The sequence below is a fragment of the Pseudophryne corroboree genome, chromosome 1 (assembly GCF_028390025.1).
Source record: "Pseudophryne corroboree isolate aPseCor3 chromosome 1, aPseCor3.hap2, whole genome shotgun sequence".
NCBI classification, from domain to species: domain Eukaryota; kingdom Metazoa; phylum Chordata; class Amphibia; order Anura; family Myobatrachidae; genus Pseudophryne; species Pseudophryne corroboree.
This window is the reverse complement of record NC_086444.1, coordinates 220,969,743-221,041,831: the sequence shown is the minus strand read 5'-3', so window position 1 is coordinate 221,041,831 and position 72,089 is coordinate 220,969,743.

The following is a 72,089-nucleotide window of genomic DNA, read 5'->3' as shown; positions in this document are numbered from 1 at the left end:
CCTATTACATAATTTGTGTTTGCAGCAGCCATTTTGTCACACCTTTTTCCAGTATAAAATATTGCTCTTGGGTTCTTTCATAAAACTGACTTAATAGTGTGTAATAGATTATTATTTTTTTCCTCCCAAACTGGCCCATAAAAGTTTTAATATACCAATAGCACTGCACCAATAATTACAAGTTAAAAATGTATATTTGTATAGTCACAGTAAAAAAATCAGGCATTAATCAAACAATACCATTTTGCATTGTAAATATACTTGAAATGGCTTTTTTTGGGCTAATGGTTAAGTACCCTTTGTTTTTGAGCTATGCAAACATACATGTTGTGATAAAGAAACTGTAGTGGAAGCACACACTGACTTCTCCACTACGGCTTTACTTCATCAGGATGACCACAGACCAGCAACCATTGCATAGTAAAATGTTCATGGCCCTGTCACTGACTAACAGAGATCTACTCCCTAATCACCAGACAGCTTTCCCGGCATTGGACATAAACTTCAATCCCCCCAAACAGTCTTTTTAACCTTAGACTCCTCTTCCCTCTCCCAGACTGACAGGCAAATGACACTCCCAACTTGCCGTTAAATGGGAGCTCTTCACAGTTGCTCTGGTTTATTAATCACATGCTTTCAGTTGTCCCAGCCTATACTGGAGAACTGCACTGATATTAATCAAGCAGGTAAGGCACACATTTCCTATCCTCCAAATACAAAGATTTTCTGGGCGTAACAGGTCCCCCTTGTTCCTTTGTAGCACACTGCACTTGTGACTTACACTGGGTAAAAACTATGGGGGTAATTCAGAGTTGATCACAGCAGCAAATTTGTTAGCAGTTGGGCAAAACCATGTGCACTGCGGGGGGGGGGGGGGGGGAGATATAACATGTGCAGTGAGAGTTAGATTTGGGTGTGGTGTGTTCAAACTGAAATCTAACTTGCAGTGTAAAAATAAAGCAGCCAGTATTTACCCTGCACAGAAACAATATAGCCCACCCAAATCTAACTCTCTCTGCAAATGTTATATCCGCCACACCTGCAGTGCACATGGTTTTGCCCAACTGCTAACAAATTAGCTGCTGCAATCAACTCTGAATTACCCCCTATGTCATTGCACTTTAATAACAAAATACACACTAGTGTACAACCAGGGTCGGACTGGCCCACAGGGGTACCAGGGAAACCACCGGTAGGCCCCACTGCCTGAGGGTCCACTCCTTCCTCTAGGGATCAGGTTCCAGACTGTGCACTTGTGTTATACATGGTAAATAAGTTGCATTACACTGCACTAAACTATTGTGTATTTCAAGCCTCTGTGGATGCTGGCCACACACCCTTTGTAGGTTGACCACACCCCTAAGTATGGGCCCCTATAACTGCATTCCTCTGGTGGGCCCTTCATGTCCCAGTCCGACACTGTGTACAACAAATGTAAAAGTCATAATAAACCATTTGTAAAAAATAAATAAATATTAAGATAACAAAATGAACTTTTTTTTTCAACAGATTAAGCAGGTCACTGCCATCCTGGGCTTGCTGAGACCCACCTCTGGTGCATGTTGTTCTGTGGGGTGGTGTTGGCACTGTTGTAGGCTTTATGGGAGGTACTGGCTGCTGAAGTGCTATCTTTCTTCTCGGGTAAGTGTCCCAAAAGTTATGTACCTTAATTAAGCAGTGTAGCCTGAAAGTCCCAACTAGAATTAGTTTGGGAATCCATTAATCTCAGTAAATTATCGTGGAACCGATTTATGTATTTCCTGTATCAGAAGCAAGGTGTCTTGAAAACAGTTGTTTGAGTCACAAACTTAATTCAATGTATTGGCAGTACATTCCTGATAGTTTATTTGGGCATTCATGTGGTGGTTATGCCTGTGTGCTGTTTTGACATTGGTTGATTGGCAGGAAACAAATTCACTGTCACCATGAAATCTCCTCCCACAACAGTCTGACCATCCAACACTACTTCCGCAGCTTATTGTCTGTTGTCATGGGAACCTATGATAGACATGTGGGTAAGATTGTTTTGTATATGTAAATGTTGTACACAACATAGCATTTATTTAAAGTATGTTGTGTGTAAATGCCTTAAAACACTAATATATGGATGCAGTAACAGGAGGTTATTGTGCTGGAGTGGAACCTTCCCTGCCCTGCCAGCAGCTGGCTATCCACTGATAGCTGCACTAACACTCCTGTCACTCATTGACCCCCCATGGGTCCCCTCCCCTGATCTGTGCCCACTGGCCACTAGCCTCTTCTCCACCACTAATTTATTGATAAATCTTAATCTTCTTATATGTCACTTTATGTTATTTTTTTATATTTTTTTCATTTATAATACATACTATATATAATCACTATTCATTGAATCTTGTATGTCAACAGCACATCATAATGGAGTCATAATGGATAATAGGCAAAATAATGCTAAATTATTTTGTCCGCAATACATTATGACTGTAAATGATGTAATGTTTGCACTCTTTTCCTGCGTAGTTGACATATAGTAATTAATGAATAGTGATATTATTATTATTATTATTATTATTATTATTATCCCTTATATATATGGCGCCACATGGGATCCGCAGTGCCCAATTACAGAGTAAACAAGCAAAACATGAAGACAGTGACTTACAGTTTAATACAATATAGGACAAGTACGGGGTATATAAACATAGCTGCGTCAGTAGACAGCACTGAAATAAGTATCAGGGTGGCAGAAAACCAAAGGATTTGGTGCCATCAATGGGAGTATTGAAAAGAAGATAAGTTAAATAAGAGACGTAAAAGCACATGAGGGAAGAGGACCCTGCTCATGACAGCTTACATTCTAAAGGGGAGGGGCACACAGACAGGGGTGACACAGGTGGGGTAGAAAGTGAGCATGGACCACAGAAGGCTTAGGATGAGAGATGGCTGGATTTGGTGAATAAGTGTGTCTTGAGAGCCCGCTTGAAGTTTTGTAGAGGGGTGGAGAATCTGAGGGGGAGAGGTAGAGAATTCCAGATAAAGGGAGCAGCACATGCAAAATCTTGTAGGTAGGAGAGGGAGGAGGTAATCAGAAGGTAGGAGAGGTGGCGTGCATTAGCAGAGTGAAGAGGACGGGCGGGAGTGTAAAGGGAGATAAGGTAAAAGATGTCACTGGAGAGGAGTGAGTGAGGACTTTGTAAGTGAGTGTGAGAAGCTTGAAATGGATTCTGAAGGAGAAGGGAAGGCAGTGAAGGGCTACTAAGAGAGGTGAGGTGAATGTAGTGCGTTTGGTGGGGAAGATGATCCGGGAAGCAGCATTGAGGATAGATTGGAATAGAGAGATGCATGTGTTAGGGATGCTAGTCAGGAGGAGATTACAGTAGTCCAGTCTGGAGATGACCAGTGAGTGCATAAGGGTCTTAGAGGAATCCTGGGTGAGAAAGGGTCTGATTCTGTTAATATTTTTGAGATGAAAATGACAGGTTTGTGATATGTGCTGAATGTGTGGTTTGAAAGAGAGGGAGGAGACAAGGATTACTCCAAGACAGCGCACTTGGGGGCTAAAACAGCTAAAAATCACAAAATTTTGGGGTAATTTTGATCATACTGTATTATTACCCTCAATAACATTCATTTCCACTCATTTCCAGTCTATTCTGAACACCTCAGACCTCACAATATTGTTTTTAGGCCAAAAGGTTGCACCGAGGTGGCTGTATGACTAAGCTAAGCGACACAAGTGTGCAGCACAAACACTTGGCCCATCTAGGAGTGGCACTGAAGTTACAGACAGAATAGCACTTAAAAAAACTAGTACCCAAACAGCACATGATGCAAAAAAAGAAAAAGAGGTGCAAGATGAAATCGTCCTTGGGCTCTCCAACCCACCCTTATGTTGTATAAACAGGACATGCACACTTTAACAAACCAATCATTTCAGCAACAGGGTCTGCCACATGACTGCGGCTGAAATGACTGGTTTGTTTGGGCCCCCACCAAAAAAGAAGCAATCAATCTCTCCTTGCACAAACTGGCTCTACAGAGGCAAGATGTCAACCTCATCTTCATCCTCCAATTCCTCACCCCTTTCACCGTGTACATCCTCCTCCTCACAGAGCATTAATTTGTCCCCACTGGAATCCACCATCATAGGTTCCTGTATACTTTCTGGAGGCAATTGCTGGTACAGGTCTTCCCGGAGGAATTTATAATTCATTTTGATGAACATCATCTTCTCTACATTTTGTGGAAGTAACCTCCTACGACGATCACTGACAAGGTTACCAGCTGCACTAAACACTCTTTCGGAGTACACACTGGAGGGGGGGGGGGCAACTTAGGTAAAATAAAGACAGTTTGTGCAAGGGCATCCAAATTGCCTCTTTTTCCTGCCAGTATACATTTGAACTGTATGACATTCCTACTTATAATAATAATAATAATAATAATAATAATAATAATTATTATTTATTTATATAGCACCCTTTCTCCAAACAGGACTCAGGGCGCTTGGATGCTGTCACTCATATAATCCTCCACCATTCTTTCAATGGTGACAACAGAATCATATGCAGTGACAGTAGACATGTCAGTAATCGTTGGCAGGTCCTTCAGTCTGGACCAGATGTCAGATTTCACTCCTGACTGACCTGCATCACTGCCAGCAGGTGGGCTAGGAAATCTTATCCTTTTCCTTGCAGCCCCAGTGGCGGGAAAAATTGAAGGAGGAGCTGTTGACGGGTCACATTCCGCTTGAGTTGACAATTTACTCACCAGCAGGTTTTTGCACCTCTGCACACTTGTGTCTGCCGGTAAAAGAGATACAACGTAGGCTTTAAACATAGGATCAAGCACGGTGGCCAAAATGTAGTGCTTTCATTTCAACAGATTGACCACCCTTGAATTCTGGCAAAGCGATTGAAGGGCTCCATCCACAAGTCCCACATACTTTGCGGAATTGCTCCATCTTAGCTCCTCCTTCAATTTCTCCAGTTACTTACATAAAGCCTGATGAGGGGAATGACCTGACTCAAGCTGGCAGTGTCTGAACTGACTTCACGTATGGCAAGTTCGAAGGGTTGGAGATCCTTGCACAAGTTTTAAATCATTCTCCACTGCGCTTGAGTCAGGTGCATTACCCCTCCTTTGCCTATATTGTAGGTGGATGTATAGGCTTGAATGGCCTTTTGCTGCTCCTCCATCCTCTGAAGCATATAGGTTGTTGAATTCCACCTCGTTACCACCTCTTGCTTCAGTTGATGGCAGGGCTGGTTCAGGCATGTTTGCTGGCACTCCAGTCTTCGGCATGCAGTGGCTGAATGCCAAAAGTGGCCCGCAATTTTTTGGGCCACCAACAGCATCTCCTGCACACCCCTGTCATTTTTCAAAAAAATCTGCACCACCAAATTAATTGTTTGTGCAAAACATAGGACGTGCTGGAATTTTCCCAGATGTAATGCACGCACAATATTGGTGGCATTGTCCAATATCACAGGAGAGTCTAATTGGGGTAAGCCATTCTGCGATGATGTACCTCAGTTTCTGTAAGAGGTTGTCTTAGAAAGCAGTGATACATAACGTAGCCTGCCTAGGAACGAGTTGGCGTTTGTGAGATGCTGCTACTGGTGCCGCTGCTCTTGTTGCTGCTGCGGTAGGCCATACATTTACCCAGTGGGCAGTCACAGTCATATAGTCCTTAGTCTGCCCTGTTCCACTTGTCTACATGTCCATGGTTAAGTGGACACTGGGTACAATTGCATTTTTTAGGACACTGAGGACACTTTTTCTGATGTCTCTGTGCATTTGATACCAGAGACACAGTACCTCAAACAATTCTCTAAGTCTCACTGAACTAATGGTGGATACCAGATGCATGTCTAACACCAACATAGCTGTCAAGGCCTCAGTTATCCGCTTTGCAAAAGGATTACTGCTGTCATATTACATCTTCCTCAGAAAGGACTGTTGGACAGTCAATTGCTTACTGGAGGTAGTACAAGTGGTCTTCTGACTTCCCCTCTGGGATGACGATTGACTCCCAGCATCAACAACAGCAGCGGCGGCAGAAACAGCAGGTTTACCACTCAAGGATCCTCTGGAGGAATCCTGGTTAGGAGAGGAATCCTCAGTCTTGACAATGACATGGCCTGCAGGACTACTGACATTCCTGACTGAGGAGGAAGTTGACATTACGGGAGTTGGTGGTGTGGCTTGCAGGAGCTTGGGTACAGGAGGGTACAGGAGGAAATAGGGATTTAGGTTTCAGTGGACTGCTTATGCTCTTACCCAAAGTTTCACAACTTGACACTGACTTATGATGAATGCGCAACAGGTGACGTATAAGGGAGGATGTTCCTAGGTGGTTAAAATCCTTACCCCTACTTATTACAAATTGACAGAGGCAACAGATGGCTTGACACCTGTTGTCCAGATTTGTGGAGAAATAATTCCACACCGAAGAGGTGGTTTTTTTGGTAGTTTGCCCAGGCATCACAATGGGCTTCTTCATCCCATGGACAACAGGTGTCTCCCCTGGTGCCTTACTTAAACAAACCACATCACCATCAGAATCCTCATCATCAACTTCCTCATCAGCGCCAGCAACACCCATATCCTGATTCTGGTGTACTTCAACAGTGACATTTTTAATTTCAATATCAGGAACTGGACTGTGGGTGCAAGGACCAGCACTTGCATGGGGCCTGCAAATGGTGGAAGGAGCCACCTCTTCCCGTCCAGTGTTAGGAAGGTCAGGCATTGCAACCGCCAACACACTTGGACACTCCTTGGGGATTTGTCATATCATCTCAGAACGCACAGTTCTTTTCTTGTGCTCTTTCCATCTTAACTCTTATCATTTTTCTAGTGGGAGCATGAGGGCTTCCATTGTTATGTGAAGCTGAACCACTAGTCATGAACATAGGCCAGGGCCTTAGCCATTCCTTGACACTCTGTGTTGTAAATGTCATATTGGCAAGTCTACATTCTCCTCAGACCATTTAAATTTCTTTTTTTGGGTCTTTTTACTGAACTTTGGCTTTTTGGATTTTACATGCCCTCTACTATCACAATGGGCATCGGCCTTGGCAGACGATGTTGATGGCATTTCATTGTCTATGTCATGGCTAGTGGCAGCAGCTTCAGCACTAGGAGAAAGTGGTTCTTGATATTTTCCTATTTTATTCTCCAAATGTTTGTTCTCCATTATTTTTCTGAAGTCATATAACACAATATGCAGCACAAGCGAGCGTACCCCTAAACTACAGGGCAAAACCTGTAAAAATTATTTGGATTAAATATTAATAACCCCTTATTTGGAGTAAATAATGTACAGCACAGGACAGCACCACTGAATTTACATGGTAGCACCACTGGACTGGATTTATATGGAATTATATGGATTTATATGGAATTTTACGGCAGATAACTGGAATTATATGGCAGTAATCCAAGAATTATATGGCAATATCACAGGAATTATGCACCAGTATCACAGAAATTATACGCCAGTATCACGTGAATTATATGGCAGTATCACAGGAATTATGACAGTATTCCAAGAATTATATGGCAATACAGTATCACAGGAATTATACAGCAGTGTAACAGGAATTATACGCCAGTATCACAGGAATTATATGGCAGTATCACAGGAATTATATGCCAGTATTCCAAGAATTATGCAGCAGTGTCACAGGAATTATACGCCAGTATCACGGGAATTATAAGGCAATATCACAATAAATTATTCAGCAATATTATAGGAATTATACGTAACTATTCCGAGAATTATACGGCAATATCACAGGAATTATTCGGCAATATTATAGGAATTATATGACAGTATTTTGAGAATTATACGGCAATTTCACAGGAATTAAATGCAGTATTCCGAGAATTATATGGCAATATCACAGGAATTATATGGCAATGTCACAGGAATTATACGCCAGTATCACAGGAATTATATGGCAGTATCACAGGAATTATATGACAGTATTCCAAAAATTATACAGCAATAATACAGGAATTATACGGCAATGTCATTGGAATTATACGCCAGTATTCCGAGAATTATACGGCAATGTCACAGGAATTATACGCCAGTATTCTGAGAATTATACGGCGATATCACAGGAATTATACAGCAATATCATAGGAATAATAAGACAGTATTTCGTGAATTATACAGCAATGTCAAAGGAATTATACACCAGTATCACTGGAATTATATGGCAGTATTCCGAGAATTATACGGCAAAATCCCAGGAATTATACGCCAGCATCACGGGAATTATATGGCATTATCACAGGAATTATACACCAATATTCCGAGAATTATATGGCAATATCACAGGAATTATACGACAATGTCACAAGAATTATATGCCAGTATCACAGAAATTATATGGCAGTATCACAGGAATTATACGCCAGTATTCCAAGAATTATATGGCATTGTCACAGGAATTATACGCCAGTATTTCGAGAATTATACGACAATATCACAGGAATTATACGGCAATATCATAGGAATAATAAGACAGTATTTTTTGAATTATACAGCAATGTCACAGGAAATATACGCCAGTATCACGGGAATTATATGGCAGTATCACAGGAATTATACGCCAGTATTCCAAGAATTATATGGCAATATCACAGGAATTATATGGCAGTATCACAGGAATTATATGGCAGTATCACAGGAATTATACGCCAGTATTCCGAGAATTAAACAGCAATATCACAGGAATTATACGGCAATATCATAAGAATTATTCGCCAGTATTCTGAGAATTATACGTCAGTGTCACAGGAATTATACATCAGGATTACGAGAAATATACGGCAATATCACAGGAATTATATGACAACATCATAGGAATTATACTCCAGTATTCTTAGAATTATACGACAATGTCACAGAAATTATACGCTAGTATCACGGGAATTATATGGCAGTATCACAGGAATTATACACCAGTACTCAGAGAATTATACCTCAATATCACTGGAATTATACAGAAATATTAGAAGAATTATACGCCAGTAATCCGAGAATTATACAGCAATGTCACAGGAATTATACGCCAATATTCTGAGAATTATACGGCAATATCACAGGAATTATACAGCAATATCATAGGAATTATACGCCAGTATTCCGAGAATTATATGGCAATGTCACTGGAATTATACACCAGTATCACAGGAATTATATGGCATTATCACAGGAATTATACGCCAGTATTCAGAGAAATATACAGAAATGTCACAGGAATTATACGCCAGTATTCCGAGAATTATATGGCAATATCACAGGAATTATACGGCAATGTCACAGGAATTATATGCCAGTATCATGGGAACTATATGGCAGTATCACAGGAATTATACGCCAGTATTCTGAGAATTATACGGCATTGTCACAGGAATTATACACCAGTATCCGAGAATTATACGACAATATAACAGGAATTATACGGCAATATCATAGGAATAATAAAACAGTATTTCGAGAATTATACAGCATTGTCACAGGAATTATACGCCAGTATCACGGGAATTATATGGCAATATCACAGGAATTATACAGCAATATCACAGGAATTTTACGCCAGAATCACAGGAATTATAAGGCAGTATCACGGGAATTATATGGCAGTATCGCAGGAATTATACGCCAGTATTCCGAAAATTATATGGCAATATCACAGGAATTATACAGCAATGTCACAGGAATTATACGCCAGTATCACGGGAATTATATGGCAGTATCACAGGAGTTATACACCAGTATTCCGAGAATTATACCTCAATATCACTGGAATTATGCGGCAATATTATTGGAATTATACGCAAGTATTCCGAGAATTATACGGCAATGTCACAGGAATTATATGCCAATATTCTGAGAATTATACGGCAATATCACAGGAATTATACAGCAATATCATAAGAATTATACGCCAGTATTCCGAGAATTGTACGGCAATGTCACAGGAATTATACGCCAGTATTCCGATAATTATATGGCAATATCACAAGAATTATACGGCAATGTCACAGGAATTATACGCCAGTATCACAGGAATTATATGGTAGTATCACAGGAATTATATGGTAGTATCACAGGAATTATACACCAGTATTTCGAGAATTATACTGCAATGTCACAGTACTTTTACGCCAGTATTCCGAAAATTATACGGCAATGTCACAGGAATTATATGTCAGTATCACGGGAATTACACAGTAATATCATAGGAATTATACGCCAGTATTATATGGCAGTAACACTGGATATATGGCATCAGAGGACACCACCACTGTGACTGGTCACTGGACTGATGCTGCACAAGACACTTCCCCTAGTCTAATGCAGGACAACATAGCACAACTGAAAAGGACTTATACAGCTACACTGGATATATGGCAGCAGAGGACACCACCACTGTGGCTGTTCACTGGACTTATGCTGCACAAGACACTTCCCCTAGTCTAATGCAGGACAACACAGCACCACTGAAAGGGATTTATACAGCTACACTGGATATATGGCAGCAGAGAACACCACCACTGTGACTGGTCACTGGACTGATGCTGCCAGGGCCGGCTCTAGGCATGTTCGAATAGAGCGGCCGCGCAGGGCGCCACCCTTAATGGGCGCCGCGCGCTGGCGCCGCCATATTCGAAGCGAGCCGGCCCTGTGTGTGTGTGCAGCGCGTTGTCCCCGCCGTCCGTGTGTGCGGCGTGCGCTGCGCGGCGCCGGTGTCTAACGTCAGACGCCGGCGCCGCGCATAGCGCACACAAGTGGCCGCCCGCCCACCGGCACTCGGATCCTCACTCTCCCGCCCGCCAGCACTCACGCCAGCACTCCTCCTCCCTCTCTCAGACTCAGCGCCTCAGGTATTTGGTGGGGGGGTCAAACATTTATGGATCGCACTGTGGGGGCATTTATCTGGCACACTGGGGGCATATCTGGCTCTGTGGGGGCATTTCTGGCACTGTGGGGGGCATATCTGGCTCATTGGGGGCATATCTGGCTCACTGGGGGCATATCTGGCACACTGGGGGCATATCTGGCTCTGTGGGGGCATTTATCTGGCCCTGTGTGGGGGCATTTCTGGCAATGTGGGGGCATTTCTGGCACCGTGGGGGCATATCTGGCACACTGGGGGGATTATCTGGCACACTGGGGGGATTATCTGGCACACTGGGGGCATATCTGGCACACTGGGGGCATATCTGGCACACTGGGGGCATATCTGGCTCTGTGGGGGCATTTCTGGCACTGTGGGGGGCATATCTGGCTCATTGGGGGCATATCTGGCACACTGGGGGCATATCTGGCACACTGGGGGCATATCTGGCTCTACTGGGGGCATATCTGGCACACTGGGGGCATATCTGGCACACTGGGGGCATATCTGGCACACTGGGGGCATATCTGGCTCTGTGGGGGCATTTCTGGCACTGTGGGGGGCATATCTGGCTAATTGGGGCATATCTGGCACACTGGGGGCATATCTGGCACACTGGGGGCATATCTGGCTATGTGGGGGCATTTATCTGGCCCTGTGTGGGGGCATTTCTGGCAATGTGGGGGCATTTCTGGCACACGGGGGATTATCTGGCACACTGGGGGGATTATCTGGCACACTGGGGGCATATCTGGCACACTGGGGGCATATCTGGCACACTGGGGGCATATCTGGCACACTGGGGGCATATCTGGCTCTGTGGGGGCATTTATCTGGCCCTGTGTGGGGGCATTTCTGGCACCGTGGGGGCATATCTGGCACACTGGGGGGATTATCTGGCACACTGGGGGGATTATCTGGCACACTGGGGGCATATCTGGCACACTGGGGGCATATCTGGCACACTGGGGGCATATCTGGCACACTGGGGGCATATCTGGCTCTGTGGGGGCATTTATCTGGCCCTGTGTGGGGGCATTTCTGGCAATGTGGGGGCATTTCTGGCAATGTGGGGGCATTTCTGGCACGCTGGGGGGATTATCTGGCACACTGGGGGGATTATCTAGCACACTGGGGGGATTATCTGGCACACTGGGGGATTATCTGGCACACTGGGGGATTATCTGGCACACTGGGGGCATTTCTGGCACACTGGGGGCATATCTGGCACACTGGGGGCATATCTGGCACACTGGGGGCATATCTGGCTCTGTGGGGGCATTTATCTGGCCCTGTGTGGGGGCATATCTGGCACACTGGGGACATATCTGGCACACTGGGGGCATATCTGGCACACTGGGGGCATATCTGGCACACTGGGGGCATATCTGGCACACTGGGGGCATATCTGGCTCTGTGGGGGCATTTATCTGGCCCTGTGTGGGGGCATTTATCTGGCACACTGGGGGCATATCTGGCACTGTGGGGGCATATCTGGCTCTGTGGGGGCATTTATCTGGCCCTGTGTGGGGGCATATCTGGCCCTGTGTGGGGGCATATCTGGCTCTGTGGGGGCATTTATCTGGCCCTGTGTGGGGGCATTTATCTGGCCCTGTGTGGGGGCATTTATCTGGCCCTGTGTGGGGGCATTTATCTGGCCCTGTGTGGGGGCATTTATCTGGCCCTGTGTGGGGGCATTTATCTGGCCCTGTGTGGGGGCATTTCTGGGACTGTGGGGGCATTTCTGGCACTGTGGGGGCATTTCTGGCATTTCTGGCACTGTGGGGGCATTTCTGGAACTGTGGGGGCATTTCTGGCACTGTGGGGGCACTTATGCATCTGGCAATGTGGGCATTTATGTATCTGGCACTGGGGGCATATCTAGCCCTGTGGGGGCATATCTGGCTCTGTGGGGGCATTTATCTGGCCCTGTGTGGGGGCATATCTGGCTCTGTGAAGGCATTTATCTGGCCCTGTGTGGGGGCATTTATCTGGCCCTGTGTGGGGGCATTTATCTGGCCCTGTGTGGGGGCATTTATCTGGCCCTGTGTGGGGGCATTTCTGGGACTGTGGGGGCATTTCTGGCAATGTGGGGGCATTTCTGGAACTGTTGGGGCATTTCTGGCACTGTGGGGGGCATATCTGGCACTGTGGGGGCACTTATGCATCTGGCAATGTGGGCATTTATGTATCTGGCACTGGGGGCATATCTAGCCCTGTGGGGGCATATCTGGCACTGTGGGGGCAATTTTATATATGGCACTGTGGGGACATATCTGGCACTGTGTGGGCATTTTTATATCTGGCACTGTGGGGGCACTTATGTATCTGGCACTGTGGGGGCACTTATGTATCTGGCACTGTGGGGGCATTTATGTATCTGGCACTGTGGGGGGCATATCTACACTGTGGAGGCATTTATGTATCTGGCACTTTGGGGGCATTTATGTATCTGAACTGTGGGTGCATATCTGGCACTGTGTGGCCATTTATGTAGCTGGCACTGCTGGGGGGCATGTCACGTGTAGCTGGCACTGCTGGGGGGCATGTCACGTGTAGCTGGCACTGCTGGGGGGCATGTCACGTGTAGCTGGCACTGCTGGGGGGCATGTCATGTAGTGTTCCCGCTAGGCGTCTGTGGCTAGGCAATGTGTCTCAGTGCTCTCCCTGGTGCAATGTGTCTCAGTGCTGTGCCTGACGCAAAGTGTATAGGAGGTTCTACCTGGTGCAGTGTGTATTAGCTGCACTACTGTGTGGTGTAATGCAAATTGCCACTATTATGTGGCCACGTACCTTCCTCACGAAGTAACTCCCCTTAATTTTTGCTGCGCGCCTTCGGCGCGCACTGTCCATTCTTTGGCATATAGGTATGGGAACAACAAGCAGTATGTACATCATTTTGCCCTCCTAACTTAAAAAAGTGCCCTCCCTGTGATCAGCACCATGCCCTAAAAAGTGAACACTATCATGTGTAGCTGGCACTGCTGGGGGGCATGTCATGTGTAGCTGGCACTGCTGCGGGGCATGTCATGTGTAGCTGGCTAGCTGGCACTGCTGCTGGGCATGTCATGTGTAGCTGGCTAGCTGGCACTGCTGCGGGGCATGTCATGTGTAGCTGGCACTGCTGCGGGGCATGTCATGTCTATCTGGCACTGCACATTATGTGTATCTGGCACTATACTGGAGACATTGTGTGTAAGGAACACTACTGTGGCTATGTGTAAGGCGGCTAATTGTGTGAAAATGTGTTTATAGTTTGATGATATGAAGTTATGAGGCCACGCCCACTTTTCCAGAGGCCACACCCACTTTTCCGAGAGCGCGCGCCTGCGGCGCGCGCATGGGGGGGGGGGGGGGGCGCTTTTACATTTTCTCGCTCAGGGTGCTAGTAGGCCTGGAGCCGGCCCTGGATGCTGCACAAGACACTACCCCTGGTCTGATGTAAGACAACACAGCAAAAATGCAAGGGACTTATACAGCAGCCAGCAGCACTGGGGACATATAGCAGCAGAGGACACCAACACTGTGACTGGCTGGACTGATGCAGCATAAGACACTGACTACACTGGACTGGACTGAGCAGCACAAGACAGCACTAGACTCACCACCCCACTTTCACGCCCCCACACAGACACTGAGGACGGAGACACATCCTCTCACTACACTCTCTGAGACTGGAGTGAAAATGGACTTGACACGCGGCTCCTTATATGGAATCCAAATCCCGCGAGAATCCGACAGCGGGATGATGACGTTTTGCCTCATTCGGGTTTCCGAGTCAGGAGGGAAAACCCGAGCCTGGCTCGGAACTTGACTCGAATGGTGAATTTCGGTACAGTTTGGTTCTCTGAGAACCAAACCCACTCATCTCTACAAAAAAAAAATATATAACTACTGTATATGTTGGAAAAAGGAGTGGAGACTGTATAATTGAGACAGAGCAGGAGAATTGCAGGAGTTCAGGTAAAAGTACATTATTGGTAAATGTGTATTATAGTCGAGAGTAATTGAGTTACAGGTGAAACTTACAGTGAAGATTTTAAGATTGCATAAGTTCAGTTTTAAAATAGACTGCTAAAATTGACAGTGATTGTGAGAGTTGGGAAAAAGCAATAGTAATTCAGACAGGACTTACAAGAATATGTAAAAGCAAAAATCATATTGCTGCAGGTGAGAATTCAGATGTTTGTTGTAAGCTATAAACATAAATGTGAGTAGTTGTAAATGAAGTTGAAAGGTCTTGCAGCGTTCCTAACACAGATGCAAGTTATAATTGTCCAGGTTACTCAGACTGGAGTAGATTGATGTGTTGAGTAGGTGGACTCACTTTTGTTTGAAAGCAGTCCTTCAGAGGTCTAGATTGTGGGTTGATTGTTTTCCTTCGGTTTAATATCGGTGTAACATCATAATTATGTTTAAAATTGTAGCTACTTTCTAAATAATGTCCTAGAATTAATGAACACAAGCCTTTCGGAACTAGCCTTCCTAAGGCTCTTTAAGTAATGGGCCAAGCCTGTGAATACACTGATTACACCCAAACTCTAATGAATCCTCCCCCAGCAATGGCTAGTAATAAAACAGTTTAAAGAAAAACAAGCTAACATACCAACCTTCTAAGATTTAACAGTGTCATGCCCTCATGCCTATACTCAGGAGATAACATTCCAATTTATCAATACTATAGTAACCCATCATGTGCATAAACAATCTAATACAAAAGCAGATGCCTTATGCCTATAGCAATGCTATAATTCTTATCACCCAATTTGCTAACTAGTATTTCAGTGCAATCAGTAGTGATAATCTGCAGCTCTCATTGTCAATATATCTAAACAACTACATATATTTTAGCAAGCAGTCATTTGGTTAAAATGTTCTGCAGTAGGGTAATAAACATATATTAAGTATTGTAAAGGAAAAATATACAGTATTAGAAAAACATATTCTGACATTTACTAAGCAGTGATAAGAGCAGAGAAGTGAGCCAGTGGAGAAGTTGCCCATGGCAACCAATCAGCACTGAAGTAACATCTTTAATTTGCATACTATAAAATGATACAGAGCAGCTGATTGGTTGATGGGGCCACTTCTCCACTGGCTCACTTCTCCGCTCTTATCATTGCTTAGTAAATGTCCCCCATAGTCTCCCTAATCCTAATAGTGTGTGATTTAAACTATCCCCAGTGGTTAATTTTTTTAAATCTCCCCTACATGAAGATTGGATTGCTGAGTTGCTTAGTTTGCATGTCTCACTTCTCTTCCTTTTTGGCTAAAACCCATGTATGCTGTTGGGTTTAAAGGTGTCCCCAGCAGGTGATAGGTCATAACTTGATCCTCTGGCCAAGAGGCCGGCAGCTTGAAGTCCAAGGTGCTATATGCCACTGGTGCCTTCTGAGCTATGGATGCCTTAACATGCACTGGTGTTGAGAGCTACCTTTGCATTAGTATGGGACTTTGCACTGCATTTTATTTTTCAGGCTGCACAATTTTTCATTTGTCCTGGCTTTCTGGTTTGAGCAATGATAATTTTTTATTTCCTCTAGCATCTGGGCTGTGGTCTATTTATTTATTTTTAATTTTTTCACATTTGTCTCCACTTTTTTGCACCTTTCACTTCACCTTTTTCTGCTTTTTGTGAGTGTATCATGCTTTGGTGGTTTGGGAAAGACCCTAATGGGCCACCCACTCCACATGTTTTCTGGGGCTCCATTCCCTATGGGGATGCTTATGCCAAACCTGGGAAGAAATTGACAACCTAGAGCCACGAGGCAGAGGGAAGCCTGAAGACCTTGCCGCCTAAGGTGCCTTTTGGCTCCAAGGATTCAAGGGGCCCCTCTGAACTTTGGCAATGATTCCCTTTTCCCTCAATGAACCTTCTGGATCTGAGTGGAAGGGAAGTAATGGGATCCTTACCTTTTGAAAAAATTCCATAGTCCCATGCCCCCATGGTTTTTGCAATGCCGTTGCTGTTTGAAAGCATGCACTTTGGACTAAAAGTTGTTTAGTGTGCATGTCTCATACCTTCAGAGTGTGTTTGTCAGTGGTTTGTCACTTATGGGCTGTCCTCTCCCCAAATCTCCTGAGGCTCGCTTCTTCTGGGGAGATCTGAAGACTCTCTAGGGGGAAACCTTGACCAACTTGTTAATAGCGTATGACCCTGAGTCTTGCAGCAGAGAGAAGCCTGAAGTCCTTTCTGTCTGTCCAGCCAGCACCCTTTCTGTTATACTTACACATTTCAATATATGAAACATTGTAAAGAGACATGTGAACAGAACTTAATTGTAGGAGGGTGCAAATTTATAGTCCGCAGGGGAGTGCAGAACACCGGAGCACCAGCCCTGTCCAAAATCTTGAGGGATATTTCTTGTTAAATCACACACAAGATATTTGTAAAATAATTGTTTGGGTTGCTTGTAAAGCATTAACAAGGCGTTGTTTCATCCAAGTAATGTCTCATATTAAATTAGAGTGTAACCAAAAATTGTTAGATTTAGTCAGATAAAGATATGCTTATTTAAAGAAGGGATAAATGTAAATATTTTATATGCAAATATACCTTAATGGGTTAAATGAAAACTATGAGAAAGAGGACACAAAAAAGAGGTTTAGACTGATGATCCATTACAGATAATTAAAGAATTTAATACATATAATTAAAAAAATCCTATCTCTCCTCCTTACCCTGGATTAAAAAAAAGACATTTAAAAAGGATACTTTAGTTTTTCACTTTTGCCATGAATTTGACATAGGGATAAATCTCTTTATGGGTATTAAAATACTATTTAAACACCTCCACTAAGGTTCAGGTAAATGGGTAGACCTCAAGCTCTATAAATATAAGTAATGGAACACGTGAAGGATGCCCACTTTCTTTTTTACTCTCTACAATAGCTATAAGGGCAATAGTGAATCCAATCCAACTAAATCTGGATTTTAAAGGAATAGATTTTGGGGAAATTAATAAATGATCATTCTTTGTTGATGATGTATTATATGGGGATGGGGACATATTACTTGTATTACATAATATGATGTTCTATATGATGTAATATGATGTTCTATTCAGAACTTGTACTAAAAGAGAAACTATCATTTATTTCAAAACTTTAATTTATTGGAAAACTAATTTTAACTAAAAATCTAAAATACTCATGCACTTTTATTACCAAAGAACATCTGATTTACAATACAATTAGAATTTTTCCAAGCATGTACAGGAATTGAGACAAAATGTGACCTTGTTTTTTGGAAGGATACATTGCTGCCATGCTAATTAACATTTTACAGAAACTTGAATTTAGACAATTCTTGTAAGTATTTCTTCTGATATACTGCACTAAGTACAGAAACAACAGTCATTTCTAAATATATTTAGTAGAGATGAGCGCCGGAAATTTTTCGGGTTTTGTGTTTTGGTTTTGGGTTCGGTTCCGCGGCCGTGTTTTGGGTTCGACCGCGTTTTGGCAAAACCTCACCGAATTTTTTTTGTCGGATTCGGGTGTGTTTTGGATTCGGGTGTTTTTTTCCAAAAAACCTAAAAAACAGCTTAAATCATAGAATTTGGCGGTCATTTTGATCCCAAAGTATTATTAACCTCAAAAACCATAATTTCCACTCATTTTCAGTCTATTCTGAATACCTCACACCTCACAATATTATTTTTAGTCCTAAAATGTGCACCGAGGTCGCTGTGTGAGTAAGATAAGCGACCCTAGTGGCCGACACAAACACCGGGCCCATCTAGGAGTGGCACTGCAGTGTCACGCAGGATGGCCCTTCCAAAAAACCCTCCCCAAACAGCACATGACGCAAAGAAAAAAAGAGGCGCAATGAGGTAGCTGTGTGAGTAAGATTAGCGACCCTAGTGGCCGACACAAACACCGGGCCCATCTAGGAGTGGCACTGCAGTGTCACGCAGGATGTCCCTTCCAAAAAACCCTCCCCAAACAGCACATGACGCAAAGAAAAAAAGAGGCGCAATGAGGTAGCTGTGTGAGTAAGATAAGCGACCCTAGTGGCCGACACAAACACCGGGCCCATCTAGGAGTGGCACTGCAGTGTCACGCAGGATGTCCCTTCCAAAAAACCCTCCCCAAACAGCACATGACGCAAAGAAAAAGAAAAGAAAAAAGAGGTGCAAGATGGAATTGTCCTTGGGCCCTCCCACCCACCCTTATGTTGTATAAACAGGACATGCACACTTTAACCAACCCATCATTTCAGTGACAGGGTCTGCCACACGACTGTGACTGATATGACGGGTTGGTTTGGACCCCCACCAAAAAAGAAGCAATTAATCTCTCCTTGCACAAACTGGCTCTACAGAGGCAAGATGTCCACCTCATCATCATCCTCCGATATATCACCGTGTACATCCCCCTCCTCACAGATTATCAATTCGTCCCCACTGGAATCCACCATCTCAGCTCCCTGTGTACTTTGTGGAGGCAATTGCTGCTGGTCAATGTCTCCACGGAGGAATTGATTATAATTCATTTTAATGAACATCATCTTCTCCACATTTTCTGGATGTAACCTCGTACGCCGATTGCTGACAAGGTGAGCGGCGGCACTAAACACTCTTTCGGAGTACACACTTGTGGGAGGGCAACTTAGGTAGAATAAAGCCAGTTTGTGCAAGGGCCTCCAAATTGCCTCTTTTTCCTGCCAGTATAAGTACGGACTGTGTGACGTGCCTACTTGGATGCGGTCACTCATATAATCCTCCACCATTCTTTCAATGGGGAGAGAATCATATGCAGTGACAGTAGACGACATGTCCGTAATCGTAACCATGGTTAGGTGGTATATACAATTATGGACGGGCTGCCGAGTGCCGACACAGAGGTAGCCACAGCCGTGAACTACCGCACTGTACTGTGTCTGCTGCTAATATAGACTGGTTGATAAAGAGATAGTATACTCGTAACTAGTATGTATGTATAAAGAAAGAAAAAAAAACCACGGTTAGGTGGTATATACAATTATGGACGGGCTGCCGAGTGCCGACACAGAGGTAGCCACAGCCGTGAACTACCGCACTGTACTGTGTCTGCTGCTAATATAGACTGGTTGATAAAGAGATAGTATACTCGTAACTAGTATGTATGTATAAAGAAAGAAATAAAAACCACGGTTAGGTGGTATATACAATTATGGACGGGCTGCCGAGTGCCGACACAGAGGTAGCCACAGCCGTGAACTACCGCACTGTACTGTGTCTGCTGCTAATATATAGACTGGTTGATAAAGAGATAGTATACTCGTAACTAGTATGTATGTATAAAGAAAGAAAAAAAAACCACGGTTAGGTGGTATATACAATTATGGACGGGCTGCCGAGTGCCGACACAGAGGTAGCCACAGCCGTGAACTACCGCACTGTACTGTGTCTGCTGCTAATATATAGACTGGTTGATAAAGAGATAGTATACTCGTAACTAGTATGTATGTATAAAGAAAGAAAAAAAAACCACGGTTAGGTGGTATATACAATTATGGACGGGCTGCCGAGTGCCGACACAGAGGTAGCCACAGCCGTGAACTACCGCACTGTACTGTGTCTGCTGCTAATATATAGACTGGTTGATAAAGAGATAGTATACTCGTAACTAGTATGTATGTATAAAGAAAGAAAAAAAAACCACGGTTAGGTGGTATATACAATTATGGACGGGCTGCCGAGTGCCGACACAGAGGTAGCCACAGCCGTGAACTACCGCACTGTACTGTGTCTGCTGCTAATATAGACTGGTTGATAAAGAGATAGTATACTCGTAACTAGTATGTATGTATAAAGAAAGAAAAAAAAAACACGGTTAGGTGGTATATACAATTATGGACGGGCTGCCGAGTGCCGACACAGAGGTAGCCACAGCCGTGAACTACCGCACTGTACTGTGTCTGCTGCTAATATAGACTGGTTGATAAAGAGATAGTATACTCGTAACTAGTATGTATGTATAAAGAAAGAAAAAAAAAACACGGTTAGGTGGTATATACAATTATGGACGGGCTGCCGAGTGCCGACACAGAGGTAGCCACAGCCGTGAACTACCGCACTGTACTGTGTCTGCTGCTAATATAGACTGGTTGATAAAGAGATAGTATACTCGTAACTAGTATGACTATAAAGAAAGAAAAAAAAAACACGGTTAGGTGGTATATACAATTATGGACGGGCTGCCGAGTGCCGACACAGAGGTAGCCACAGCCGTGAACTACCGCACTGTACTGTGTCTGCTGCTAATATAGACTGGTTGATAAAGAGATAGTATACTACTAATATTATATATACTGGTGGTCAGGTCACTGGTCACTAGTCACACTGGCAGTGGCACTCCTGCAGCAAAAGTGTGCACTGTTTAATTTTAATATAATATTATGTACTCCTGGCTCCTGCTATAACCTATAACTGGCACTGCAGTGCTCCCCAGTCTCCCCCACAATTATAAGCTGTGTGAGCTGAGCACAGTCAGATATATATATACATTGATGCAGCACACTGGGCTGAGCAGTGCACACAGATATGGTATGTGACTGAGTCACTGTGTGTATCATTTTTTTCAGGCAGAGAACGGATATATTAAATAAAACAAACAACTGCACTGTCTGGTGGTCACTGTGGTCGTCAGTCACTAAACTCTGCACTCTCTTCTACAGTATCACAGCCTCAGGTCAATCTCTCTCTCTCTCTCTCTCAACCCTAATCTAAATGGAGAGGACGCCAGCCACGTCCTCTCCCTATCAATCTCAATGCACGTGTGAAAATGGCGGCGACGCGCGGCTCCTTATATAGAATCCGAGTCTCGCGAGAATCCGACAGCGTCATGATGACGTTCGGGCGCGCTCGGGTTAACCGAGCAAGGCGGGAGGATCCGAGTCTGCTCGGACCCGTGAAAAAAACATGAAGTTCGTGCGGGTTCGGATTCAGAGAAACCGAACCCGCTCATCTCTAATATTTAGTAAGATAAGCAGCTAGACTTAAATTCTGACTGGTATAGTTTAACATACTCTCAGCATGGAGACTGGTCTACCAGATATTAAAAAGAACTACTATGCAACCCATCTAAATCATGCAAAGACATGGTTTGCCAGACCAGGCTGCTTATCCTGAGTACAAAATGAAACAGAAAGGGCAGGGGTCTCATCTCTGGGAAGAGACATCAAAGATAAACCAGCAACTAAATTATCCTGTCCAATTTTGCAAACCTCCACCTAATATTTCAGCTAGAGATGTGCGGCGAACAATTTTCGGGTTTTCTGTTTTGGTTTTGGATCTGGATCCTCGCTCATGTTTTGGATCTCAATTGGTATTGCCAAAACCACCCTTTCGGGTTTTGGTTTTTGATCTGAATGATTTTTGAAAAACACATTTAAATAGCTAAAATTACAGCATTTGGGGGTAAGTTTGATCCTATGGTATTATTATCAACCTCAATAACATTCCTTTCCACTCATTTCCAGTCTATTCAGAACACCTCACACCTCACAATATTGTTTTTAGGCCAAAAGGTTGCACAGAGGTAGCTGGATGACTAAGTGAAGTGACAGAGGTGGGCGGCACAAACACCTGGCCCATCTAGGAGTGGCACTGCAGTGTCAGACAAAATGGCAGTTTAAAAACTAGGCCCCAAAGAGCACATAATGCAAAGAAAATAAAGAGGTGCAACAAGGTAGCTGGATGACTAAGCTAGGCGACACAAGTGGGAGGCACAAACACCTGACCCATCTAGGAGTTGCACTACAGTGTCTGACAGGATGGCAGTTTTAAAAACTAGACCCCAAAAAGCACATGCAAAGAAAAAAAAGATGTGCAGTGAGGTAGCTGGATGATTAAGCTAAGTGACATAAATGGGTGGCACAAACACCTGGCCAATGTAGGAGTGGCATTGCAGTGTCAGACAGGATGGCAGTTTTAAAAACTATGCCCCAAAGACCATATAATACAAATAAAAAAAGAGATGCAATGAGGTAGCAGAATGACTAAGCTAAGCAACACAAGTGGGGGGCACAAACACCTGGGGAGTGGCACTGCAGTGTCAGACAGGATGGCAGTTGTAAAACCGAGGCCCCAAACAGCACATAATACAAAGACAAAAAAAGAGGTGCAATGAGGTAGCTGGATGACTAAGCTAAGCAACACAAGTAAGCGCCACAAACACCTGGTCCATCTAGGAGTGGCACTGCAGTGGCAGACAGGATAGCACTTTTAAAAACTAGGCCTCAAAGAGCACATAATGCAAACAAAAAAAAAAAGATGTGCAACAAGGTAGCTGGAAGAATAAGCTAAGCGACACAAGTGGGCCGCACAAACACCTGCCCACCTAGGAGTGGCACTGCAGTGTCAGATAGGCTGGCAGTATTAAAAACTAGACCCCAAAGAGCACATCAAGCAAAGAAAAAAAGTGGTGCAAGATGGAATTGTCCTTGGACCCTCCCACCCACACTTATGTTGTATAAACAGGACATGCACACTTTAACAAACCAATCATTTCAGCGACAGGGTCTGCCACATGACTGTGGCTGAAATTATTGCTTTGTTTGGGCCCCCACCAAAAAAGAAGCAATTAATCTATCCTTGCACAAACTGGCTCTACAGTGGCAAGATGTCATCCTCATCCTCGGATCCACCCCCCCTTCAGTGTTTACATTCTCACCCTCACAGAGAAATAATATTCAAACAAAACCACATCATTTAGGTGTTAGTGTACTGCTTACACTATTACCCATAGTTTCTGAAATTAACAATGACTTATGATGAATGCGCTACAGGTGGCTTATAAGGGAGGATGTTCCTAGATGGTTAACATCATTACCCATACTTATTATGGATTGACAAAGGCAACAGATGGTTAGACACCTGTTGTCTGGTTTTGTGAAAAAGTAATTCCACACTGAAGAGGTACCTTTTTTTGTATTTTGCCCAGGTATGACAATGGGATTTTTCATCTCATGGCCAACAACTGTCTCCACTGGTGACATATTCAAACAAACCACATCACCATCAGAATCCTCATCGTCAACATCCTCCACAGTGCCAGCTACACCCATATCCTCCTCATCCTGGTGTTCTTCTACAGTGACATCCTCAATCTCAGCACTTGCAGGGGGCGTGCAAATGGTAATAGGAGCCTCCTCTTCCCATACAGTGTTGTGAAGGTCAGACCAAGACATCGCAACTGCAGACATTGACAGCACCCCTGTATTTTCACAACATTCCTGTAATTTTACAGCATACAGGACAGGGCCAGTGTACATGAGTTTCACTGCACCCTAGAATAATTACAGCATACAAGACAGGTAGTGTACATTGATTTTCACTGCACCCTAGAATAATTAAAGCATGCAAGACATGGCCAGTGTACATTGATTTTCACTGCACCCTATAATAATTATAGCATACAAGACAGGGCCAGTGTACATTGATTTTCACTGCACCCTAGAATAATTACAGCATACAAGACAGGGCCAGTGCACACTAATTTTCACTGCACCCCTTAATTTTTACAACAAGACAGGGCCAGTGAAATATTATTTGAACAGCAACACCCTTATATTTTACAGCATACAAGAGCAGTGTGATTTTAATTTTTAACAACTGCACCTCTGAATTTTTACAACATACAGGGCCAGCAGCACCCCTATATTTTAGAGCAAACAGCATTATGCTTTTCATTTTTAACAACTGCACCCCTGCATTTTTACAACATACAGGGCCAGTGTAATGTTATTTGAACAGCAACACCCCTATATTTTACAGCATACAGCAGTGTGCTTTTAACTTTTAACAACTGCTCCCCTGAATTTTTACAATATACAGGGCCAGTGTAATGTTATTTGAACAGCCAAAACCCCTTTATTTTAAAGCATACAGCAGTGTGCTTTTCATTTTTTACTGCACCCTTTAATTTTTATAGCATACAGGGTCAGTGTAATGTTCTTTAAACAGCAACACCCCTATATTTACAGTATACATCAGTGTCCTTTTAGTTTTTAACTGCACCCTGAATTTTAACAACCTTCAGGGCCAGCAGCACCCCTATATTTTACAGCATACATCAGTGTGCTTTTAATTTTTAACAACTGCACCTCTGATTTTTTACAACATACAGGGCCAGCACCCCCATATATTTTACAGCATACAGCAGTGTGCTTTTATTTTTTAACAACTGCACCCCTGAATTTTTACAACATACAGGGCCAGTGTAATGTTATTTGAACAGCAACACCCCTATATTGTACAGCATACAAGATCAGTGTGCTTTTAATTTTTAACAACTGCAGCCCTGAATTTTTACAACATACAGAGCCATCAGCACCCCATTTTTTTACAGCATACAGGAGCAGTGTGCTATTAATTTTTAACAACTGCACCTCTGAATTTTTACAACATACAGGGCCAGCAGCACCCCTATATTTTAAATCATACAGGAGCAGTGTGCTTTTAATTTTTAACAACTGCACCTCTAAATTTTTACAACATACAGGGCCAGTCGCACCACTATATTTTCTGGCATACATGAGGACATTGCCCCTGCACCCTGTACAACACAGTCACAGCCAGGATAGCAACACCCATGTACAGCTGCAGCACATGAAACACCAGTGACAGCCAGGACAGCCAGGACAGCACCCCTAACACAGCACAGGTACACCACAGTGACTGCAGCAGCAGTGACTACAGAGCACACACTAACCACACCTGACACCACCACCCACAGAGAGAGACAGTGGTCTGTTTTCCCTCACTCTCCAAGTCCTGAGTGAAAATGGCGGTGACGCAAAGCTCTTTTTATGGAATCCAAAGCCAGCATGATTCCAACAGTGAGATGATGACGTTTTGCCGTGTTCTGGTCACCGAGTCTGGCAGGAAGTCTTGAGTCAGACTCGGAGCATGAAGTTCAGGGGGGTTCAGTTCTCAGGGAACTGAACCCGCTCATCTCTAATTTCAGCATAACTAGTTCTATCTACTTTGCCTAACTTCAGTTTGAGATAATATAAATTTTCCCCCTGGAGTATCAAAAACTATAATCAATTAAGTGTCTATCAAATTTTCCATTCTATGCTTATGACTTCATAGGTAGCATAGGTAGACTCCTTAGCACAGAGACACAACAACTCCTAACCTACAGTAGGTTAATTTACTGTCACTGAAGTTTCTTTATTTTACAACCTTTTGCTGAAGCTAAAGTGTTCATAAGTCTTAATCTCTTTAAGGCAATATGTTACTATATTCTATGAAGTATGGTATAATTTACATCTGTATGGCATACTTCTCTCCTATACAGCAGAATAACTACTGAAACAGAATGACGACAGGACTGGGGTACTCCAACAGGTGTAAATTCATGGCAGCCCATCAGACCAGAATAAGCTAAATCATCCATTTTGACTTCAATTAATGAGATTTCATATAAAATCTATAAAAGATGTTACGTTGTTCAGAAAAAAACTATAGGTTATGCATATAGAGGTGGTTTTCTACATGCATGCTGCAATTGCTCAAAGATACTTACCTAATGGTCTGAAATTTTTAATCTTTTATAAGAGATATTGAAACATGAGGTCAATATCAAATGCCAGGCAGCCATCAGGGTCCATTAGACTCAAAATTCTCTACAAATATTTAATAATTTATATTACACAACTTCCATGAAGTCAAATGTTCAATTGCAAAATTATGGAAATAGTGCAAACCACCTACAATCCATGTAGCAATAGATAAGACCTGTTTTTATGACTTTGGAGACAATCATAAACCCATTGTAATCCACAATAAGATGAGCTTGAGCATATAAGGGAACATTGAGTTATTTATGCCTCAGCAACTTCAAATATTTACTAACTTAAATTTTGTGCAAAGAAATAATATAGCTTTCATCTGTCCATGTGTCACATCCTAATGTAATTTAAACCACGGTTTTGTTTTTTCTTGTACTGTACATTTTCTATTATTTTTCTTCTTTTTTATATATTCATGTAAATGTTGAACCAAGACATTATACAATTAATATTTGAATGCATTGTACAATGCGTGCAATAACAGGAGATAAAAAATATTTTGTTGAGACTCAGAATGGCAAAAAAAGGAAAATGTTTTTGTTGAAATTGTCAAAATTGCAAAGAGAATATTATAAGTTTGCAATGATTTTTTTTCTTGTTTTATTCAAAAGAATTGTTCATGAATTAATTTTACTAGAGGTTTGCAGGAATCCACATTGTACCTATTCATTATACATGTTTACAATACTCCATACAGTTTCAGAAAATGCATTTAAATGTTTATTTCCAAAGCAAAGCATTTGAAATATTATCTCCGGTAATTTCTCCCAGACAGTTTTATGATCAGTGGCTCATCTAATGTAAACTATTTGTTCTTGGCTGTGGACAATATTAGAACAGTTAAGAGAGATTTGGGACACATTCTTAATTTTAGAAGCTGCAAGCCATAATCAGATAATCTTAGGGACATTCTTCTCTTTTGATGTTTGGAAGCCTGGGATGTATATTTCTGCCAAGACTGAAGAAAATCTGTTAATTAGTTTTTAAGAACCACATAGGTGAATTGCCACTGGGCTTTTCATTTTCAAATTTATTTCTGGTAGAATAATTAAAAAAAAACAATTTGATTTAATTTTAATGTTTCAAGTTATATATGTGGCTATAGAAAAACAGAAAGTCTAACATAAAGTTATGCTGATCACTCAACTGTTTTATCCTGTACAGCACAAGTGGATTATTTCCAAAACACATCTGCAATTTCCGTAATATATGGGAATAAAATATAGTAGTGCTGAGATAGAAACATTTTGAATGAAAAATCGTGATGTTTAAATACTTAAAATTTAGTTATGCACTTCAGTACAGTATGAATATATGTAGATATACAAGTGCCCTTTTGTGAGGAATCAATAGATAAATGAACCCGCTGGTGCTGAAATGGTGTATATCTTTAGAGGTCTGGAAAAGAGCTACTGTGTAAGGTTGCTAACTCCAAAAAGCACCACAAATATACAAAAACACAGCTCTGAGAAGTAGACCAAGAAATATACAAATGTTTTAAAATGAATTTAATCATGCATAAATATACGTAGACAATAAATAATACTTCTAAACTAAAAATCAATAATTAATCTCTAATATAGAATATCTCAATATGGTAATTATGCAATAAATGCATGTAAAATACAAGGTGGTGCTGCTGAAAAAAAATCTCATCAAAGCTTTATACTAAAGAAAGATGCTGCTCCTGGTAATACTTATGGGAAAGATCTACCAGTTTGCAAGGGGTGGCACTCGTTATACCGGCTATCGGGATCCCGGCACTCAGCATACCAGTGCCAGAATCCCGACCTCCGATATACCAACAACTTTTCTCCCTCTTGGGGTGTCCACAACACACCTGGAGGGAGAGCGCAGCGAACCCACAAGGGGCTCTTTTGTGCTCACCCCACTGCCAGCATTCCGGCTGTCGGGATTCTGGCGCTGGTATGCTAGGCGCTGGGATCCCGACAGCCAGCAATTCATAGTACACCCATTTCCAAGATTATAAACAGATGTTCCTAGCCACATATATTGCAAATGAAGCTAATTAGCAAAGCTTGTAAATGGCAAAGTTTTGTTCAAGTAAAGTCCGTGTCAAATGGTCGAAATATAAAGTGAAGAAGTAATCCTGCAAATTATTAAATGGATTATGTAAAATATATCAAATATGCCATTGATGCAGCTCTCACCCTCCTCACAGACTCTGGACCATCTGCACTACAGAAAAACGATGTTTTCTGTATATAGTATGAGGCATTTTTCCCTATTCCCCTACTGGGCTCAAACTGATGTCAGGCGCCCTTGTTTAAAATAGGAGAGTACACTCTTACAGTGTTCCCCATTAGCAGTTATTGAGTGTTGTTCAACATACAATAACTTAAAAATTACAAACAAAATAAAATTCCCCATCTTGAGTCAAAAATATTCTTATTTTTCTTATTATTTAATATTATTCTTTAATTCAGGAGGTTTTCTAGTTAAAAAAAAGATCCGTATTGATGGACTACCATACCATTTTTTTCCTACACACGAGATTTTCAGAAATGAAAGATGTGTATTGTGAGAGCATTCTTTTTTTAGTAGGCTGCTGCTGCACGTCCTAACGTGCTGGTAATCATGCATCTCTTTGTCATTTCTGTATGATGTCTTTTGCACCATTGGAGTGATTTCTATGTGAGAAATGTAGATTAAGCAAAGGCAAGCACCTCTTACTGAACCCACCTGACATATCATATTACATGGCAAGATATTAAATGAGCTTTAGGGGGTAGAATTTGTGCATTTTTCAGTGTGTCCCTCAATTAGAAGGTGGCTTCATATGTCTTTACAATCATACATCTCTCGCAGAGTTCTAAGGCTACTGTGAAAAATTTTAATGGACTTTTCACCTTTTTGTCATAAATGTAAGACAGCTAAAATATGTGAAAAATGATGGTACAGCAAATGGTATTGTAGTACTTAAGAGCGTAACCACATCAAACACTCTCCTATTTTAGACAAGGGCGCCTGACATTAGCTTGAGCCCAGTAGGGGAATAGGGAAAAATGCCTCATACTATATACAGAAAACATCATTTTTCTGTAGTGCATCAAACATAAGGATGTTCTGCTTCTGATCCCACTGAGACCAACTCTCAGTATCCCAGACCACATGTTCAGCTTCCTACATTCATGCACATTTCTTATATCAATCCTCCATTCACCTATTCAATATATTCACCCTACTTACTTCCACCACACTACTCCCCAAAATCCTATCCTATCACCAGTATTTATTTCTATCCCTTCTATTATTGTTTGCTACCTAATTACTTCACTACCACTATTACTTGTCTCTGTGAAATGTTGCTACTTGCAACCAACTCCCTCCTTGACTTACACAAACAGAAACAAATCTGACACTTACAAAACATTTCAGAATTCTTCAACTTCCATGCCATTACAGAATCCTCGCTTAACTTTGTCTAACATTACATTTCATGCAGCTCTCTCTCCAGTAGTAACACTCAGACCAGGAAAAACACTGGAATTGTGCAGTCAGGAACCTACAGTATTTTCTTTATGTGCACATACCAAGTCATCCATCTAATATATTCCTTCACATTCACTTCCATGCCATGCATCTATTCTCTCCACTCAATCTTTACAAATTGTCCTTGATGTCCATTCACCCAATTACTAGAATGATATGCTATCTGGCTAACATATTTCATAGCCTTTTGTCCACCCCTTCTTGGTGACTACAACATTCTCACTGACAATTATTTTGTTTCTTTCTGCTTTCTTCCTCATTATGTCTCTCCCTATACACCTTTTTCTCCACCTACACTGATGAACACTACCTCAACTTTATCTTCTCCTGCTTCTGCTTCCTCTCTAGTATCTTCAAATTGACCTTTCTACTCTTTGAACACAATCTTCTTTCCTTAGGCATTGTGTAGGCTTGTCCTATGCATCCAAATTCACACCCACACTGCTACACCTACATGCTCGGAAACAATCTACTTCTCATTTTCAGTAAAACTACTGAACTCTCCTGTTCTTCTTAGGCTGATTTAGGAGCATCTTTCTACAATGACACAGCCATTTCTGGCCTAGATAAGGAAGCCAGAGCTAACATACACAGTTACTTGCAATCCAAACCTCAACTGTGACATGTCAAACTACTACTAAAATTGTTCCCACTCTGCTGAGCCCCACCACTCACAAAACATACTGTATTTACTTCACAATGTAGTCAACCTTTCATCTTATAACAAAGAAATTTCAATTGCCATGACAACCCATACTATTTTACATACTGTATCTTTAATCCAACCTGCCTGCTAAACTCCAATAACTCTTTTACACCTTCATAGTAGAGTCATTTCTCAGACAACAGTAAGACAAAATAAAAGATGGTTTAACAGGCTGTGTTCTTTTATCAGACTCTGCACATCCCACCCACCCTCGGTACTCCCCAATTCAAACTAAAATGATTTGTACCCATAACTGAAGATGATGAGCCAAATGTAGAATTGGCTGCATTTGTGTACTATATGGAAAATGCTATTTGTGTTCATTAATCCTCTATCTTAAGATGTATAATAAGCAATAGTAATAAAATAAGTCTGGTTTACACTAGTTACACATCATATACAGTAATGCTTTGTGGTCATTAGTCTATACTGTGTGAATAATTATACAGCAAATTTCACTACAGTAGATCAGATGAGGTGTTAGACATAACAATAACTATCATGCAGAAAGACACAGCTGTTATTAGGGCTTACTATCTCTGTATAACTAACTGATCTTAATATCCTATTATCCTATTACTGTAATGGCTACAGTATCATTGGCCATTTAAATCTGGTTATTCCCCAAACCAAAATGTACCCAGCAGTTATCCTTCCTGACCTACCAGTTATTATTGGATTCAATGAACATTGGATCTATAGGTGTAGGCAATACAGAAGACATAGAAATTGGTTGAGATAAAGTAATGTACATCATAAAAAGGGACATAAAGTGTGAATAGATAAATACATAAACATATATATATACACAGTCCTAACTAATAACTGACATATTCTATAAGAACACATATATCTGCTATTTCTATAATTGGGGTAAAAAGATAATGAAATTAATATGTTGTCCTATTTGTTTTGGTACTTTTTGTTAACGTATTTGTGTATTGCACTAATAAAAATATATTTATTTCCATATGCCAGCAAAAAAACCTCTTTTTTCAGTAGAGTTAAAATCATACATTAGAAATATCCCTTCTAGCATACCAGATGTATTGCAGCTACAATATATAAAAAAGATCTGGTGATTAATATATAAAATATAGACAGGTAAAGTGATTAATTCATCAGTTCAAATGTATTCTCAGTGCACAATAGATTTGTACTGTACATTTATTATTCAGTATTTACCCATGACACATAATTCAATGGATTTGGGGTCTTTCTGGTGCTAATCTATTTGAGAGCCTGTTAAAAAACATCAGTACATTTACTGTCATTTGGAACAAAATACAGTAAGTTATGTTTTTGTTTACCCATTAAAGCAGGCATGTCCAAACTGCGGCCCTCCAGCTGTTGAGAAACTACACATCCCAGCATGCCCTGACACAGCTTTAGCATTCTCTGACAACAAAACTGTGTCAGGGCATGCTGGGATATGTAGTTTTACAACAGCTGGAGGGCCGCAGTTTGGACATGCCTGCATTAAAGAATTCAATACAAATTATAACCAAAAAACCATCCTACTGATACTAATAAACAACTTATAGCATAATGCATAAGAATAACTTGGATCTGGGGCCTGTGAAGAGCTGTGATTGTGTAAATCTCAGATTTCCAATTTTGAAAAAATCCCCCGAGAAATTCTGTTACCATGAAAGCTTCTTCACTATTTTTTCTAATTTATCCAATTGTCAGTAAGAGGTATTTTGAATTTCATTACACAAACATTTGTACACAACAAGTACTGTATGTATTATAAATTACATTTATTAGCACTTTTTGGTATAGTAGATCTATCAATTTGATTTTTGCAGCATGAAAATATATATTTTTTTACAATAATTTCCATTTTGCTGTCCTCAAATGCCAGTTGACATATATTCGCCTTGTAGGCATAAACCAGATTTTATACAAATTGTTAAAATATTACTCTATAACTTGCTCAACGGTCAGTCAGAGACTATTTCCCCAAACAGAGATAACATTGTTGAAATGTGATGTACAGCAAAACTGTCATCTGCTTTCCTATGTTACGGTTTTTGTGCAAAATACATGCATTTCTCAAAGATATCTTTTTGGCAGAGGAGAATCTCTAAATCTCTAAACAAGTTAATACTATTGCATACTGTCATATAATTCAGTTAATTCCAAATCAATAGATAAATATGTTTGTCCCACAAACCTCCTCCACCACCTACCCAGGCAGAGATGAGACTGACATTGTGTTCATCATACTGTGCTTTGTAAGCAGTAAAAATGTCCCCAAACAAGGTAATATTATCTTATAATGCCTTGTTTTATAGATTCCAAATCCTCTCAGGAATAACGCACCTCCAGAACACAATTTTCTGTTTGCAGGGCACTGTTCTATGTCTTCTTGTTCTAGGAGAAACTCAGATAAAGTCATACAGTTTTACTTATACAGTACTTTGCATTATGACAATACTGAAAATTAAGAGTGTCACCAAAAAAAACATATTTTTTTTTAGAATGCCCATATTTCAGGTTACTTTTTGTAAACATATTTTGTGTAGTTTTCCTTGTTTAGTAATATCTCTCCACCCCCCAAATCGGTGCACCGGCTTACACCTATTCCCTGGGCCCATATAATACTGGTATAACTATATGCTGTCTTGTGATTTATAAGAAGTTCATAGAGTACTGGGACAGAAACAGACATTGGGAATATGTGCTAGAAGAGAGAAATAAAAAGAGGGGGAGTAATAAGCAGAGAAAGCACTGTACAAAATAACAAACAATTTGTCCTTTAAGAGGCACAAATGTCACAAAGGCCTGCAGACTTGCAGAAAGTGAAGGTGTCTGAAGAATCCTGTAGTTAAAAAAGAAGGGTTATTGTCAATATAGATTGTATGTATTTTAAGGCACATTTGGGCCCTGCAAAAATCTAACCTGAGTTCCTGTACCCATAATTACACTCGGCACACACATATTATCAGCCCCAACATTAGCAAACCTCCTAAAAGCACCTAAGGAGTAATGCTAGTGCTTCCAGTTACCTGGACATGCGTCAATGTAAGCTGTCTTGGATTTTTATATTGTTATGCAACTGGCTCCTGACAATATAGGTAACCAAAAGAAGAAAAAAGTTTTCCCCCAGCACACCAAAAGGTATGAGCAATAAAGGTGCATACACATGGTGAGATGTTGTCTATACCCAATTTTGACTGTGTCATTTCCCTTGAACTCCCCCAGAGCCCAGAAGCACCAATTTTGACTATCTGTACTTTCAATTTTGATTATGTCCGATTTTGTCTAAGTGCAAATTTTGACTATACTGTGTACTAGATAGTGCACTATATAGTCAAGAATGACTTGCCTGCACAGTCTATCTAGCCTTGCAAAACCAACCCCACGGGAGTGCGCATTAGGATCAAATTGGGATTGCAAGGTGGTTAACGCCTTGCAATTTGCACTAACTTTCATTGCGATTTTGACTATATAGTCAAAATTGAAAGGAGAAATCTCACCATGTGTACACATCTTAAGACTTGAACATTACATGTTAATAGAAAATTCAGAGATTTTAGTTGCATATATTTGCAAAGATAAGGTTAAGCCACTGAGCCACCAGATCAAGGCTTCTCTGATACTGGTAGTCCCTAAAGATACATGGTATTAGCAACCATTTTGGGTCATATAATTGATTATTGTTCTGCAACATAATATTAGCACATACAAAAATATTTCTAAATTGAAAGCCAACTCACCTGAAGTCACCACTAGATCCTTCAAATGGCACCACAAGAACCAGCATTCCATCCAAATGCAGGTCCCATCTATGACTCTCAGAACGGCAATATAAAATTGTAGCTGCTCAATCAATTTAGTAATACTTCTCAGGTGTATGAAAAGGAGAGGTTACTCTAAACATGAAAAAGAGAAAAGTTTTCCCCCTACACACCAAAAAGGGGATGCAGTTAATTTGCCAGTAGTCAGGATCCCGGCGGTCAGGATATCGACGCTGGAATCCCTACTGCTGACAATACCAACAGCAGTAATCCCAGCTCACAGAGGCTATTCCCTCTGCACCTTAAGGGTGCATACACACGGAGAGATTTTGACTAGAGAGATTTTGACTGAGCGATTTCCCTTGAACTGTAGGAGATTTTGACTAACTTTACTAGAGATTTTGACTAACTTTTCCAGCGATTTTGGCTATGGGCGATTTTGGCTAACTCATTCAAGCAAGGGGATGCTTTTTCTTTTCCAGCGACATAGCCAAAATTGACTTCTCTGCACAGTCTATTTTTAGCAGCGATAGCGACCTGGCAGGGACGCGCATCGCTATCGCTGGCTGTGTACACATGGAGAGATATGCACTAACTTTCTGAGCGATTTTGACTATATAGTCAAAATTGCTCAGTTATATCGCTCCGTGTGTATGCACCTTAAGTCTGGATGAAAACAAATTGTTTGTTTTCAAGAATTTCCTGTACATTCCTGTAAATTCAAGATATATTTACATTCTGAGAGATAGTCAGATTGTGCTTGAGAAAACAAACTGGTTTGGGTTATATATGAATATATGAAAGGGAAGCAGATAATTCCTTTACCCAATTGTTTAACTCCATTTTGAAATACAATCTGTATTTATTTAAATTTTTTAGCTAGTGAGAGTGACTAAAAGGACCACAGGGTGGGACAACACCCTGTGGTATTGTGTGTAAGAACAGGATAAAAACTGGGCCTTGGGGTCCTGTGGGAGAGAGATGTCCTCTAACTGTGAGGAGATATACTTTCTGTGACACCTAGAAGTTTTGAACTGCTGTTACATCTGTAGTCTGCAACCCCAATACAAAACTTGCAAAGATAAGAGGCTTTTTAAAGACTATTTGAGAAATAAACATCTCGCCTTCAAGATGACTGCCTTTAATCCTTTGACCAATTTGAATGTGACAAATGCAGTCCCATTGTTTGGCTGTTCTGGATTGAGCACAGCATCTACAAGCGTCACCCAATGCCAGCTACAGTGCAAGGCTTGGTCAATGGAGGGTGACCAGTGGGACTCAACCAACGGCAGTCAAGAGGTGTGTCAGCAGAATGTCTATGCATACACAGCAGCAACCGATATCAGGTGCCGTTGATAGAAGCCTGGACAGAAGTGTAGTTGTAGCTGCCACGTTGAAGGAACCTGGTGGTGACAGCAAAATATCTGCCCACTGCACAGTGTGTGGAGTCAGTAACAGGTGGTTACTGATGGTCAGAGGGAATCCCCTATTGGTCAAAGTCCCGTAAGACCCAAAAGTAATCAGTGATCACTTGATGCAGGCAGTAAGGCGCATCCAACCCAAACTCGCATTTTGGTTTACAAGATTTTTGCTTCTTCTCCCTGAGAAATCCCACATCATGTCACATGTTATGTAGGACCCAGAATCTCACACCCTTTTACATACTGTGAGTTATGGAACAGATTATTTGAACTCACACATTTACTTGCCCCCCTATTACATTTAACCTGATGTCTTCTCCATTCTAGATAATAAGCCAATAGAGCAGAATACTAAAGTCATTAGTAGCAAACTGTACAATAGTCTGAATTATATATACAATTATTGTATATATGTTACTTTATTTCACAGCAGCCACATGATCTGTTATTTGTATAGAATATTGTATACTGTAATCAGGTGCTGGTTGGAAACTTTTAGCCTTGGGGGTAAATACAATCAAGGGGCCCTGGCATTGCACAGCAAAATGGAACTGGCAAAAAAACTGCAGGCGTAGTTTATCTGATTACCCCCTTCATTCCATCTAATTAACCTTGCATAACTGTCTGATTTCCCTCTTCATTGTCCCCTGCATAGCTCATTGATAGCCCCTCGATGGCTGTCTTATCAAGCTATCCCTGCATGTCTCCCTGATTGCCCACTCTATAGTTGTCTCTCATTAACCCCTCCATAGCTCTCTCACTGCCAGTTCCTTCCATATAACACTGAACCCCTTACAGCACACACTGACCCCTAACAGCACCCACTGTCCACCTCAGAGCACTCACTGACTCCCTCACAGCATTCACTGTTCCTTTCATTGTCTACCTCACAGCACTTCCCTCCCCTGTCCACCACACCTCCCGCCCCTTTAAGAACCACCTCACAGTTCCCCCTCGGCCCATGCAACGTCCACCTCACAGCACTCCCTTCTAACTAGCAACCTGTGTGAGAAATTTTGGAGCACCAATTTCTATAGGCAAGTCTGTAGTCTGCATGCAGGTCTGGGAACAGCACCCCTCACTCCATCTTCAATGTCCACTTCTCACAGCACCCTCCCCCCTTCTTTCAATATTCACCTCACATTGCTGCCACTGCCCCCAGATACTGTTGCATGGTCGAGGCTGCTGCTCAAGCCCTAAAGCTTAAGGCTTGGTAAACACTTAGATAAAATTGTCCCGATTTGTCGTTTCCAGCCCAATTTGAAGGACTAATCAGGCATATCATTAAGTGTGTATGCCTGATTGCACATTTGAGGTGAAGATTATAGTGGTCCCAGCAATTTATATACAGCGCTGAAGATTTGTGCACTTCAACTGGCCCATTTATCATAGTGTGCCTAAATGCAATATAGACCAAAGTGCTTGACATATAAACTGTGTGCAATCAAAAAAACACAAATATACAACCCTTAAGGTCAATGTGAGAGTCCAATTCTTGTCCTCTTAGTTTGATAGCATGTAAAATAGAGGGGAGAGGGAAACCATATGTGCAGTACAGTAGTTTAATATACACACATACATGAAACATAGACAATCACAATGCAGGGTCACAATAAAATGTGCAGGATATTAATGTCCAAGTGTGACAACCACAGGAGATGTGCAGAACAATTACCAGAGAGTCTGAGAACTCAAAGAGTCCTCAAACAAGTTCTTTAATTTCCAAAAGTCCACCCGGGCAGGAGCTGGAAAAGTCCTCTGGTTCTTGAAGATGCAGACCAACGTGGGAACCGGTCACAGATTGAATACGCCGACGCGTTTCAACTCCTATTCCTGGAGTCTCTTTTAAGGCTGAGTAATAGTTGCGAAGCGCTATATCGACGATATTTTGTTTATCTGGAAGGGGGACTCTACACAGTTGGAGTCCTTTTGCAGTTATTTAAACTCTAATAATCTCAATATAGAACTTTCCTTCTCTGTAAGTAAAGTTAATGTCCACTTTTTAGACTTGAGCCTGAATGTAGAGGATAATGTCTTATCCACCAGCACTTACACCAAGGAAACAGACTCTCTGTCTTATATACATGCCGAGAGCTGTCACCACCATAATTGGTTGGAGTCCATCCCCTATGGGCAACTAAAGAGACTAAAGAGAAATTGCTCTAAGGCTGAGGTCTATCAAGAGCAGGCTCAGGAACTGAGAGGAAGATTTGAAAGAAGCGGCTATGTTACCGTCCGGCTAGAGAAAGCTATGGAAGTGATAGAGAAAATTGAGAGAGTGGATTTATTGATAGATAAGCCCTCAAGGATATCTAACAAAGAGAAATTTGAGTGGGCTTTCATTACTGGGTATAATTCCCAGCACAGGGCCCTGGAGAAATCAGTGAGACGGAACTGGAAAATCCTTAAAAAGGACCCAGTTTTGGGGGGATCATTACCTGATTACCCTACCTTCATATATAAAAAGGCCCCTAACCTAAAAACTTCCCTGGTGAATAGTTATATATCCCCTAAGAAAAGAGAAGGTAGGGTTTTAACTCAAGGTTTCCACCGCTGTGGGATGTGCATCTGCTGCAGAGAAGTACCTAGCGATGGGACTAAAAAACTTGAATCTGTGTGTATTAATGGAAAAAACGTTAGGATTAGAGATTTTATTACGTGTAATGTAAAAAATGTCATTTATTTTATTGAATGCAGATGTCACCTTTTTTATATTGGTCGAACCACTAGACCTCTTAAAACACGTTTAAATGAACACTGCAGAAATATTAAGAAAAGTTTAGAGTCCCATGCCTTGTCGAACCATTTTAAAATACACCATAAGAGCTCCACAGGAGGGATAGTTAGATTTGGGGCCATTAAGGTGGTGAAATGTGGGCCCCGGCATCGGGACATCACTACACTTTTAGCTAAAAGTGAGATGCAGTGTATTTATGATTTTAACACTTTACACCCTATGGGTCTTAACAGCGATTTTGAGCTGAAGTGGTTCATGTAAGCTTTTTAAATTAGGATTGATTTTTATTTTGTATTTTAGACTGTATTATGTGTTTTATCTCCTGTATTTTTTATTTTTAGAACTATTTAATCAAATTTTACTGGAATGCGAATTGAATATTTGTCATGCCGTTTATAAAAAATGTGCGTATGGGGTAACCATGGCAGTGCGCACTAGGACTTGGACACAACATGCTTCCGGGTGAAACGGGCCGTGCGGCTAGTCACCATGACAACGTGACGGAGGGCGCCGCAACCGGAAGTGATGTCCCGTTGCGTCAGGTTACCATAGAAACAGTACTACAAACTCCGGGGGCGGAAGTGACGGAGTGGAGCTTCCGGTTACCAAGGAAACCGGCACTGTGTACACGCGACAACAGGTGTATCCTGTTAAGGGACTATTTGTGATTGGGCCCAGGACCATTTAAAAACCGGATGATGTGTGCAACTATTACTCAGCCTTGAAAAAGACTCCAGGAATAGGAGTTGAAACGCATCGGCGTATTCCATCTGTGACCGGTTCCCACGTTGGTCTGCATCTTCAAGAACCAGAGGACTTTTCCAGCTCCTGCCCGGGTGGACTTTGGAAATTAAAGAACTTGTTTGAGGACTCTTTGAGTTCTCAGACTCTCTGGTAATTGTTCTGCACATCTCCTGTGGTTGTCACACTTGGACATTAATATCCTGCACATTTTATTGTGACCCTGCATTGTGATTGTCTATGTTTCATGTATGTGTGTATATTAAATTACTGTACTGCACATATGGTTTCCCTCTCCCCTCTATTTTACATGCTATCAAACTAAGAGGAGGAAGTGTGAGGAACAAGAATTGGACTCTCACGTCGACCTTAAGGGTTGTATATTTGTGTTTTTTTGATTGCACACAGTTTATATGTCAAGCACTTTGGTCTATATTGCATTTAGGCGCCTGTTGATACCCGTGGCCAAAATTTTCTTTGTCTAGCTATTCATAGTGTTCTGGAGAAACACTGGTTCTGGCCACGGGAACTACAGTGCAGCCTTTGTTTAGACTGCGCGACACGCGGGACGACTAGACAGATTCTTTGTCTTTTTCATTTATCATAGTGTATTTGCGGTTTAATTTCCAAAAACACCAAACCGCAAATATTAAGTATCCTCCAAATGTATGAAGGAGGGACTGCAGCAGGTATCTCTGATACCTGCTGCGATTCCTCCATTGTTGCCCACAGCTGCATCCCCCATAGGTTCCTATGGGAGATGCAATGCTGCCAAATTTATCAATATCGATATTGGTCCCTGCAGCGACTGCATGGCGGTAGCCCATTGCGGCCTGTGGGCTACACATCACATATGCAGCTGGCAGAGGGTGCCCCCGGAACCTACACCAGGAGTGGACACTGTGCATGTGCGGTCTTAGCTGACTGCACACGTGCAGCACCCTTGGCAGCCGACACAGCACATCGCAGGGACTGTATAATATATCCAGACGATAGGATGGCAATGCAGTTCAGGGCAGTAAGATCATGCCCAAATTGCATTCAGTATGCGATCCATGATAAATGGGCCCCTAAACCACAAGTGAATATCCCCATAAAAGACCCACTATGGTGAATGAGTGTCAGCAGTTTATAAGAGAACTAGGTGCTCTACACGTTTTTGAAGCACGGAGTTTCTGATTTTCATGGTTGTACATATGAGTGTTAACAATTTGGTAAATCTATAGAGATGTAAATTTAAGATCTCTTAATGTAAGTAAATGTTAATCCATGATTCTTGGCGTTACCTGAATAGCACCCACAGCAGATACCGTAAAAAGTGACCGGACCATTTTTGTAGTTTATCAAATTCTAACACTGGAGGTGCAATCCAAATTTTGATACGATGCTCCATTTGGGCATTATCATTCATGCAATGCTAACCACGTATCAGTAATGATGTTATTATTTCAACCCCCTTTTCATTCCCTTAGGGGAGGTTTATTAAAATTCTAATTATGGACTTTTCCACCTGCAGAATACCTATGTTAAATTGTATCTTCTAACACATCGGAAAGTAAGAGAATTAGTGACGAGTCAGTCAGTGAATGAATGAGTGAGGGCTTTCGCATTTATATTTTTAGATGAAATAACTTCATACCAATTACAATAAAGACAGCATAAGCCTCTGCAAGTGCAATGGTGCATTTGATGGAATTCCCTGTATCTTCCCACTACCACTATGGGAATTCAGTTGCTGAGGCTTGTATGAGGAGGCAGCACAGACGGCCGTGGCAGCAAGCTACAGAGGAAGGGAGATGGTCACTGGGGATGGTGGCCGGGGAGGGAGGCAGAGGCGGAACTACCACCAGTGCAACCAGTGCGTTGCACTGGGGCCCGCCACTGTCCAGGGGCCAAAAGCATGTAATGAGTCAAACTGACTCATTACATGCCACTGTGTGCTGCGGGCAACCGGTGCCCGCAGCACACAGCCGCCGGACAGAGAGGAGAGGAGCGCAGAGGTACGGGGAGAAGGAGGAGGAGGGAGGTGGAGCAGGGAGCCGCAGCAGCGCTTTGCTACTGGTTGAGGTGCTGTTGCTGCTGTCCCTCTGCTTCACTATAGGCTGTCTTCCAAGAACAGCCTATAGTGAAGCAGAGAGACAGCAGCAGCAGCGCCTCCACCAATAACACAGCGCTGCTGCGGTTCCTTCCTCCACCTCCCTCCTCCTCCTTCTCTCCTGCCTGGGAATCGTGATCTGCCAGAAGCTGCACCGAGGAGCCTGAGCCAGCGGAGAGGGTAAGTATAATTCTTTCTTTCTTTCCTTCTTTCTTTCTTTCTTTCTTTCTTTCTTTCTTTCTTTCTTTCTTTCTTTCTTTCTTTCTTTCTTTCTTTCTTTCTTTCTTCAAAAAGGTGGACTGTCTGCCGCAATGTGTAAAAAGGGGGAATCTGCCTGCCGCAATGTGTAAAAAGGGGGAATCTGCCTGCCGTAATGTGTAGAAAGGGGGAATCTTTGCCGCAATGTGTAAAAAGGGGGAATCTGCCTGACGTAATGTGTAAAAAGGGGGAATCTGCCTGACATGGTGTGTAAAATAGGGGGGATCTTTGCCGCAATGTGTAAAAAGGGGGAATCTGCCTGCCGCAATGTGTTAAAAGGGGGAATCTGCCTGACGTGATGTGTAAAAAGGGGGAATCTGTCTGCCGTGATGTGTAAAAAGGGAACGCTGTCTGCCGCAATGTGTAAAAAGGGGGAATATGCCTGCCGTAATGTGTAAAAAGGGGGACGCTGTCTGCCGTAATGTGTAACAATGGCACGCTGTCTGCCGTAATGTGTAAAAAGGGGACGCTGTCTGCCGTTATGTGTAAAAAGGGCACGCTGTCTGCCGTTATGTGTAAAAAGGGCATGCTGTCTGCTGTTATGTGTAAAAAGTGTACGCTGTCTGCCGCTATGTTTAACAAGGGCACGCTGTCTGCCGTTATGTGCAAAAAGTGTACGCTGTCTGCCGCTATGTGTAACAAGGGCACGCTGTCTGCCGTTATGTGTAAAAAGGGGATGCTGTCTGCCGTTATGTGTAAAAAGTGCACGCTGTCTGCCGCTATGTGTAAAAAGGGCATGCTGTCTGCTGTTATGTGTAAAAAGGAGGACGCTGTCTGCCATAATGTGTAAAAAGGGGACGCTGCCTGCTGTAATGTGTTAAAAGAGGAATCTGTCCGCCGTAAGGTGTAAAAAGGTCTCTACCTGGTGTAGTGGTGCTACTCTGCTGCGTAATTTGAATAATGGAGACTACTGTGCACCATTTATGAATTGGTATTATTTTGTGGCCACACCCCTTCCAAACGAGGCCATGCCACTATGTATTTTTGTGCGTGCCTGCGGCGCGTACTGCCCCTGTTTTGCACGCAGGGGTGGGGCTCCGATGCCGTTTCTTGCACACAGTGCTAAAATGTCTAGTAACGGCACTGTTGTTAGGTATCCATTTCTCTGGCCCTGAGCAGGTCCCCCTCACCAGATCCTCTCCAGGGGTGAGGGGGTGGACTTTGATGGGATGGGGGGGGGGGCCAAAGCATTCTGTCGCACCTGGGCCCACCGCTCGCTAGTTCTGCCACTGGAGGGAGGGGATTTTGTTTGGTCGCTGTTACCTGCCAAGACAGCAAGCTCTGGACAGCGGGATGGTGGCTGTGGGGAAGGAGGTGGCAGCTGTTACTGGCCACAGCAGCAACCTCCAAAGAGGGGGGACAGTGGCCAGAGGTGGAGTGATGTGTGGCGGCTGTTTCCAGCTTCAGCAGTAAGTTCTGGAGGGGTAGAGCGGTGGCTGCAGGGGGATTTGTTTAGCAGCTGTTACCTGTCGCTGCAGAAAGCTCTGTAGATGGTGGGGGCAGAGGGGGAGGCTGCTGGGGGTTATGTGGCTGCTCTTACCAGCCGACGGTCGGGTGACACTGCTGAATTAGAGGGGAGTTAAACTGGGTACATACTTGTCAACCCCCCCGGGAGATCAGACTACAGATTAGACTGTTTATACAATCCTTCTGCAGACCTACTTGAGTTTCTACAGCCAATCCTCACTACACACTACACACCAATTTTCAGCATACCAATCTGTGACCAATTCTGCTAAAAAAATTAATTCGGCTATGGAAGAAGAGTGATATATTAATGATGAATGTATTTCATAATATTAGTCATGGGGGGGATGGGGAGAGTATTTTAATGTTCTTTTAAAACAAAAAAAAATGTGGATCCCCAAAAGGCATAGCCAGCCCCGGGTACTTTGAGCCAGCCCTGGTCCAAAAAATACGGGTAACAAAACATGTAAGGGTCCCCCATACTTTTAGAACCAGCACTGCACTCCACTAGCTGTGGAGTAATGCCAAAGCGGGGGGATACACTTGACCGGGTCCCGTGGCCAAAGCATCCATCCCCCCCAACTAGCTATCACAGGCTGGGGATTCCTGGGAAATTGGGGTGCCCCCAATAAAGGGGCCCCCTCTCCAGGGCAACCAAGGCCAGGGCTGAAGCCCGGAGCTCTCCCCGGCGCTCCTGGGCTCTGGGTGCTGAGTTGATAGTCCAATTTTTAAAAATAAACATTTGTCTTTTACGGGAGGACTACAGGTCCCAGCAAGCATCTCCTGCATGCTGGTACTTGGAGTACCATAAGTACCAGTATGCGGGGCATTAAGGGCCACTGGTACCTATAGGCCCTCTGTAAAAGAATTTTCAAATAAAAAAGACACCTCATTTTTTTATATTTTATTACTCATCACTTTCACCTGGGGGGCGCCATCCGTTAAGCTCTTTTGCATGGCCAATGCCCATCCAGGACTTCCCTGACATCTCCTTTCTTTAGGAGCTCTTTACCGCTCCTTCTCCAACGTCAGAGTGACAGCTGCTGCCTCGCATTGGATAATTTTAGCTGGCACAAGGGGGCGAGGTGATGAAATGGCAAACCGTGATTGGCTCAACGCGGCCATCTTGATTTTCAAAAATAGCACAGTGGCACCATTTTTTAAACTAGAAGCTGTGCCCAGTGCTTTTAAGCACGCCGCTTGCTGCCGAACTCTGCAGTTAAAGTTATCGGTCTTGCCACTTTTCTCCCTGCCGCCATACCCTCCGCTTAGTCCCGTAGCAGTGGCAGATGGTGCTGGGTTCCCTCCGGATCACGCACTGCTACAACGTTGATAGTGTGCTGGGCTGCCGGGACCGGAGATCAGTCGCCTGCTCCAGTCTCTGCAGCCTACACACTTCCATGTTTGTCATCTGGACAGCAGTTGGGTCTCCTAGTTTTTAAGAAGGTTTAAAAAACAGGAGACCCGACTGGCGGCCAGGATTGTATGTGCGGGCTGGTGGGTGGAGGGTACACACTCCAATCCTGAGGATTGGACAAGTGTGTACCCAACTTTAAGGAAGGAGGAGTTGCTCGGCTGCTCCTCCGATTGTGTTTTCAGTATAACATACAGTGTGTCATGGGTGCCACGGAGAGCATGTAGCATACTCCCTGCCTGCCTCCGCAGCCAACCATAAATATTGGGCTGCGAGCAGCTCAAGATCTCTAAAATTGTAGTGGCTGGGGGGGGGGGGGGGGCAGATGCCACTCTGCCCCCCTTCCCAGCCCGCTACTGACTGTAGTAATATTGATGTGCTCAGTACTGGACATATTACTGGACAATGAGCCTGATTCAGATATGGTTGGAGTTGCTATCACTGCTGCTTACATAGAAGCAGCAGTGATAGCACTAATATGGTAATGCAGCAGGAGGCGTAAAGCGTCTGGCTGCATTACTGATCTGAACTGTGTCCTAGGATGCAAGATTGAATAATCTCCGATACCATCCGCTGGCTGCATGGGCCATGGTTGACATGCAAGTCGGCCTCTGCAGTAACTACCAAGAGGCTTGGCCTCGTGCGTTCCCTGCATTGGTGGCTACATGCCTCCATCGCTATCGCTACCCCCCTACCCCCTCCCTGCCATCCAAATAGCAGCAGACTGTCAGTCACTAACAGTGTGCTGCTGTCCTGTGTCCTGTGTTGCAGGACCCGTTTGTGTACGTGCAGAATGGGTCCTGCGCATGCGCAAAGTACCAAACATCTGTACTTTGTGATTTAGGATAGCACTCCAACCACATCTGAATCAGGCCTAATATGTCTGATGGGCATACTAGGTATATAACTACTACTGCTGGGTATTGCAATGAATGCTTTATGTCAGTCAGTATTTTATACTCAGCCAGATTGGAATTATTTTACACCAGACTAACCTCTGTTATATACTTGCCACAGAATGGCATCAGTATTGCATATCAATAAGCCTAAATGAAGATGGAGGGGGTGTGCAATTTCACACTTTGCCTTAGGCAGCAGGAAGGGTAGTATCACTCCTGGCCAAGTTGTACATTAAGTCATGTTAAATACTTTCATTCTGTGCAATTGAGCTGTTAGTGTTACACCTGCCAAGAACTAAAAGAGTGAGCTAGATGTCTGCTGATTTGCTTCAAGTTAACGGAAGCTAAGTTAATCACATTGTTCAGTTCTATAGTCAGCAATTAAAGGGCCCTACTCACTTGGCGATGTGCCGCCGAGGTGCCCGACGGCCGATACGGCCGACGAGCGACCCGGCGGCGGGGGGGCAGTGACGGGGGGAGTGAAGTTTCTTCACTCCCCCCGTCACCCGGCTGCATTGAAGTGCAGGCAAATATGGACGAGATCGTCCATATTGGCCTGCATGCACAGCCGACGGGAGACCAGCGATGAACGAGCGCGGGGACGCGCATCGTTCATCGCTTAAGTCTCCACACTGAAAGATATGAACGAGTTCTCGTTCATTTATGAACGAGATCGTTCATATCTTTCAGAATATCGCCAAGTGTGTAGGGCCTATAACTCTTTGCATACTTACTGTTAATAAGGTCAGTGTTGGATTGTCTGATAATGTTAATAACTTGCAATTTGTGGCTAAAACTAGTGAACGAACATTAACAAAACTACATAAGAGCATTGCTAAATAACCTGAGGATAAATATGATGTCAGAATGTTACTGTACAATGAACTTTGTAAATAAAGGATATTCTACTGTAAATGTACTTTTCTGGGAATTGCTTTTCGCCTCGAGTCAATTCACATTCACACTAGGAGCTCTTATGACATCTTAAATTTGATGTTGCACACTTAAAAGTGTAATCCACAGAGCTGCAAAAAACAGAACAAAAAGTATACGTCTCCATTTTTGTCAAGGCATATATACTTTAGTAATGTTTTAGGTATTCTTTTTTCATGTTTCACTTTTTCAGCTTTTTGCTTAATGCCTTAAAATCAGTTGCGGCTCCACCTCCCTGCCCTCAGAGACACTCTGCACAGCTGACCAGCGTCACGCCGAGCTGCAGTCCCCAGTCACCCACCACAGCCGCCCTGCACCCTGCTCCCGATTCACGGGCAGGCGGAGCAGCAGGTGCCTCCGGCTGCCATCTTGGAAAAAAGGGGAAGTGGCGCTGCAGAGGCTTCCCCTGCCTTACAAGTGGTCCCAAGCTTAAGGCTTTCAAGTGAGACAGAGCTCGGTCCTGGCTCTGGAACCACCTACTGCACCCTGTGCCTCCTCTTAGTCTGTTAACTGTCTGGTACAGTGACTCTGTTGACCCAGATAATGGTGGACTGGTGGCATGGGATCTGTGCTGGCATGGTCCTTGCTACTCACACCTCCAGATAACGCAGCACAGGCTGATACTCTCCTGTCAGCACCCTCGTCAATATTAGAAGCACCCTCGTCAATATAGCTGGTAACTCGACCTGAAGATTTTTAGCACCAAGCAGGTTGTATGTACTTGCCAGAGCAATTTTTGTTAATAGAATGGTTCGCTTTTAGTCTCACTATATCGTATAAATGTATGTTTTTGTTTTTTACCAGGTATCTGAATATGGGATCATTTATGTCGATATTACTATTGGACCGAATATTTTGTTTTGGGTCCTTTCTTCCTTCCTACTACTATCTCTACTGAGGATTTCTTACTGTGGAGGAGAACTGAGTGTTACAAGTTTTTGGGGTAATGCCCCTTTATGTCCCTATTGTCCTTGTTAAGGCCCATCACCCTCAGTACATATCTGATATTAGTCTCTCAGATGTCATAATTATTTAGGCTATAACTGATCTAGCTGGCATATGCATGGACCCCTTCGTAGAGGTTGGTTGCCCGCTGGGATCATGGATCTTCGGATTCTATATCTGTCCCTGATGTAAACTCTTAGCTCATGTAATCCCAGATTTTATAGTCCCTATGCTTCCAGTACCCTTATATGTTGTGATTATCATGTTCACAGCTGTTACTGTGATCAATGGTCAGAGACAATTCATATTATGTTCTCATATTTGTCATTAAAATCTTTTGTTTCTATATGTGTCCTTTTTCACACATTTCAGTGCTCTATAGGGTTGAGGGAGGTTGTCATCCACTGACTTGTCCCCCATTTGCTGCACTTTTTGGCAGCCCCTTGTGGCACCCCTGTGGTGCTATTTTTGTGTTTGGTTTTGTTTAATTTTTCCCTGTTTCCTTGAATTGGCGATCTACTGAATTTTCTTTTGAATGTTTTTATTATTTTTACCTTGATACACACTTCCATATTTTCATATAACCGTATAGTAAAATGGTTTAGATTTTATTTCATCCTTTTTAATTTGCATAATGGTTAATGTTCTGTCACAAAATATTAAGGGCTTGAATTCACCCAATAAACGTAATGTGGCGCTGAATCATTTATCTAAATGTAAGGCCCACGTGGTTGATTTGCAGGAAACCTATTGTAAATGATTGTTACCACCACCCTTCACAAAACATAAGTTCCCACACTGTTACATGGCCAATGGCCCTAGCAAAAAAGTGGGGGTGGCCACACTACTGGCCAGCACCTGCAACTTCACTTTAGATAAACAGGTCTCTGATTACGTAGGCAGATATCTGATGTTAGTGGGCAGGTTAGAGGATAAACCAGTCATATTGGCAACAATTTATGCACCCTACACTAAACAAATTCCTTTTGTAAGAAAGTTTCTTAAAGTTCTTCATTCGCATAGATCAGGGTCGTTATTGATATTGGGAGACTTCAACTTGGCCCCCGATCCCTGTGTAGATCGATCCTCAGTACACCGTGTGTCCTGAGCGCTTCTAACTCGTGACCATTCCGACATTTTTAAGCATATTCTACATGAACATGAATTTTATGATATTTGGAGAGCCAAGAATTCGGCTGGTAGAGGTTATACCTTTTTCTGACCGGTTCATAGCTCCCACTTGAGAATAGATTTAGCCGTGTCAGATAAAGGATGCTTCGACAGATGACAAAGGCTTCTATCCTGCCAGTGTCATGGTCTGATTATTCAGCACTCTCCCTATGATGGGATCTCACGTTGGTCAAGAGCCCTCCTAGCCCTTGGCGCCTTGAGCGCAGAGGCAAGGCAATACACACTCCAAACACTTTCTATATTCTTAGAATAAATGACACTGCAGATACATCGCAGTTCACCCACTGATGCGCTCTCAAGGTGGTAGTCAGGGGTGTGGCAATTCAAGCAGCTGCTGATATTTGTAAGCCATCTAATAAACGGCAGGTAGACATCGAATTGTACCTTAGGGAGTTAGAGCGCTAACTTAAAATCACCCCATCTGACAAAAAAAACTCTACAGAGAATTACTTAATACGTGGGATGAGTTTAAATAAATTGTCTTTGCGAGAGGTACAATAGAATTTGTTTAAATGAAAGCAGAAATTTTATGAGCAAAGGGGACAGGGCAGGTAGGATATTGGCCAGGAAATTTAGTGGGAAGCTGGTGAAGGAGTGAGAGAAAGCAATTGTCAACCTCAATCATTTTAAGGTGACGGACCCATCTAATATTGCTGCCGCTTTCGCCAACTATTATTCTGCCCTCTATAATTTGAAAGAGGATACCTCAACCCCTCAGCCCACGACTGCTCTTATTGAAGCCTTCCTGAAAGAGATAGATGTTCCCTCCATAGACCAAGAAACTCTACAAACCCTTGAACGTCCATGGGCACATGAGGAAATAGAATTGTCTATAGACTCCCTCCCACTGGATAAAGCTACAAGCCCTAATGGGTACACCAATAGATTTTACAAATGCTACATAGAATTCCTGATACTGTCTTTAGCTTCAGTCTATAATTATGCTTCTTCTAACGAGACATTCCTAGCAGAGATGTTGGAAGCTTGGATAGTTGCATTCCCGAAACAAAGAAAACTCCCACCCTTATGACAAATTATCGCCCCATAGCCCTCCTAAATACGGACATTAATATCTATGCAAAGCTTATTGCCAATAGACTCAATCCCTTGCTGCCGCTACTCATACACTAGGATCATGTGGGTTTTGTGCCAGGTAGGCAATCCCCAGATAACACCAGTAGAATTATTAATGTCCTAGATTCCTTTTCCACTTTGGATGTTCCTCTTTTACTGCTTTCATTAGATGCTGAGAAGGCATTTGACCAACTACACTGGGGCTACCTTAAGGCAGTTCTTTGTAAAATTGGCTTTAGTGGTAGGGCCCTGACCTCTATATCAACATTATATTCTAACCCGATGGTTCGGGTGTTTGCAAATGCAATACTTTCCCCGATATTCCCAATTTCAAATGGTACCCACCAAGGCTGCCCACTATCCCATCTGGTTTTTGCCCTTGCTATTGAACCTTTAGCTGAGAAAATATGATCCACTGAGTCTATAAAAGGCCCAGAACTCTTTGGAAAGTTATATAAGGTCTGCCTATTCGCGGACGAGGTCCTTCTTATATTAACCGATCCTGTTCGTTCTTTGCAAAGTCTGCACACCATGTTGAAAGAATATTCCAAGGTGTCCTATTATACTGTAAATTGAACAATACCAAAACAGAGGCTCTTCCCGTTAACTTTTCCTCCTCCCTTTTGTTTTCTCTGAAAACTAATTATTAGTATGCATGGCAGGATAGAAGCCTTAAATATCTGGGGGTTCAAATCACCCAAAAAGTGACTGACCTCGTATTAGCCAACTACCCTCCTCTTTTACACAAGATCTCTCAATTGACCTCTGAATGGATGATGCAACATGTGTCATGGATGAGGCGCATTGCAGCTTTAAAAATGATAGTCCTTCCCAAGCTTATGTATCTGTTCAGAACTGTTTCTATGCTTTTACCAATTTATTTATTGTCTAACTTGAACTCTATTTTCACCAAATACAGTATGTCTGGCAAGGCAAGAAACTGAAATTAGCTTGACAGACGATGTACCTCCCTAATTAAACAGAGGTCTGGCGTATCCTGAGCTGCATGCTTACCAGCTAGCCTGCATATTTTCCCAGATGGGCCCTTGGTATACTCAGGACATGCCCAAGTTGTGGGTATAATTAGAATGGGGTTTAATGACCCCATTCCCTTTAACTGACATCTTGTGGCTGCCAGCAAACAAAGGCAAATCATTGACTACCAAATCCTTAATGGTACAATCTACCTGAAAAGCTTGGTTGGAACTGGTGTCCAAACTAGATAATGTTTCCCTTCCTTTCTCTGATCTTACGTTACATGGTTTCGCTTGCCTCATTTCGGATTTACGGTTTAATGTATGGATATCCCAAGGGATTATGTCACTCAATGAGGTCACTGACGCAGGTTCTCTACTTTCATTTACTCACTCCAATCGCAGTTTTCCTTACCTCTTAAGTAATTCTATAAATGTTTACAATTAAGACATTGGCTAATGGAGGCCACACAAAATTTCAGAGAAAGAAGGGAAAGTAGTTTTTCAATCATGTTTTCATGTGTCAAGGTGTATGTCTCCTATAGAAATGTTTTATAAACTCATGCACCTTTATATTTTACATCCACGCGTCTACATGCAATGAAACCCTGTACCTCGAATTTGTGTTGGCACAATTGTGGCAGTGTGGGAATGTTACTTCATGTTTTCTGGACTTGTCCTGCACTTTTCAATCTCTGGCAGTCAGTGTTTTCTCTTATTTCTAGAATTGTAGGATTTTACATAGCCTCACACCCAAAATTAGCTATCCTTCACCTATATTGTGGTGATCTGTCAACTACCGATCATTATATACTGGGCCATAGCCTCATATCAGAAAAATTGTTAATCGCACGTCACTGACGCACATCAAGAATTCCAACTTTAGCAGCTATTGAGGGTGCAAGATATTCCCATTATGAATTTGAAACTACTGGCACGGCATATTGTTCTTTGACCTCCAACCCATTATTGCGCTGGCTTTCTTGGAGTAATTACAGGCAGTTTAGACCTATTGATTCTAATACTACTTCTCTTTCACTTGACTCTGATGTTTAATTCTCCAAAGTCTAACTTATTCTGAGACTTCCTGAGATTTTGTTATTCAAAGCAGCTTGTGCTCAACTCTGTATTGTATAAACTGGTAACTTCACAAATTGTCTTCATTTATGAATATTTCATATAGACCTCTGTACTATGGGCCTAATTCTGACCTGACCGTAGCCGTGCAAAATTTTGCACGGTTACGATCAGTTACTCAGACATGCTGGGGGACGTCCAGCACAGGTCTAGTCTACCCCGCATGTCTGGCCCTGCACAGCGGCGATGCTTTTGTACTTGACGAGTAGCTCCCTACCTGTACAGTTCCTGCGCGCTGGCAGGGAGCTACCTGTCACTGTCCGGGTCACAGCGGCAGCCTGTGACATCACGCAGCCGCCAAAGCATGCTCCCTGCATAGTCCAGGCATGCCTGCATTGCCCGGACTGCGACCCCAAAATGGCAGCCAAACACCGCCGGCCCGCCCCCTCATGCCCAGCAACTGCCTCTGCCTGTCAATCAGGAAGAGGCGATCGCTGGGCTGAGATGGCCATCGGTTGTCTGACATGTGCCTGCGCACTGCAGCACCGGCACATGCGCATTTCAGACCTGATCGGCTGCTGTGTTAGGATTGGTAGGTGGCGTAGGATTGGTAGGTGGCGTAGCTCTCCTATTTGAATTTTGGACTGCACTGCAGCCCCACCTCTGGAGCCACCAATGCTTAAAATAATTATGATGGGCAAGGGATATTGGGGGTCATTCTGAGTTGTTCGCTCGTTGCCGATTTTTGCTATGCTGCGATTTGTTGCTAACTGCGCATGCGCATGGTACGCAGAGCACATGCACTTAGTTATTTAACACAAAACTTAGCTGTTTTGCTGTGGCTTCTGCGGAGCTTTTCAGACGCACTGGTGTTCGGTAAATGATTGACAGGAAAGGAGCATTTCTGGGTGGCAACTCAGCGTTTTCCCGGCATTTGCAAAAAAACGCAGGCGTGTCAGGGAAAAATGCGGGAGTGTCTGGAGAAACAGGGGAGTGGCTGTCCGAACGCAGGGCGTGTTTGTGACGTCAAACCAGGAACTAAACGGACTGAGCTGATCGCAATTCGTGAGTAGGTCCGGAGCTACTCAGAAACTGCAAAGAATTATTTAGTAGCAATTCTGCTAATCTTTCGTTCGCAATTCTGCTATGCTAAGATACACTCCCAGAGGGCGGCGGCCTAGCAAGTGCAATGCTGCTAAAAGACATGTAGTCTTATAGTGAGTATCAAGACAGAGGTACAACATGTTTAAACTTACAAAGAAGAGTTTGGGGTTTGGATTCTGCACTGAACTGGATTGTAACTAAATAAGTTTCTCATATGTCATATAGTATACATAAAGAATGTATATTAACCAACGTGGGACCACTGATCTCGCCTCAAGGGTTTGGTGAAGTGGTTTCTGGTTGGTGGTGCTCCCAGAGGTTAGTTCAGAGCAAACTATTTTATGGGGTTTTGCAAAGGAGCAGAAAAAGACTGTTTTAAGGGGGGTACTCACGGAGCGATATTCTAAGCAATCTGACTAGATTGCTTAGAATATAAGCCTGATCGCTCCGTGTGTACCCCTTACAGCGATAGCGATGTGCAGCCCCGCGCATCGCTGTCGCTGTTGCTAGATAGGCCTGCCGTGCAGGCCAATCTAGCGGGTCGCTCACTTCACCCGCTGGATGAAGTGAGCGACCCCCCATCTCCCTCGCACGCTCAGCACACATTGCGCTGTGCTGAGCGGCGGGAGAGATGTGTGCTGAGTGGTTCGCTCAGCACACATCTCTCCCCGCATCGGCCCGTCTATATGGGCCTTTAGTCTCTCCAGGGCACACTTTAATTATATTTTTACAGTTTTTTTTACAAGTTTAAACTTACATAAATTGTTACTGTGTTTATCCATAGCAGCTAAAATAGAACTCAAAAGGACAACAACTGTCCATTTAGCCTCACAGGGGAAATAATTCAATTACACACCCCAACAATGGCAAATGGATAAGTTATCTGAATCATTCACCCTCAGTCAGCTCATAACTGTCATTTTACAGGCTGTTTGGAAAAAATAAATCGACCTGATTGGTTGCTACTTTATTTCTTTCCACGTTATCTCTCTCCTATCTTTTATACATTCCCCCTTTGTCCCCCAGTGTTTCCACTTCCAGCCTAGTTTGATTATGAAAATGTGAGAGGACCCCATACCATTTTTCTTTTAACAAAAAAAAAATGCTGCACTTTACACAAACATGCCTGTTACAGCCACGTCATTTCTTGGGGGCAATTTGTTGTCAGGATTGCTGATTGGCAGGTTCTAAATCCGTTGCTTAATAAATTAAGTGGTCTCTATAATTTTAATAGGGAAAATCAGCATGGCATTTTCTGTTGCACAGTTTGCTTTCTCTGCAATTTTGTGTTGCTTAGTTTAGTTTAGTACATTGATGAGATTTAAGAACGTTTTTAAACACTGGAATCCCATTTGAATTTCAAACCTGCTGCTTAGTAGATCTCCCCTAAAATGTTATAGTTAGCTAATGGTGGCATTAAATGGACATTTTCTTCCTCTAGGCTCCTAATGCCCAGAACTGCAGTGTTTCTCATGTGTGAGGTTTTCAGTAACAGTAAATACCCTAAGTATGCCTGTACCGATGTGGTCCTCAGCAAGAAACATAAACTAGACATACTTATGTGATGAACTTCTAAATATTTCATACATGCCAGCTTCTCAGCAGCGGCATTTTGGAGGGTCAAGAAGAGGAGTAGAGAAGCCTGGCAGGTGGTATCAGGGTGTGGTGCACAATTGTGTCATCAAGCCATTCTATCCGCCCATTTCATGAGTGAAGTCAATGGTCAGCAGATGACAGCAGCAGAGGACAAGAGGCTTGCCAGCTCTTCACTGAGTTCAGGACAGCTACCTGAGATTCGTGAGTCTCCCGCACATTCTTGGAGAGTAGACAAGTATGACATATTTATACATACTTATTAGGTCATATTTAAGGCACTTTTTTTCCAAAGTAAATAAACCTATTGTTCTAACCAGTCACTATAAATGTATCCCTTCCATTCCCTTTATTCGTGAGGTTGTCCATCTCTGAACCCTGTTTTATTATCCTTTGTCTTCTTACAGTGAGGTGTCTAAAACTGTACCTCATATATATGTGGCGTAGTGACATACAGAATGGAAAAACTATGTTTACATTCTATTGTGGTAGGTTATTTGGATTTTGACAAATATAAATTAACCCTATTGTATATGTGAGTGTATATGTGGTAGGGAATATACAGGTCTATGCACTAAAAGCAGGGCCAGATTAACAATGGGGTGGATGGAGCTACAGCTCCAGGCCTCCACATAAAAATAGGCCCGTCATCATGGAAGCATGAGGGTCACTAGCAACCAGCTGGTCAGCCATAAAGCATAACTATTAAGATTGCATTTCCATTTTTTTTCTAACAAAATTATGCAATTTGTTTATATTTTTACCTATTTAGGAAGACATTAGAGCTGATAATGTAGGGGTGTACACACCCACATGGCTATGGCCACACCCACTCAGCACTGATCACACCTCACCCATTTCTCACAATTTGCCCTTGGATATTTTCAGCGCCAGGCCCATTTGGCCCTTAATCCGACCCTGACTAAAAGAGGTAAAAAAGGCTAAAGGCAGAGAAAATCCCTGTTCGTACTGCTTCGTAGTATATACTACATGGATTTTCTACAGCCTATTAGTGCTAATAGCAGGCTACAATAGTGTGCTGCACCTGAGTCCTATGGCAGTGCTAAGTGTCCCAGGTGTTACTATTATTTATTTATTTGTTACTAAGGAGATTACTTACTGTGTGTTGATATCACCTCCTCTTGTTGACATTATCTGCCTCTCCTCGCTAGAAAGCAGGAAGTGTCACTTTGGACGGATTTCTATAAAGTTGGTTTAGAAAGAAATAAAGGGGCAAATATAACTATGTTTATTATTCTTGTTATCACTTATTACGAATAATAAATGGTGCTCCAGCCAATCAGCTCCTGTCATGTGTTAGAAAAATGACAGAAGCTGTTTGACTGGAGCACCATTTATCATTCATAATGAGTGATAACAAGAATATTACTCATTGTTATATCTGCCCAAAAATCTCTCTTCTGCTAGTGCTGCAGTGTAACAGTAAAAGGATTCGGTAGAGGTGAGTCACACACAGCGCAGAGGCAGGATTTGTCTCTGCTGTTACCACCGAGGGGGTGACTTAAAGTTCACCCTCCTTGCTGGGTTTGTTTTTTCAGTAGCAGGCCAAGCCAGAGCATCTTTTTTCTGCTATAAATGGAGTTAGAGTACATGGATCCCATAGATTATAAAACGCATGGGTGTGGATTATTAGAGCTACACTAAAAAGGTCTACAGTCAATAGGTCTACCACTAATGGCAGACATGCATTAGGTCGACAGGGTCAAAATGTTGACATAGAATAGGTAGACAGTAGAAAAGGTCGACAGGGTCAAAAGGTAGACAGGGTCAAAAGGTTGACATGGAAATGATTGACACAAAAAAGATAGACACAGTTTTTTACTTTTGTTTTTTGGGGTGTTTTGTCACTTTTCTGACATAAACAAGCCCCATTAGTGTACCACGTCCCCTCGCATACAGTAGGTCACTTTGCTTCAGATAAGGTGCCTCGCTCTGCTACCGCTGTGCTTGGTGCAGGTTACTATTTTCAATCATAGGGGGTCATTCCGAGTTGTTCGCTCATTGCCGATTTTCGCAACGGAGCAATTAAGGCGAAAATGCGCATGCGCATTGTACGCAGTGCGCATGCGCTAAGTATTTTTGCTCAAAACTTAGTAGATTTACTCACATCTGAACGAAGAATTTTCATCGTTGAAGTGATCGGAGTGTGATTGACAGGAAGTGGATGTTTCTGGGCGGAAACTGACCATTTCCAGGGAGTGTGCGGAAAAACACAGGCATGCCAGGATAAAACGCGGGAGTGTCTGGAGAAAAGGGGGAGTGGCTGGCCGAACGCAGGGCGTGTTTGTGACATCAAACCAGGAACAAAACGGGCTGAGCTGATCGCAGTGTAGGAGTAAGTCTGGAGCTACTCAGAAACTGCTAAGAATTTTCTATTCACAATTCTGCTAATCTTTCGTTCGCAATTCTGCTATGCTAAGATACACTCCCAGAGGACGGCGGCCTAGCGTGTGCAATGCTGCTAAAATCTGCTAGCGAGCGAACAACTCGGAATGACACCCATAGTCCACATGGATGGTATAGCATGAAAAATAAAAAAAAAAATGAAAAATTAAATAAAAAAACTTGTTATGACCATATGTGTGCCGACCATTGTCATGACGGCCTTTTGACCATGTCGACCTTTAACAGGTCAACCTTTTGACCCTGTAGACCTAATGCATGTCTACCATTAGTGGTGGACCTACTGTATTGACTGTAGACCTTTTTATTGTAGATCTATAGACCGGGTACCAAACCATAGTTGACCATGGACTGATGTGAATGGTTAAATAGTCTCTGTAAAACATTGTGGTACTGTATATATATGTTCTGTATACATTTATTGTATGCATGTTATTCACTTTAGCATCAGCAGTTTTTTATTTTTTATTTCAGTTTTCTCCTATTGCATTCCATTTAATATGTAAGCACCTTAGCTAATACCACAGTCTAGTTGAATAAACCTACATTTATTCAAATTAATTTTCATGTAAGATTTTATAGCCCAGTTTGCCACTCTCACTAAATCTTTCTGTAACAAGTTATCCTGATAATAAGCCTTTATAATTAAGTATCATCAGTAAATATGGACACTTTCCTTCTAGGTAATCAACAAGGTCAATAATAAAACAGATTGGAAAAGGATGCATTCAATACTGAGTTCTAACATTCATTACCAATCATTTTAGCTCAGTCTGAGTATGTTCAGCTTAAAAGTACCCTTTATCTTTTATCCTCACACAGCACTTACTTTTTCCCTTAGACTTAGAACTCATCATTTGTTCCACATTGTTATGTGGAACAGTTTTGAACACTTTCACTGAATACAAATATATTGAATATATAAAATCCATTTCATTACAAAGCATACTTGCCTACCTTTAAAGTTTTCTCTTCGGTAGAAGCCTGGCAAAGACAGACACAGCTTGCACCTTCATGGGGCGGGGCTGTAAGTCACCAGGCTCTGCCCCCAAAATACTGTGAATTTTGGGTTCTTGGGAGAGGGTGGGGCAGAAATGATGCAGAGCGCTGGCAGCCAGTCACTGTATGGAAACATGTGGAGAGATGGAGCAAAACCGCAGAAGGGGTGAGCTAGGACTTGTTTTTGTTTTCTGTGTATGGGTGGGTAGGGGCCCCAGTGCATTTGCTTTGCCCAGTGCCTGCTATGCCTGATGCTGGGTTCTAGAGAGAGGTAGTAACACTGGGAAATGGGAGGATGAGCTCAGACATGTTGCTTTAAGCTAGGTACACACTATACAATTATTGGGCCAATAATCGGAAGAATGACCAAAGTTATTATATAGTGTATACGAACAATTCCATGTTTCGGTGATATTTCTGAAAAGTCTTGCCCACACACACACACACACACACACACACACACACACACACACACACACACACACACACACACACACACACACACACGATCGATTTTCCGATCTGTCGTCCCAAACCAAAAATCTGGGCCACAATCTCCTGATATCTAGTAGTATGTGTGCATTCTCAATAATCTGCCCATGCTGTATTTCCTTTATTTACCTGTCACTATGTCATCTGCCTTGTAGGCGGACATATGCAATTGCAGTGTGATGTGGCAGAAAAGTGGTAACTTTAAAAAAATAAATCTTTTAGTGTGTAGCTCAGATATTGGTGCCTACAATTTCCTCAAAAATCGTCCGATTGCCGGGCCGACCAAAAAAAATCTGACAGCGTGTACCTAGCTTTAGACTGAATTAGGGCATGTCAGTGAGATACTTATTTGCCAACTCCCTTTACCAACAATACTGATAATGAGCCAATGTTTTCAACCAGATTAGTATTGGCAGAGCCGACCCTAAAAAATATGATGCCCTAGGCAAGATTTTGGCTGGTGCCTCCTAGCACCACCGCTAGTTCTGCCTCTGACCCTGCACCCCTTTCTCAGCACTATCACCCCTCCCCCATAGCAATCCTCATTTTGGTGCTCCTACCCCCTATATTTTAAATAGGAACAGTGTGCACATTCGGCGCATAGTCCATAAAGGTGTGTGTTTTTGCTGGCCAGGGGCATGGCAATACAATAGTACCCACAATTCAAATTAAGGCACACAGTACTGCAACTTTATTCAGAATTTATCATGTGATAGTGTCCCTAATTTATGTTACATCACACAGTAGTATCACTTTACCTTATATAAGTTACTCCTCAAAGTAGTGCCCCTTATTCACATAACATCACACTGAATTGCTCCTTATTCACATTACACTACACCATATTGCCCTTTATTGACATTAGACCACCCAGTATTGCCCTTTCTATGCCCTACGCCACACAGTAGAGCACCTTATAGACATAATGAAACACATTAGTAATGCATTTGTACACATAAACCAAACAGTAATGCCCCTTACACATGACACACATTATTAATGTCCTTATAAACACAATGTACCTTACACATAATGCCAACCTTTTTTAATGCCCTTATACACATAATGTCTCTTACACATATGCCGCAAATTATTAATGACCTTATACACATTATAACACACAAAATGTCCCTTACACATATGCCTCACATTATTAGTGCCCTTATATACATAATGACACACATAGTGTCAGGGCATTACTGCCTCACAGCACTAAGGTCATGGGTTTGATTCCCACCATGGTTCTAAATGTGTGGAGTTTGTATATTCTCCCCGTACTTGCGTGTGTTTCCTCTGGGTACTCCGGTATCCTCCCACAATCCCAAAAATATACTGGCAGGTTAATTGGCTCACAACAAAATTAACCCTAGCGTGAATGTGTGTGTGTGTGTGTGTGTGTGTGTGTGTGTGTACATGTGGTAGGGAATATAGATTGTAAGCTCCATTGGGGCAGGGACTGATGTGAATGGCCAAGTATTCTCTGTAAAGTGCTGCAGAATATGTGTGTGCTATATAAATAACTGGTAATAAATAAATAGTGCCCCTTACACATATGTTACACATTATTAATGCCCTTACACACATAATGACACACATAGTGCCCCTTACACCATTGCCGCACATTATTAATGCATTTATACACATGACACACATAATGCCCCTTACACATATGCCAATCACTATTGCACAATCAACCCGCTCACACACACAGCACTCACACGGCCGCTAACACTGTGATCTCTGCCTCTGCTTGGATACAGATTTGTCCTCATACAACTTGCCTCAGTACACCATGCACAGGAGATGCCTGGCGTGAGTCAGCTGGCAGCTATGCTAACGTTTGATGAAAATGCATCTTATTTGCATTTCTATGTGACTAGGATGCACAAGCAGCTTCTGCTGATTAAAATGATATGGAGCATGCCTATATACTGTGTGTGACTGTGGTTGTATCTGCATACGAAATGCTACACAGAATATAGGCATGCCGAATATCATTTTAATCAGCAGAAGCTGCCTGTGCCCCTAGGCATACCAAATGCCCTAAGCAATTGCCTAGTTTGCCTATGCCTAGGGCCGGTTCTGAGTATTGGGTATCTCCAGACCAGTCCACACATGCTGTGATATCAGACCAAATCAGATGCAAAATCATGGCATATGTAGACAAAAATTGTATTTAAATAGTTAAAAAGAGTTGTTTTATTGTAATCCCCAGGGAATGCTATTGGATGTAAGCACCACCCTACTTTTGCCTCACTTTTTTACCCACTTTATAATTCATCTATGCTGAGCATTACACCCTAATTATTGTTATAGCTGTCTGACATTGATGATTTAACTAACGGCAATAATGTTTTCAGATTTTTTTTTAGCTCTTGTAATAGCGTCCAATAAAATATGTCGGTTTACTGACAGTATTAAGTATTTTACTAGTTGTCATGTGATATTCCTTAGTGAAAGACTTTTTAACACTATATTATGTTTTGAATATAGTTTTTCTGCAAATGTTTGGCTAATTTGTGGTAAATTGAATTAACATAACACAAGAGAACCTGGGATATCTATAATTACATTTTTCAAGTGAATGTGTGATAACTGTGGCTACATCTGTACAGTATGTGGGAAACACTAAAACAAATGAAACAGATTTAGGAAAAGTAAAAGAGATGTGAAAAATAGTTTTATGACTATTGAAAATTAATGTTAGGACCAAAGAAAATAAAGATAATTGATGCAGGCACACATTACAATCACAAAAGAAATTAACCAATCGCCACGCGCTCACTGTGTTCACCATATAAAATGGAACAAATATACGTAAATATCATAGACCAACTCAAATGGTTTTACTGATACTTAAGTCCAAAAACAGTCTTTGTGAAGATGTCAGATCTCTGCAAAATGGCTCCTAGAAGGTGTCATTTGTCTCGTCCAGTCCTCCAGTTGTTACGATTATTTAAAAGAACAATATGAACAAATCATGGTATAGTATGTTCAAAACTATGACAAAAATTCAAAGGTTCTTCTTATCCCACTTGTAATCAATGCGTACCCGACTTACACATCACACATGTGAATTCCACTCATAAAGGTATCTTGAAATCACCATTATGTCGTCTGTGTCAAAAATCTCTGTAGATCCACCACCAATCTCATATGATGCGTACCATACTCACTGATAAACAGGATGGTTCACCTCCTATAATGGTTTCTTTAATGAGCTCAACATTACTCTGTCACTGCATAGTTCCCAATACCAGGCTTGAGCAAGGTGGATAGTCAAAACAGTTTATTAAAAATATTTAAAAAGCACACTAATGACAGACAGGTATTTACAATAGCCGTAAGAACCAAAAGAACATGCAGTGTTTACCAATTGGAAGCCATGCATGTGAGTGCATAAACCGGCAGCCGAAATCAGGACTGCCCACATGGAATGGAAACTGCAAAACTTACCAACTGGAAACACTACACAGGTTCAATACACTTGCTTCCAAAGTGAGCTGCAATCTTCATAATTCAGTTATTAAGCTACATTCCACCATCCAGAGGTGGATTTAGACCTCATGGGGCCCTAAGCAAGATAGCACTTTAGGGCCCCCTCACTCAAACAATCCATAGCACTATATTTTCATTCCTGATTTATGCCCATTACATTATTTGTTGTTTTTTCTCTTTATACTCTATTACAGTATATTACTTTCATCCCTTCACTGATTGAACCATGTCCCCAGTTCTGCTGGGCCCCAGTAAAAGGAGGGGTCTTGGCAAAAAATTGTGCGGCTGCAAATCGTCTGCCTGTTCCGCACAGGGGAGTGCTGATGTCTAATTTGGTGGGTGGTAGGGTGCGGGTGTGATTGCACCCCCACACAGGGAGAGAGAGGACAGGCTACCGCTGCAGCTGCCTTTCTCCCCTGCTCAGCATACAGCACTGGAGTTGGGAGTTGGGAGAGAGGCTGCTTCAGTGGCAGGTAGCTCTCGCTCTCTATAAGATAGGTTAAAATAATAACATGCTATTTTATGTTAACACATTATTGATTTAATATATGAACGTATATTTATTGTAGTTTAAGCAATGCATTTTATACATTCTGACAATGGATTGATACTGATTGTGTCTTCCATTGTTTGTAGTTCATTACACTGTTGTCTTCTTGACAAAAACGCCGCAGTGTGTCGAAAAGTGTAGATACAGTGTTTTGGCGAACAATCTATATCCGTAAATCGTACACACTACACATATTGATACCCAGGTTACATCTTCCAGTGGATTGTACATAACATCTTTACGGTACAGCTGTCTGTCCAATTTTCATATATATATATATATATATATATATATATATATATATAATTGTAGCTATGGTGCCCGGCACTCCTGGTCCTGCTGGTATAAGATGCCTGGGTGCCCTCCATGCTGGTTAGGGCATGTAGTCAGAAAAAAGACGGCGTCACTCCAGGTCTTTCAAATAGTGATGGTGTAATTCAGATAAACATCACAAATGCCTTTGTGATGTTTATCTGAATTACACCATCACTATTTGAAAGACCTGAAGTGACGCCGTCTTTTTTCTGACTATATATATATATATATATATATATTTATTTAATATTTTGGGTTTTTAATACGGTCCCATTTGTTTTCGGTTTTATCGATCGTGAGGGGCACTGGTCTTCATTCATATCCAGTGAGGACGATATAGAAGCCTAAAAGATTCCTTTATATGCTTCATATCCACCTGTTACAAGTAAGCATACATGTAAGAGTCTGCAAAACTCCTTCCACACCTTGGGTGCTGCTAAAGGAAGGAAGGATCTTAAACCAGATTGGGACTCATTATACACCTATCATTTTACTCCTGTCACCAAGGGTGCTATTATAACTTTCATTTTACAGTGTTACACTATATCATTGTTTTTATTTTTCAAATGTGATCTTTGGATTTCACGCATGGATGGATTATATTATGAAATCATCACATTGAGGATTATTTCATAATTATGGACAATTTGGAGCGCAAGTGATATTGTATATTTTCCTTCTCGCTCTCCCTGCCTGGATCTCTGCAAGGAGGGTGGGTAGCGGGACCCAGGTCTCCGCTGGGCCCATCCAACAGGCCTGGACCCAGGTAAAGAATACTCGCTCCTCTCTCCTCTCGGCACCATGCCCTCACCTCTAATTTCCATTATTACCCCACTCAGTTACTGCATTTTAGATCAGTGGTCACCTCTCAGAATGCAGCAGGTTCCCATACCCCATTATTACAGCCTCACTCACTGACTGCATTGCATATGAGTGACCCAGGATTACTGATTGTAGCAAGCCCCATCACCTGAAATACTCATTATTATGCCCCACACACACTCACTGACCACATTTTATATCAGCATTTTATATCAATATTTTACAATACCCATTATTACACCCTTCAGTCAATGACTGTATTTATTATATTTCAGTGCTCCCCCTCAATGATTGTAGCGCCTGATACAATATTTGAGAGAGAAGGGGAGGGGTAGGCATGGATATACTAGGTCTGACAATTAAGATCACAAACTCATTGCAGTAAAAGTACTACATACAGTACCTCATTGCTGAATATACAGTAGCTGTGGTCACCTTCAAAGTACTTCCCTTGGGAATCTATGCACCAGCACCCTTCAAAATAATTTTGGAACAGGTTTTGTGGAATGACCTTCAGAGCTGCCGTCATATTACTCCAGATGTCATGAATGTCATCAAAATGCCTTCCTTTCAATATTTCCTTTATCTTTGGGAAAAGTCATTGGGGCTAGATCCAGTGAATAAGGAGGGTGTTCCAACACAGTTATTTTGTTTACTAGCTCAAGCTTCCTCACAAACATTGCCGTGTGAGCAGGTGCATTGTCTTGATGTAAGAGCCATGAGTTGTTAGCAAAAAGTTTAGGTCATTTCTTCTAACTTTTTCATGGAGCCTTTTCAGTACTTCCAAATAGTAATAACTTTAGTTGGTGTTCTCTTGCTCTGCTATGCTTCTGAAAGTCACTTGACAAGTTTCATGCACAATTTGACAAACTTTTGCAATGTTTTCTTCAGTTCTGTTCATTGCTGGCCTCCTGATCACTCATTATCAGTGACACTTTCTCTTCCATCAGAAAAATGTTTTACCCACTTATCAGACCTCGTATAATGGAGTCACTAACTGAGGGGTGCAATAATGGGTATTATATGGGGGACCTGCTAATAGGAGATGTGCTACAATCAGTGAAGGGGGGGGGCGGGAGGCACTGATATATAATGCAGGCAGGATCCAGTAGACATCACTGTAGCTCCCAGACTGCCGTACCAGGTAGGTCACCTCTAAAACACCAAAGATGTTTTGTTGACATTCTATTCATATCAACATTTCAGTGGTGTAGAAATACAAAAAATAAACAATCATATTATTACAAAGTAAAAAAAAACATATCTTTTCATAATAATTGTAATGGAATAAATGCTTGAATTAAATAAATAATTTTCCTTATACAGCATACCACTATTGTGAAAACTTTAAGAAGTACAGGTGATCCTTCATACCCATTGTTGGAGGCATCTGGTGAAGGCTGTAGCCTTTGTGACCCGCCAATAGGTTTTTGGCATCCACAATGACTGCTAAATAGGGAGAAGCCTCCTCTACTATAGACAATTAGTCCCCTAAGATTCCAGGTCCAGGGGTCAGCTGATGATGGTACAATGGATCCAGTGGCACTTGTTGCGGTATGTCTCACCCCTAACCTTCCTCCCACAGTCTAACCCCTAACCTTCCTCCCACAGTCTAACCCTATCCCTTCAAAGTTAAATCGAATACAATGTTGGCATTACACGTCATCATTTCACGTATCGACATTCTGCACATGCTGACTTGTTCAATATCAACATTGTAACAATCTTGACATAATAACTGTCGACATTATAAATATTGACAATGCAAATGTCGACATTTTGACTAGTATACATCCAATAGCTTTTATACAGGGCAAGGTTTTAGGGGCCTATTTTATTGCTTTATGAAATGATTTTTCTGATTTTTTTTTTTCCTGTACCTGGAACAATTTATAAGAATTAAAGCTGATACCCACAAGTCGTGACACTGCCAACAACTGAGTACCATCAGACAAAAAGCACTGGTTTCACTTTCTATCTATACATCAAGCAAGTGGAAGTGTTTCTAGATTGAGTAGTATTCATGAGATGGGTTTTGATTCATACATTTGGTGTCAACCTGTCTGCATTAAGCACCACAGCATGTTTCACATTCACAAGCTGTATAATTCAAACAAAGCTTAAAGTGAACAGTACAGAAAAGCTGCTGAAATTGGATTCATGAAGCAGATTTTGTACTTTGAGGTGGATTGAGAAAATCCACTTATGTAGATGACTGAAGAGCTTATCCTTGTGTTATGTTAGAAGCTGGTAAAAACCTATGTAATCATAAGACATCGAAGAACTGATTATGCCAAAATGTGTTATGCATGCTTGTGTTATGCAGCAGTACACAGTGTACCTCATACAGAACTTTACAGACAAAATAAACAAAGTTAGTAGATTGATCTGGCCGATAGTTTATGTACTGCGCATGGGTCTGAGTTTTTCCAATTGTTACCACACCAGGACAAATTTAGATGCAGAGAGTATGGTTTTTAGTGGCTGTTCTTGAGAGGTAATAGGGTGTATGTTGCTGACATTAACTGCATCTAAAGACGCACAACCGCTAACATTGGACACTATACTCTTAGAGAAACTGCATCAAACATGGAGTTGGTGCACATTTCAATGGTACATCCGATGGTGTACTTAAAGACACACCAAGACGGATTTCAAAAGAAGGAAGACACGTCAAGTGGGCATCTCAGTTTTAAAGAAATTGGCCACGGCATTAGCATACAGACATGGGTGTGGCTGCAGCAAAAAAGGCAGGTGTAGCTGCAGAAAAAGACACAGACGAGGATGCAGCGAAAGATGCAGGCATGACTACAGAAAAAAAAGGCAGATGTGGCTGCAGAACAAGATGCAGACATGACTGCAGCAAAAGAACAAAACAAAAAGAAAAAATCATATTACACCACACAGTAGTGCAACCTTATTCACATTACACTGCACACTAGTACCCCTTATTAACGTTATGCCACACAGAAGTGTCCCTTATTCACACTACACCAAACAGTAGTGCCCCTTATACACATTATGCCACACAACACAGCACATTATTCACAATATTCCACAGAGTAGTACAGGTTGAGTATCCCATAACCAAATATTCAGAAAATACAGAATTTTTTCAGTGAGACTGAGATAGTTAAACCTTTGTTTTCTGATGGCACAGTGTACACAAACTTTGGTTAATACACAAAGTTATTAAAATATTGTATTAACTGTGTGTATATGGTATATATGAAACATAAATTAATTGTCTGTATGTACACAAACTTTGTTTAATGCACATAGTTATTAAAAATATTGCCTAAAATTACCTTCAGGCTGTGTATATAAGGTGTATATGAAACAATAAATGCATTCTGTACTTAGACTTGGGTCCCATCACCATGATATCTCATTATGGTATGCAATTATTAAAAAATACAGAAAGATCTGATATCCAAAATACTTCTGGTCCCAAGTATTTGGGATATGGGATACTCAACCTGTAATGCCCTTTATAGCACGTCACACAGTAGTATCCCATATACATGTTACACCACACAGTAGTAATGCACCTTATATGCATAATGCCACACAGTAGTAGAGCCCCTTGGCTCAAGTTCAGATCATGGGACTATGGGAGAAGGGGGGGAGAGAAAGACAGGAAACAGAGAGAGAGAGAGAGAGAGAGAGAGAGAGGAGGGAAATGGGGAGAGAGAGCAGAGAGAGGAGGGGCGGGGAGAGAGGGGGAGATTTTGTGTTTTGCATTTCTCTGGAACATCTAAAGCTACTTATTCTTCTTACAGATTACAATATTGCCATTTGATTACACCAGACCAAAAAAAAATCAAGAGGATTTATAGCAAAGTATTTATTAGGGTGCACGCATTTAACTATTTGTTAGGAGACCAATGTTACTTACTGGGGCATGAATTCATTATTTCTAAAGGAAATAAAGTCATTAATTTTAAAGCGGGCAAAATTTATTTTAAGCGTTTCAGTACTTGAAGAGGAGAGTGGATCAGCTGCTATGTAAAAATTTTGGGGGAAAATTCACTTTTCTAATTAATGAAGGAGTTACTATATCATAGTAATATTGTTATTTTAAATGTTGGTAGTCTATTTACTGATATATTTTGTGGCTAAAATTGCTACTGTGTAATGCTATATATCTCAGCTTCTTTTAATTGCAACATAGCACCATAATCCATGTGTATACTCCGCGCTATATGTACACTGTATCAAGTTAAACTATAGTGTGCAGTCTGTCATATAGAATAATTGACTCAGTAGAACTAAAAGGATACGTATAAATGAATTCTTTATCCAATAATCATTAAAAATGACACATTTCAAACAAACAAGCAGCATATACTTAGCAACAAATAATTAATAAGTATTAATGATCATTAATATAGCATACAATATGGTAGGATTTCTTTGTTATAATGCCGTATAAAATTGAAATACACTGGCGTCCCAGTGTTTAATAAAATGTCCCGCAAGGAATAATCACAGCCTTGTAATGATGAGCTTTTATATAAATTGGTGTATAGTTACCCATGTGCTGGTTCCTGAGAATTTAAATTAATTCCATATAGTTGGCAACCTAGCTAGTTGTCTTACTCAGCTGCTTTTGATGCACTAATAATTAATCATTAATTGATATTAGCGCCGAAAGAATAACAGTTAGGGACAGGTGTCCTGTTCTGTTTATTCTTTTAAATTTCTTACCATAATCCATGTGCCTCTTTATTTATTACATTATATTGGAAACACTATAGTGCACAATGTGCATGCTGGCACTTGTAGTTCTATGAACTGCATTATAAATTGCATTAAATATGTACTTTGTTTAAACCACACGTTAAGAAATTTCTCCCAGTGTGTTTATTGAAAATTTTTAGTTTCATTCTAAACATGGATCTTTGGGCCTAATTCAGACCTGACCGCTGGGCAGCAATTTTTGCAGCCTTTAATTGAGCAGCTACCACTATCTGTCGGCATGTGTGAGAAGGCATTGAATGGGAGCAGCATTTGGAAGGCATGTTGTTCCTTGTAGTGATAATCGGAGATCCTGGGGGTGGCTCCCAGGTAAGCTAACCCTCTGTCTGGATGCATTTTAGTATGAGCCTTTATCATGAGGCCTTACTGAAGACAAATCACCTGGCCCTATGTGGGCACTACTATTATATAGTGTTAGGACTGCTGATATCGGAGAAGTCTTGACGTGGCCAGCAGCTAAACATGTCTTTGCAAATGCATGTCACCAATTTATTTTAAATTCTATTACCAGATAGGTTCAGGTATTGTTACAGGTCATTTTTAGTGTGCTGGGGGGATACCAGGGTGGGAAAAAGCACCTCCCTCTCTGTCTGCTGTTTTTTCTAGCATCTGATATATAATTATCTCCAGGAATGATGAGCAGCTACCACTGTTTGTCTGCATAGTTACATAGTTATATACAGTAGTTGTCAAGGTTGAAAAAAGACAGTTTGTCCATCAAGTTCAACCTATATTTTAATCTACTGCTATGCAATGGATTTACTTTCACAGACCCAGATACGGCCATACATTATTATTATTACAGGTTATATCTTTGGATGCATTTTTGGCTAAAAAATTGTCCAACCCTTACTTAAACACACCAATTGAGTCAGTCAACCCATATCCTTACTGCCTTTACTTTGAAGCAACCCTTCCTTTGATTGGTATGAAACTACCTCTCCTCGATAAGCCTCGATAAGCAAATCACCTGACAGTTCCATGTACTGAACCTTAATGTATTTGTTAATAATAATCATGTCACCTCTAATACGCCTTTTTTTGTGAGAACATATCTAACCTAGATAGCTTTTCCTCATAATCCACGGGCTCTAATCCTTTAATCAATTTTGTAGCTCTTCTCTGAACCTTTTCAAGTTCTATGATGTGTTTTTTATAGTGTGGAGCCCAGAACTGTACACTGTATTCTAGATGCGGCTGTACCAATGATTTATACAGTGGCAGGATTACACTTTCATCCCTTGTCTCTATTCCCTGTATTATGCATGCTAATACCTCATTGGCCTTTATTGCTGCACCCTGACATTGGGAACTACTGCTTAGTCTACTGTCAATGAGCACCCCCAAATCCTTCTCCATTTCTGATTTCCCTATATTTACCCCATTTCATTTATAGATTGCATGTTTGTTTTTGGTTCCAAAATGCATAACTCTACATTCTCTATATTAAACCTCATACTCTACTTTGCTGGTTAAACCTCCAATTTAATTAAGTCGTTCTGAAGAGAGTTAACATCCTGATATGAATGAATTATCTTACACAGTTTAGTAGCATCTGCAAAAATGGATACTTTACTCTCAAGACCTTCTACTATGTGATTTATAAAAATATTAAACAGTAGAGGCCCTAGTACAGACCTTTGAGGTACACCACTTAATACTTGAGTCAATGTTTCAATGACTACCACTCGCTGTTCCCTATTTACCAACCAATTTTTGACCCAGGTACAAATGCTGCTACGTAGATCAAGTCTCCTTAATTTAAAAATCATCCTCATGTGCGGCACTGTGTCGAAGGCTTCTGCAAAACCTAAAATGACTACATCCATAGTATTTCCCAGGTCTAAATTCACACCCACTTCTTCATAGAAGCTTATTAAGTTAGTTTGACATAACCTATCCCTCACAAACCCATACTGGTTCCTAGTAATGATCTTGTAGTACCCCAAGTACTCCTGAATGCTATCCATTAATATACAGTACTTTCCAATAATTTTCCCATTATAGATGTTATGCATACCGGTCTGTAATTTCCAGGATTTGCCTTACTTCCCTTTTTAAATAATGGCACTACATATGCTAATCGCCAATACCTAGGAACCAGGTCTGATGTAATAGAATCTTTGAAGATTAAGAATAAGGGCCTAGCTATTTCTGAATTTAGCTCCATTAGAACCCATGGGTGTAGTCCTTCAGGTCCCAGAGATTTATTAATCTTAATTTTTTGTAGTCGCTCACGGACTTCATCCTCACTTAAACAAGTATTATGTATTTGGACATTATCATTACTATTATTATGTACTATTCCCTCCATTTTTTCCTCTCTAGTAAATACTGATGAAAAAAATTAATTCAAATTCTCTGCTTTTACATTGTGATCATTAAGCAATTTGCCTAACTTGCTTTTTAGGGGTCCTACGTTGTCATTTTTTATCCTTTTTCCATTGATATGCTTAAAAAACGTTTTGGGGTTTGTTTTGATTTCCTTAGCAATTTGTTTTTCATTTTCTATTTTTGCTGCCCTGATTTCCTTTTTGCATGTTTTGTTACATTTCCTTGTAGTAGTGGAAAGACTCCACCTTCCCATCTGATTTAAACACTTTAAATGCCTGCCTTTTTTTATCCATTTCTACTCTTACTTTCTTATTTAGCCACATTGGTTTAAAATTGGTACTCTTGCCTTTGTTGCCCATGGGGATGAACTCATGCATATACAGGTTGAGTATCCCTTATCCAAAATTCAAATTCCTACATTTTTGGGTCCCCTACTGAGATAATGATATATATATATATATATATATATATATATATATTATGTATTATGTATATACATAGATATATTATATAGATATATAATATAATATACATATATATGTGTCATTATCTCAGTAGGGGAACAAAAAATGTGTGATTTTGAATTTTGGATAAGGGATACTCAACCTGTATTTGTCTAGCAACATTTTAAAAGCGTCCCACATTTCGACAGTGTTCTTACCTTTAAACAATGTTTTCCAATCAATGTCTTTTATAGTATTCAGCATTTTAAAGTTTGCTTTTCTAAAATTCAACATCTTAGTCATGCTCTTACATTGTTGCTTTTGGAAACTTACAATACAGTATTTCGAATGAGACCATATTATGATCATTATTACCCAATGTCTTCCTTACAGTACCTTGATGTTTGAAATTATTTAAACAATGTGTTATCGCTAGGTTCGGTATATTCCTATTTCTAGTTGGTTTCTCAATTACTTGGGACAAATAGTGATCTTTTACCTCTAGTTGTATCACATGACTCATTTATCCAATTTATGTCAGTATAATTGATATTCCCCGTAATTAACACTTCTCCCATTTTTGCAGCCTTTTCAATGTGCTGTAAGAGGTGCGCTTCCTCAGTCACACTAATATCTGGTGGTTTATAGCATGTCCCTAATAGTAGCTTTTCTGAACATTTACTTCCACTTGACATCTGTATCCATGTGACTCTATGTTCACCCCTGTACCCTCATAAATAATTTCCTTTAAATAAGGTTTTAAGATTGGCTTAACATAGAGACATACTCCTACTCCCCTTTTATTTGCCCTGTCTCTCCTGAAGAGGGTATAGCCCTCTAAGTTTACTGCTCAGTCATGAAAATCATCCCACCATGTTCCAGTAATACCTATAATATCAAATTGTCCGTTCATTGCTACCATTTCCAATTCACCCATTTTGCCTGATAGGCTTCTTGCATTTACCAACATACATTTTAGGTTAGTAACACCCTTATCAATATATTTTTATTTAGAAGGGATTCTATTTCAGATTTGTTTTTACTTGGTTTTCCATTATTGGTTCTCCTTCCCCTACCCCCTTCTCCACCCCCATTGT